Raw genomic sequence first — 72,089 nt, forward strand, 5'->3', positions numbered from 1 at the left:
TAAACTGAAACAGATTCTTGTAGGCAGGGGGGAACAACATCCAAAGAAATTCAAGAGAGAAAGTAAGTTAGGATTCATCTGCTGTAGCTTGGAATCTTTTCTGGACTTCAGCATCTTGTGACTGCCACAGCGAAACCAAACTGGAAAGAAAAAACCTGTAATGAGAGAACTGGCCAATCCCCTGCCATTGTTAACCTCGACTCTTTCAAGCCCCTTCAACACCTCCGTCTTCACAACCTCTCTTCTCCATGTTGGTGGAATTGGTTGGGAACAGTTCGCAAGAAAGTTAATTTATGGAATGTCTACGAGATGGCTTTTTTGGACCAACTTGTGATGGAGCCCAGTCGGGAACAGGCAATACTGGATTTAGTGATGTGGAATGAAGCAGACTTGATCAGGGAGCTTAAGGTGAAGGAATCCTCAGCAGGCAGTGATCATAATATGTCTGAAATTACTCTGCAATTTGAGAGGGAGATGATAGAATCAAAGGTAATAGTATTACAGCTGAATAAAGGCAACTACAGAGGCATGAGAGAGGAGGTGGGTAGCCACTTTATAGACTCTCTCTTCTTCTGTGATGCATTTCCTGAGTTTGTTCGTCAACCATGGTGGTCTAATTTCCCGACACTCCCCAGTAATTTATTTTTCTTTGAGATGTACCTCTGTACTGTGTCCTCAATTATACCCAGAAACTCCTCCCATTGTTGCTCTACTGTCTTCACCACTAGGCTCTGCTTCCAGTCGATTTTTGTCAGTTCCTCTCTCATACCCCTGCAATTACCTTTATTTAACTGTAACACTATTACATCCAAGTTTGCCTTCTCTCTTTCGAACTGCAGACTGAACTTTACTGTATTATGATCGCTGCCTCCTAAGTGTTCCCTTCCTAAAGATCTTTTATAAAGTCTGGCTCGCTACATAGCACTAAGTCCAGAGTAGTCTGCTCCCTTGTGGGCTCCATCACAAGCTGTTCCAAAAAACCATCCCGTAAGCATTCCATGAATTCCCTTTCTTTGGATCCACCGGCCACATAATTCACCTCGTCCATTTGCTTAATAAAGTCCCCCATGCTCAGTTTCAGGCAACCTCGCGACATGGGCCAGTGGAATCTTGTGATGACCCTCTCCTACTGAACCTGCAGAACATACTGTGCAGAGCAAATGAAAAGCAGGTGTAAAGATCGGGGCCGCCGCGACATTGGCCGCCGCGAAACTGACCGCGTCAACCTGTCCACCCCTCTCACCCACTCCAACCTCTCACCCTCGGAACGTGCAGCCCTCCACTCCCTCCGCTCCAGCCCCAACCTCACCATCAAACCGGCAGACAAGGGAGGCGCAGTGGTATTTTGGCGCACTGATCTTTACACCGCTGAAGCTAGACGCCAACTCGCGGACACATCCTCCTGCTTCCCCCTTGACCATGACCCCACCTCCCACCACCAAACCATCATCTCCCAGACCATCCATAACCTCATCACCTCAGGGGATCTCCCATCCACCGCCTCCAACCTCATCGTCCCACAACCCCGCACCGCCCGTTTCTACCTCCTGCCCAAAACCCACAAACCTGACTGCCCCGGCCGACCCATTGTCTCAGCCTGCTCCTGCCTCACCGAACTCATCTCTGCATACCTCGACACTGTCCTGTCCCCCTTAGTCCAAGAACTCCCCACCTACATTTGGGACACCACCCACGCTCTCCACCTCCTCCATGATTTTCGCTTCCCCGGCCCCCAACACCTTATCTTCATGATGGACATCCAGTCCCTGTACACCTCCATCCCCCATCACGAAGGTCTCCAAGCCCTCCGCTTCTTCCTTTCCCGCCGACCCAACCAGTACCCTTCCACTGACACCCTCCTTCGACTGACTGAACTGGTCCTCACTCTTAACAACTTCTCCTTTCAATCCTCCCACTTCCTCCAAACCAAAGGAGTAGCCATGGGCACCTGCATGGGCCCCAGTTATGCCTGCCTCTTCATCGGATATGTGGAACAGTCCATCTTCTGCAGCTACACTGGCACCATCCCCCATCTTTTTATCCGCTACATCGATGATTGGATTGGTGCTACCTCGTGCTCCCACGAGGAGGTTGAACAGTTCATCCACTTTACTCACACTTTCCACATCAACCTCAAATTCACCTGGACTGTTTCAGACTCCTCCCTCCCCTTCCTCGACCTCTCCATTTCTATCTCAGGTGACCGACTCAACACAGACATTTACTACAAACCGACCGACTCCCACAGCTACCTAGATTACACCTCCTCCCACCCTGGCCCCTGTAAAAACACCATCCCATATTCCCAATTCCTTTGCCTCCGCCGCATCTGCTTCCAGGAGAACCAATTCCAATACCGAACAACCCAGACGGCCTCCTCCTTCAAAGACTGCAATTTCCCCTCAGACATGGTCGACAATGCTCTCCCTCATCTTCTCCACTTCCCGCACCTCTGTCCTTGAACCCCGCCCCTCAAATCGCCACCAGGACAGATCCCCACTGGTCCTCACCTTCCACCCCACCAATCTCCGGATACATCGTATCATCCTCCATTATTTCCGCCATCTCCAAACAGACCCCACCACCAGGGATATAGTTCCCTCCCCACCCCTATCAGCATTCTGGAGAGACCACTCCCTCCACGACTCCCTCGTCAGGTCCACACCCCCCACCAACCCAACCTCCACTCCCGGCACCTTCGCCTGCAACCGCAAGAAGTGCAAAACTTGCGCCCACACCTCCCCCCTCACCTCCCTCCAAGGCACCAATGGATCCTTCCATATCGGTCGCACATTCACCTGCACCTACACACACATCATTTACTGTGTCCGCAGCACCTGATGTGGTCTCTACATTGGGGAGACAGGCCGCCTACTTGCGGAATGTTTCAGGGAACACCTCTGGGACACCCACACCAACTAACCCAACCAACCCAACCGCCCCGACTTTAACTCCCCCTCCCACTCCCATTCCCACTCCGCCAAGGACATGCAGGTCCTTGGCCTCCTCCATCGCCAGACCCTGGCCACACGACGCCCGGAGGAAGAGCACCTCATCTTCCGCCGAGGAACCCTCCAACCACGCAGGATGAATGTAGATTTCTCCAGCTTCCTCATTTCCCCTCCCCCCACCTTATCTCAGTCCCAATCCCTGGATTCAGCACCGCCCTCTTGACCTGCAATCTTCTTCCCGACCTCTCCGCCCCCACCCCCTCTCCAGGCTATCACCCTCAACCTCACCTCCTTCCACCTATCGTATTTCCAGTGCCCCTCCCACAAATCCCCCCCTCCACTTTTTATCTCAGCCCACTTGGCACATCAGCATCCATTCCTGAAGAAGGGCTTATGTCCGAAACGTCGATTCTCCTGCTCCTCGGATGCTGCCTGGCCTGCTGCACTTTTGCAGCACCACACTTTTCAGCTCTGGATGCTCAGGCTATCAATGTTAATTTTGTTATTCTGTGTCATAAAGAAATCTGAAATTTCAGAGCCCCCTTCTGTGATAGCAAGAAAAGTTCAGTGTTTCCTCAGAATTGCATCTCATAATAAATTCAAATGGTTGGCACATTCTGAGAGGACATTCAGTCTGTGGCATCTTTTTCAAGAGCCATTGAATTGTCCTGCTCACCTTTTTATTTTTAGGGTTTGGGGAGATAATGTAGAAACATTCCTCAGGATTTTAAAATCAATAATAAGTGGGTGGCACGGTGGCTCAGTGGTTGGCACTGCTGCCTCACAGCACCAGGGTCCCAGGTTCGATTCCAGCTTCGGGCGACTGACTGTGTGGAGTTTCACATTCTCCCCGTGTTGCGTGGGTTTCCTCCGGGTGCTCTTGTTTCTTCCCACAGCCCAAAGATGTGCAGGTCAGGTGAATTGGCCATGCTAAATTGCCCATAGTGTTAGGTGCATTAGTCAGAGGGAAATGGGTCTGGGTGGGTTACTCTTCGAAGGGTCGGTGTGGACTTGTTGGGCTGAAGAGCCTGTTTCCACACTGTAGGGAATCTAATCTTAAAATTGACTGGGAGAGGAGTGTATCAGGAAAGACAGTGGAACAGCAATGGCAGGAGGTTCTGGGAGTAACTCAGGAGACACAGCAGAGATTCATCCCAAGGGAAAAGAAGCCTGGTACAGGGAGGATGAGGCAACCATGGCTGACGAGGGAAGGCAGGGATAGCATAAAAGTAAAAGAGATCATTTGGGGAAGGGCAGTGGGAAACCAAAGGATTGGGAACTTGCAATGACCAATAGAGAGCAACAACAAAAAATATAAGGAGGGTCACGATGAAATATGAGGGTAAGCTAGCCAGACATATCAAGGAATACTGCAAGAGTTTCTTCAGATACATAAAGGGCAAAAGAGAGGAAGAAGTGACATTTGATCACTGGAAAATGACACTGGAAAGATGTGATGGGGAAAAGGAAATGGCTGAGGAATTGAATAATTATTCGGCGTCAGTCTTTATTGTGGAAGACATGATTAATATCTCAAAATATCAAGAGAGGGGAGGGACAGAGCTCGTGTGGTGGCCATCACCAAAGACATCAACTTCATCAATCTTGATCTGTTCCAGCCTGTTTCCCAGCTCCTCAAATTCTCATTCACAACAAGGTCCCTTTCCTGAGTGAAAGCCGAAGCAAAAAACTCATTTAGGGCTTCCCCTATCTGCTCAGACTCCACACACAAGTTCCCTACACTATCCCTGAGCAGCCCTACCTTCTCCCTGATCGTTCTCTTATTCCTCACATATGAGTAAAATGCCTTTGGGGTCTCCCCAGTCCTTCCTGCCAAGCCTTTTTTATGACCCCTCCTGGCTCTCCTCAGTCCATTTCTGAGCTCCATTCTCATAAACCTGTAATCTTCTAAAGCTGAGCTAGATCCTTGCTTCCTGCACCTCACATAAGCTGCGTTCTTCCTTTTGACAAGAAGCTCCCCTGTTATCGACAACAAAGGCTCCTTAATCTTACCCCTTCTTCCCTGTCTGAATGGAAATAATTTGTGCATCACTCGCAACAACTGCTCCTTAAATAGTCTCCACATGTCTGCTGTGCCCTTTCTGTGGGACAATTGCTCCCAATCTGTACTTCCCAACGCCCTAATTTCCTTTTCCCCAATTAAATATCTTCCCTCGGTAACTGCTCCTTTCACTCTCCAAATCTATGTCAATGTGAGGCAGTTGTGGTCACTGTCACCAAAGTGCTCTCCCAGCATAAGATCTGACACCTGTCCTGGCTCATTGCCGAGCACCAAATCCAAAATGGCCTCTCCCCTTGTCGGCCTGTCTACAAACTGAATAAGGAAACCCTCCTGAACACACCTGACAAAAATGGCTCCCTCCAAACCATCTGCACTAAGGAGGTTCCAGTCAATATTGGGAAATTTGAAGTCACCCATCACAATAACCCTGCTACATCTGCATTTTTCCAAAATCTGTCAGCCTCTGAATTCTTCAATCTCTCTACTGCAATTAGAGGGTCTGTAGAAAACCCCCAATGAGGTGGCTGCTCCCTTGTTATTCCTTACGTCTACCCATACTGACTCAGAAGACAAACCTTCCTCAACAGCCTTCGTTTCTGTAGCTGTGACGCACTCTTTGATTAGCAATGTCACACCCCCTCCCCTTTTTCCACCCTCCCTATTCTTTTTAAATGTTCTAAATCCTGGAACATCTAGCAACCATCCCTGCCCCTGTGAAACCCACGTCTCCATTCTGGCCTCAACATCATAGTCCCAAGTACTGATCCACGCTGTCAGTTCATCACTCTTATTTCTGACACCCCTGGATGTACTGGCCCTGGAGTCTGTTCAGAGAAGGTTCACGAGAATGGCCCCAGGAATGAAAAGCTTAACATACGAGGAATGTTTCCGGACTCTGGATGGGGTTCAGAAGAATGGCCTAATTTCAGCTTTTATGTCTTATAGTCTTAAAAAAAAACCCAAGGACAAAATAAGTTTGTTAAAGTGACAGCATCATCACAATACACACGTACAGACACACTCACACAGACATACTTACAGATAGACTGAAACACGCACACTGACACACATAAACACACGTAGAAACATGTACACACACGGACACACTGACACACATAAACACACGTAGAAACATGTACACACACGGACACACTGACACATATAAATACACATAGAAACATGTACACACACGGACACACTGACACACATAAACACACGTAGAAACATGTACACACACGGACACACTGACACATATAAACACACATAGAAACATGTACACACACGGACACACTGACACACATAAACACACATAGAAACATGTACACACACGGACACACTGACTCCCACATATACAGAAACATACACACAGAAACATATACACACAGAGACTGTGTGTGCAGTAAATGACACTTGCCTGGGTTTAACTATTTTTAAAAGGGTTTGAGTCAATCTGATAATTCCCAGCTTTTCCTGATGAAACATCAATGAGAATGTGAGACAGTGTTATGATGTCCCTCAGCTATTGTCAGGGAGGAGGTGAATGTGTTTAATAAACACATGATCATTTGTACAATGAAAAAATGCCAACTGGTACAACCGATCCATGTAGGCCCTTCACACACATCTGTGAAATAGTTAGATTTTAATTCTCAGAAACTCACTAACTTTACTGGTTAAGTTCATGCCACTCACACCTTGTGTTTGTCAGTGTGGAAATACGATGTTCCCCTCTGGGATAAATCTGTGTTCCTTGGCAGAAGAAGACTGTTCCCTTGTCTGAATAAAAGCGCTTTGTAGCTGGTTTGAAACTGCAGCTTTGTCTCAGTGTGGATTTCAGCTCTGGGGCCTGTGTGTGTGTGAGAGAGAGAGAGAGACACAGAGTGTGAATAATTGTGTGAAGGGGGAATGCAGCGTCAAACAAGAGCCACTGGACTGTACTATTGAATTGCTGTTTCTCTCAACCCTTATCCCTCCCCACTTTAATATCCCAAATAAGCCTCTTGCTTTGCTCTGTATCTGGGGGTGGTGTGTTTCAGGTAGAGGAAACTGGAAACTGACAGGATGAAGTGAGATTTGGGAAGAGAAAGGGGTTTGAGTGACAGACCTGGGCGTTTATAAAGCAGGTCTTGGCCGTCAGACTTCCTTTTGCTATGTGAATGGAGCCCAGAGGGTGTCATGCTCTCTCTGACGGCATGCGTGTGTGTTTGTGTCCGTGTGTGTGCGTGTGTGTGTGTGTGGGGGGGGGAGTACTGCTGGAAGCTCAGTTCCAGTTTTGAACCTTTACCAACTTGTCCCCAAAATAGACCCTGTCTGAAGTGAACCCCAGGAGCAGTGTTCATGCCTCATGGGAGCGAGGGAATGTGAGAAATCAGTGAGAGAGAGAGCTGGGACCCACAGTAGTGGTGAGTATCACCGTTTCAGACTGTGTCTTTCCTGAACTCCTGCCTGTCTCTGTCTGATTTCCCATTCTCTTTCTCACATTATCACTTTATGTCTCTCTGTTTCTCACTTTGTGTCCCTGTATCTTTCTCTCAAAGCCTCTCCTCCTTTCTCTCTTTTGGTCTTTCTGTCTTTCCCTCTTGCATCTCTGCCTGACACACTCTGAACTCTTTATTTCATTCTCCCTCTGTCTGTCCGTTCCCTCCAGCCGTGTCTCCCCCTTCCTCTCTGACTGCATTTTTTCTGTCCCCTGTCTCCACCTTTCTGTTCCTCCCTCTCTCTGCATTTTTCCTGCCCCTCCTCCAAATTTTTCTCTCGATCCAAAATTGCTGAATGTGACTCCCTGCCAAATGTAACTTCTCGAACTTTGTGTCATCCAATTTTGTGACCCCATACACACCCCATTTCACACCCTCGCCTTCTCTTTTTTCCCCTCAAATATTCACTCAACACGTTTCACTACCTCCCATTTTTGCCCTTGTCTTTACTCCACAACTTTGCCCCACCCTCACAATAATATGTCCCTTCCCAAAATCTTGAGTCACTCCAAAAGAATATCACCCTCTCTCAGATGTTGCACTCCCCCCGCACAAATATTTTGCCCACCATCTGCCAAATATTGTTTCATCAAATGTTGTGTTACCATCAATTCAGTAGTCCCCAAATATCATCACAAAGTTTGTCCTCCATCCCAATTTTGGATCTTATGGGAAGACCCATGCCCTTAGTGACCAGGCCCCACAAACCTCTCCACAGATACAGCACTACCCCTGACACATGAGGCTCTGCTGGATTAGGGCCAAGCCCTCAGTAGGGTCATTAACCTTCACCATGATTTGATAAAGGCAGCGATGCCCAGACCCCACCAGGAGCCACCTCATCCGTTCCAACCTGGGCACTATGTAATGATCAAATCACTGGGAAAAGATTCTCTCCCTCCTCGGTGGAAAGGCCCATACTTGGTGCCTCTGACAGCCCCAACAGCTGTCAAACTGAAGGGAAAACCTGATTGGACACACAGACCTGCTGCAAGTGAACTCCGCCCCCAAAAGACAACAACCAGGAAGCACAGCAAACGACAGCTCCACACCCCAAGGAAAGCTCCAGCTAACCGCCACAGCCATCACCATCTTTATACTCCCCCTGATCATCCTGCCACGGGATGACTGGAACCAGGATCATGCAGTGAGACACCTTACCGTTCGCGAGTCACTGGTCAATACATTCCTCTGTGTGACCTGTGTATATGCTCAGAGGGTCAGCCAGAGTAGCTGTTGGGTTTGTGCTCATGTCCCCATGCACTCCCAAGGGGGCATTCCCCTGAGACCCTTCCCTTTTAATGAATCAGACATGGCTGAAAGGTGGGTGGGATGGGTCAGGTCCCCTGAAGTGACCACTCTCAGTCTACCACCGTGAATGGGATCTTACAGAGGTAATTCTCCAGCCTGCTGGAAATCCGCAGAGTACCCATTAAACAATTTTCAGGGATGGTTCTATCCCTCATACAATCTTCCCCATGAACCCCCTGGCCCTACTCCTCACAGACATTCCCGGACAGGGCACACCCATCGGATCGATCTGCCTCAAAAGCAGCCATCCATCCGGATGGAATGCTGGCTGGGGCCGGTGCGCCAACTCCTTGCTCCTCACCCCGCAGCAAGTCAGTCCACAGCAGAGGGCAGGATACTGAACCTTCACATCCCCAACAGGAGCAGGCAAAACCCCACTTTCACCACCACCTGGACAGGGACCCAGACCGACCGCCTGAGAACCTATAATGGCACTTACTTTATTTACAGCCACAAAGCCTCCCCTTGGTTCCTGTTATCCTGGACCAGGAACTGCTATGTTGGGTACGTGGTCCCATTGTATAACATTCCCAGTCTCCTCCCTTCACGAAGCCACCGTCTCGCAGGAAGTGAACCCCCAACACCCTTGACCAGATTCTCTCTGTCTGTTCACCCACCTATGCAGCCATTCGATTGGAAATAGAAGCCCAGCTGCTGGCCATCCCCTTGGAGGAAGTAGCCAATGCCACATCCAAAGCACTCACCCAGTTGAATGCGGAAGTTCTTGCCGTTCACACTGTGGCCCAATAAAACAGGTCTGCCCCTGGATTATCTGCTGGCAGAGAAAGGGGCACATGTGCCCTCATCGGCTCTGATTGCTGCAGTTACATACCCGGCCCCAGTGGGAACATTACTAACTCAGCCCGACATATCCAACAGGCTGCCGCTGTACTGCACAACCCAAAACCAAAATGGGACCCATGGAACTGGGCACGCTCCTGGCTGGGTTCCTGGGGCACGGCCTTGCTCCAGGGTCTCATAGTCCTCATTCCTATCATTGTCATTATTGCAGTTCTTGTCATGGCTATTAAAATGTGCTGTCTGAGCTTGTGCTCAATGCTTCTACCCCCCTGCCCTGACCTTACCACCCAACTAGTGAAGGTCCACAGGGATAAGAACTTTGCCCCGACACGGAATATGTGGTTTCAGACTCAGACTCCGAATACTACCCCACTGATTCCGACCCTCCCCCTGGCTCTGGCTATATTCCCCCCTTCGCCTCTACCCCTAACTCAGCGCTTCCCTGACAAAACCAAAAAAACGGAATTGTCGGAGAAAAGATAAACGACTCTGCCTGCCCACTATTTGTTCACAGAAACCATGTCTGTTCTTATCTGAACAGAGCATACCATAATCCATCAGCTTGACTACAACCAGCTGAGGAACTAAACAGCAAAACCAGACATTACCTAAACAGCTTCCAGACTGAAGGAATACACTCCTCAGATGATCTGATAACAGGCTTCTTACCTCACAATAGCATCACCGCTCCTGCAGCCCCGAGGGCATCCACAGTGCCCTCACGTACTGAAGCCCCACAAAGTCTCCAAAGACTGAGTGGCACCCAGATACCTGACAAGAATACGCACCCCCGTGCAGGCCCATTGGAACCAGGATACTGGACATTAGCACCTGCTCTCGCAGAGGAACGGAACCTCCTGTTATAGTTATTACCTGATTGCTCCGACCGGCCAGCCGATTGTTTTCCATTGAATGTAATTTAATTCATATTTTCTTGTAATTAACAGTACACTACTGCAATACGATAAAAATTGTCTGTATCTGCAGCTTGGGGAATAGATTCCTAACATAACTGAGCAAAGTGTCCGTTTTCTGTCAGCCTGGTCAACTCTCTTTCCCATGATATCTTACAAACACACACACTCCCTTTCTACCTCTCCATCACAATTCCTCTGTCTGTCATCTTTCCCCGCCTCCCCATCAGACGCCCCAGACCATCCCATCAGTTTAAACCATCAATGCTGTAATGTTTCGAGTCAGGTTTACAAAATGACAGGAACTACAACATTTCAGAGACAGAGATTTAAATCATAGAAACTTCTTTTAATTTTCTTTTGTGGGACTTGGGCATCACTGGCTGGCTAACATTGACAGCCCATCCTTATTTGCCCTGGAGAAAGTGGTGGTGAGCTGCCTTCTTGAATCACTGCAGTCCCCTTGCTGTGAGTTGACCCACAATGCCGGTAGGGAGGGAATGCCAAGATTTTCACCCAACAATTGTAAAGAAATGGCGGTATATTTCCAAGTGAGGGTGGTGTGTGGCTTGCAGAGGAACTTGCAGGTGGTGGTGTTCCCAAGTACCTGCTGCCCTTGTCCTTCTAGACGGATGTGGTCGTGGATTTGGAAGGTGCTGTTGAAGAATCTTTGGTGAAATTCTGCAGTGCATCTTGTAGATAGCACACACTGTTGCCACTGGGCACCAGTGGTGCAGGGTTTGAATATTTGTCGATGTGGTGTCAATCAAGTGAATTGTTTTGTCCTGGATGGTGTCAAGCTCCTTGAGTGTTGTTGGAGCTGCACCCATCCAGGCAAGTGGGGAGTATTCCATCACATTCCTGACTTGTACCTTGTAGAGAGTGGATAGAATTTGGGGTGTCAGGAGGTGAATTACTCGCCACAGTATCCCTAGTCTCTGACCTGTTCTTGTAACCACTGTATTCATGTGGTGAGTCCAGTGAGTTTCCGGTCAATGGTAACTCCAAGGATGTTGACAGTGGGGGGAATTCAGTGATGGTAATACCGTTGAATGTCGAGGAATGGTGATTAAAGTGTCTTTTATTGGTGATGGTTATGGTCTGGCATTTGTGCGGCGTGAATGTTACTTGCCACTTGTTGGCACAAGCCTGGATATTGTCCAGATCTTGTTGCATTTGAGCACAGATTGCTTCAGTATCTAAGGAATCGTGAAAGGGGCTGAAAACTGTGCAAACATCAGCGAACATCCCCACTTCTGACCTTATAACAGAGGGAAGTTAATTGATGAAGCAGCTGAAGATCATTGGGCCTAGGACAATACCCATTTCTCCTGCAGAGATGTCCTGGAGCTGAGATGTCTGACCCTCTACAACCACAATCATCTTCCTTTGTGCCAGGTATGACTCTAACCAGTGGAGTGTTTGCCCCCAATACCTATTGATTCCATTTTTGACAGGACTCCTTGATGCCATACCCGGTCAAATGCAGCCTTGATGTCAAGGGCTGTCACTCACACCTAACCTCTGGAATTCAGCTCTTTTGTCCATGTTTGAACCGAGGCTGTAATGACATCGGGAGCTGAATGACTTTGGCCAAACCCAAACTGGGCATCACTGAGCAGGTTATTGCTGAGCAGGTGCTGTTTGATAGCCCTCGACAAAAGTGAGGAGTGCAGATGCTGGAAACCCGGGTTTGGATCAGAGTGGTGCTGGAAAAGCACAGCAGATCAGGCAGCATTTCACTCCTTGGATGCTGCCTGACCTGCTGTGCTTTTCCAGCATCACTCTGTTTGATAGCCCTGTTGATGGAGAGTCGGCAGATTGGGTAGTAATTAGCCAGGTTGGATTTGTCATGCTTTTCATGTACAGGAAATACCTGGGCAATTTTCCACATTGTCAGGGAGATGCCAGTGTTGTAACTGTACTGGAAGAGCTTGGCTAGGGGAGTGGTAAGTACTTCAGTGCTATTGCCAGAATGTTCTCAGTGCCCATTGCCTTTGCAGTATCCAGTGCCTCAGCCATTTCTGGATGTCTCGGGGAGTGAATGGAATTGTCTGGAGACTGGTATCTGTGAGGCTGGGGACCACTGTAGTAGCCTGAGATGGACCATCTACTCAGCACTTCTGACTGAAGATTGTTGCGAATGCATCAGCCTTATCTTTTACACTGATGTGCTGGGCTCCTCCATTATAGAGGATGGGGATATTTGTGGAGCATCTCCTCCAGTGAGTTGTTAAATTGTTCACCACCATTCAGCACCATTCACAATGTGGAAGGACTGCAGAGCTTAGATCTGATGCGTTGGTTGTGGGAGCACATAGCTCTGTCTATCACTTCCTGGTTATGCCATTTGGCACGCAAGTACTCCTGTTTAGAACCAGGTTGACACCTCATATTTAGGTCTGCCTGGTGCTGCTCCTCGCACGCCCTCCTGAACTCTCCATTGAACCAAGATTGATCCCTGGCTTGATGGTAATGGTTGAGTGGGGGATATGCTGGGCCATGAGGTTACAGATTGTGCTGGAGTACAGTTCTGCTGCTGTTGATAACCCACAGCTCAGTACCCAATATTGAGTTGCTAAATCGGTTCAAAGTCTGTCCCATTTAGCATAGTGATAGCACCACACAGCAAGGTGGAGGGTATTCTCAATGTGAAGGCGGGACTTTGTCTCCATAAGGGCAGTGCGGTGGTCACTTTTATCAATACTGTCATGGACAGAGGTGATTGCAGCTGGCAGATTCGTAAGGGTGAGGTCAAATACATTTTCTGCTCTTGTTGGTTCCTACACCACCTGCCAGAGACCCAGTGTAGCAGTTATATCCTTTAGGACCCAACCGACCCGATCAGTAATGCTGCTGCTGCTGAGCCACTCTTGGTGGTGGACACTGAAACCCCCCACACAGTATGATATTTTGCCACCCTCAGTGCTTCCTCCAAGTGTTGCTCAACATGGAGGGGCACTGATTCATCAGCTGAAGGACAACGATAGGTGATAAGCAGTAAGAGGTTTCCTTGCTTCTGTTTCACTTGAAGCCATGAGACCTCATGAGGTCCAGAGTCGATGTCAAGGGCTCCCAGGGCAACTCCCTCCTGACTGTATGCCACTGTGCTGCCACCTCGGCTGGGTCTGTTCGGCCAGTGGGACCGGACATATCCAAGGATGGTAATGGTGGTGTCTGGGTATGTAAGGTATGATCTGATAAGAATGATTATATCAGGATGTTGCTTGACTCGTCTGTGAGATAGTTTTCTCAATTTCGGCACGAGCTCCCAGATTCCAGGTTGGAGGACAGGGCTATTTATTTTTCTCCAGTCACTGAGCAATGAAATTGCAAGAGAAATAGTTCTCAGCACATGAGTGAAGATGACAGCCTGGGACAGAGAGAATGAGACAGAGAGAAGTCGGACAGATACACAAACATGAGGGGGGAGGTGACTGTGTCCCAACCTTTGCAGCCTCTGGTTTCTAACCGTGTGTGTGATGTGCTTCTGTTGGAATGCAGTGAGACTGCGTGTGGGATCTTCCTTCATTCGATAAGGGGTCGCATAAAAGATTCTGGCATAAGCTAAACATACGGGCCATGTATTAGCATGGATACAGGATAGGTTAACTGACAGGAAGCAAGGAGTGGGGATAAATGAGTGCCTTTCTGGTTGGTGATCAGTGACGAGTGTTTGCCTCAGTGATTAGCATTAGGACCACAATTATTCACAAATATTCATAATTTATATTTAGTGCCAATGTTTGCGGTTGACATGAAGGTGAGTGGTAGAGTAAAGTGTGCAGAGTACTCTGAAAGTTTCCAAAGGGACATCGATAGTTCAAGTGAGTGGACAAAGGTCTGGTAGATGGAGTACAATGTGAATAAATGTGAAATCATCCAATTTGGAATAACTGTGAGAGGGACTGTTTCTGAATGGTGAAAGAAACATGCAGCATGATGCTGTGCAGAGAGACCTGGAGGTCCTTGTGCATGGATCAGAGAATGTTAGTCTGCAGGTGCAACAAGTGAGGATGGAGGTGTTGGTGGTGGGGGGGTGGTTGGGGGTGAGGGTGGAGTCCTGAGCCTCTGAAGCTTTTTTTCAATCATTGTGGAAGGGTTGGATTATTACTTCAGACAGTGCTAAATGGAAGTTGCAGGTGCCACTCAAATGGTCAGCTGAGGCTAATGGCGGCGGTGGGAGGTGCGCGGAGAGGGTTGGATTTTCCTGTCTCTCCACCAGCCGTTTTCTTTTCTGTAATTCCTCTCGGAATATCTGGGACAGACTCCACTGGGTCTTGTGTCCATTTTAATGGGGAGGTGGGTGAGTGGTCAGAGGGGATCCCAAGACCCCTCATCTCCCCCACAACATGTCCCACTCCCTCCTCCTACCCTTCTCAGTCTATCTGTGAGGATTGGGGGATGAACAGAAGGAATTGTTGCTATTGACTGGGATCTTATTACTGTCTCTGGGGTTGGGGGGTTTGGGGGGTGGGGTTTGGTGAGGGGGTGGGGTTTTGGAGTAGGCTCTGGGACTGAGGAGGATCCTCAGCATTGCAAAGGGGCAAGAAATGCAGGATCTGACACCCCCCACCTCACCACCCTCCCACACCGCCCTGCACAGCCCCCACCTCACCACCCTCCCACACCACCCTGCACAGCCCCCACCTCACCACCCTCCCACACCGCCCTGCACAGCCCCCACCTCACCACCCTCCCACACCACCCTGCACAGCCCCCACCTCACCACCCTCCCACACCGCCCTGCACAGCCCCCACCTCACCACCCTCCCACACCGCCCTGCACAGCCCCCACCCCACCCCACCCTCCCACGCCGCCCTGCACAGCCCCCACCTCACCACCCTCCCACACCGCCCTGCACAGCCCCCACCTCACCACCCTCCCCCGCCGCCCTGCACAGCCCCACCTCACCACCCTCCCACGCCGCCACACTCCCTTTGGGCCAACGTTCAGGATGATATTAACCGACTCCATCAACAATTGGCCATTTTTTCATTTTGCTTCTTGTGGGATCCTGCACAGCAGGGATTGTGGGGGCGGGGGTGAAGATGGGGTTGTTGGAGTGAAAGAGGGATGGGGTGGTGGGGGGCAAGGTACGGGATATAGAGGGAGGGTGTGAGGGTTTACTCCAGTGTTCAGTCCCAGCCCAGCTCCAGGTTGAAACGGGAGGGTTTAGTATTTGCTGGTGGCTTAGTGCGGATGGGGGGGTGGGGGGGGAGTGCTGTTTTCACATTACAGCCTGTGGGATCTTGCTGTGTGGGGATAGACTGCAGCCATTTCCTTTCCAGTAACAGGGAGCAACAGTTTTCACATTCAGGAAATTCAGGAGGTGAGGGCAAGGGGTTCTGAACGTGGATGGTGAAGGTACAGAAACCTTCAGTTTCATTCACCATGGAGTGGGGGAAACTGGGGACAGCTGGTGGGATCCAGCTGTGCAGAATACCCTTCACTCCAATGTCAGCCCCTCTCTGTGGGGGCACTGGGGAGGTGGGGGGGTTGGTGAGTGGACGTGGGCTCTGACAGGTTGTTGAAGGAATGCCATGGCGGTCCTGCATTCACCTACCTATGGGATCTTGCAGTGCACTCCCTCGGCCTGCAGCTCACCCTCACATGTTACGTTAGCCTATCCATCGGGCCCCAGGCTGAGGTCACTGATGGTCTGATAGTGTTTTGGGCTGCACCGAGCCTCCATTTCCCCCATAGTTCTGACCCTCCCACCACCTCTCGCCATCCCCACACCCTCCGAGCCATGGTGCAGAGATTGGAGCACAAGGCAAACGTGAGGCAGGAGAGGGCATTTCAATCAAAACGTGTGTGGAATGGAGACAGAGAGAGAGAGATTATCGAGAGGAAAGGGAAATCTGACCAGAGATGGAGGTGTGGCTGGGACAGTGAAAGAGGAAGAGGGAAAAAGGGACAGAGAAGGAAAGACATTGATCGATTTGCGAGAACAGGAGGAGAAAGCTGAACAGAGATGGACAAGTGGATAGGGTCAGTTAGAGGGAGAGAGGAGTGAAAGAGAGAGACAGGGACACACAGATCGAGAGGTGCCTGTACCAGTGGAAGGTTCCTCATTAATATTTCATGTAGAAACTGCACTAATCCCAGATGGAGTGGGCACGGGGGCGGTGCCCTTTGAATGGGAGTGGGTCAGGGGAACATTGGTCTTATTTCTTGTGCTTTTCGTACCCCCTGGAGTGTCAGAGAACCAGCTGGACAGGGCAGATGAAACCCAATGGATGGTGGGGGCTGGGGGCGAGTTGTGGGAAAAAGGGGAGAGGGACACAAGTTGTGGTGAATGACTCTCCACCACTGAGTCATTGCCCAGCCCCTCAGAAAATAAACCCTGGGGGCAGTCAGAAAGCATTTGCCCCTGATCCCATTTGAAATCTGTTCCTATTCTCTGGGTTTAAGATCAGGGCGAGGTGCTGATTAAACATAGAGACTTTGGAAGTCAGTCAGTGATGGGATCTCATTTGTTTCTCCTCAGTTTTGTTTCAGAACATCTTAGCTTTGATTTGATCAATTTCCATCTCTCTCCTGGGTGGACTTCTGAGAGACTCTATTGGTCTTTGCAAGTTCCCAATCCTTTGGTCTCCCTCTGCCCTTTGCCAACTTATCTGCTTTTTCTTTTACATTTATGCTATCCCTGTCTTCCCTAGTCAGCCATGGTTGCCTCATCCTCCCTGTACCAGGCTTCTTTTCCCTTGGGATGAATCTCTGCTGTGTCTCCTGAGTTACTCCCAGAACCTCCTGCCATTGCTGTTCCACTGTCTTTCCCGGTACACTCCTCTCCCAGTCAATTCTACCCACCTCCTCTCTGATGCTTCTGTAGTTGCCCTTATTCAGCTGTATTCCATTACCTTTGATTCTATCATCTCCCTCTCAAATTGAAGAGTAATTTCAGTCATATTATGATCACTGCCTGCTGAGGATTCCTTCACCTTAAGCTCCCTAACCAAGTCTGCCTCTTGCCTGTAAGAATCTGTGTTCCAGTTTATATTATAGAACATAGAACATTACAGTGCAGTCCAGGCCCTTCGGCCCTCAATGTTGCGCTGACCTGTGAAGCCCATCTGAAGCCCATCTAACCTACACTATTCCATATGTCTATCCAATGACCATTTAAATGACCTTAAGGTTGGCGACTCTACAACTGTTGTAGGTAGTGCATTCCATGTCCCTACTACCCTCTGAGTCAAAAATCTACCTCTGACATCTGTCCTATATCTATCACCCCTCAAATTAAAGTATGTCCCCTTGTGCGAGCCATCACCATCCGAGGAAAATGTTCGCACTGTCCACCCTATCTAACCCTTTAATTATTTTATATGTCTCAATTAAGTCGCCTCTCAACCTTCTTCTCTCTAATGAAAACAGCCTCAGGTCCATCAACCTTTCCTGGTCAGACCTTCCCACCATATCAGCCATCATCTTAGTGAATCTCCTCTGAACCCTTTCCAAAGCTTCCACATCCTTCCTATAATGCGGTTACCTGAACTGTATACAATACTCCAAGTGCGGCTGCACCTGAGTTGTGCACAGCGGCAGCATGACGTCATGGCTCTGAAACTCAGTCCCTCTACTAATAAAAGCTAACACACCAAATGACTTCTTAACAACCCTATCAACCTGGGTGACAACTTTCAGGGATCTATGTACATGGACACCAAGATCTTTCTGCTCAACGACACTACCAAGAATCTTACCATGAGGCCAGTGCTCTGTATTCCTGTTGCTCCTTCCACAGTTAATCACCTCACACTTTTCCACATTAACTCCATTTGCCACCTCTCAGCCCAGGTATGCAGCTTACCTGTATCCCTTTGTAACCTACAACATCCTTCGGCACTACCCACAACTCTACCGACCTTAGTGTCATCCACAAATTTACTACCATCCAGACTACCTCATCCAGATCATTTATAAAAATGACAAACAGCAGTGGACCCAAAACAGATCCCTGCAGTAACCAGTAGTAACTGAACTCCAAGATGAACATTTCCCATCAAACACTATCCCCTGTCTTCTTTCAGCTTGCCAATTTCTGATCGAAACTGCTGAATCACCCTCAATCTCATGCCTCCGTAGTTTGTGCAATAGCCTACCATGGGGAACCTTATCAAACATCTCACTGAAATCCATATATACCACACCAACTGCTTAACCCTCATCTACCTGTTTGGTCACCTTCTCAAAGAACTCCAAAATGCTTGTGAGGCACGACCTACCCTTCACAAAACAATATTGACGATCCCTAATCGAATTATTCCTTTGTAGATGATTATAAATCCTAACTCTTATAACATTTTTCAATACTTTACCCACAACTGAAGTAAGGCTCACAGGTCTATAATTGCCAGGGTTATCTCTACTCCCCTTCTTTAACAAGGAGACAATATTTGTTGTTATCTCTGGTTTGTTACCCGTGCCACGTGGTAGCGAGGCATGGAATAGAGAAAGACATCAGCTGATCTCGTAGCTGCAAGGATGGTGCAGGAGGGAGGGTTTCAGGTACTTGGATAATTGGGGCTCATTCTGGGGAAGGTGGGACCTGTACAAACGGTCTTCACTTGAACCAGAGGGGTACTAATATCCTGGTGCTATTCGGGTGGGTTTAAACTAGCTCAGCAGGGGAATGGGAACCTGAGGTGTAGTTGCAGTGCACCGGAGGATGATAGTAGGAAGGAGAGGGACAGGATTTCAGGGTCACAGGAATGTGCTGGCAGACAGCAAGCTGGTTTGAAGTGTATCTACTTCAACGCCAGGAGTATCCGAAGTAAGTTGGTGAGCTTGCAGAATGGATAGGTACCTGGGACTTCGATGTTGTGACCATTTCGGAGACATGGATAGATCAGGGTGAGGGATGGGTTCCAGGGATTTAGATCTTTCATTAAGAACAGGCAAAGCAGTAAAAGAGGGGAAGGTATGGCCTTGTTAGTCAAGGATTGTATAACAGTGGCTGAGAGAACCTTTGATGAGGACACACCCATTGAGATAATGTGGGCTGAGGTTAGAAACTGGAGAGGAGAGGTCACATTACTTGGAGTTTTTCATCGGCCTCTGCAGAGTTCCAGGGAGGTGGAAGAGAGGATTAGCAACATTAATCTGGGTAGGAGTGAAAGGAACAGGGTGATCAGTATAGTGTCTTTAACTTCCCCAACATTGACTGGAAATGCTATATCTCTAGTACCTCGGATGGATCAGTTTTTGCCCAATGTGTACAGGAGGGTTTCCTGACCCAGTATGTCGAAGGGCTGACAAGAGGGGAGGCCACACTGGATCTGGTGCTTGGTAATGAACCAGGCCAGGTGTTTGATTTAGTTGTAGGTGAGCACTTTGGAGAGAGTGACCATAATTCAGTCATGTTTAGTTTAACAATGGAAAGGGATACGTACATGCCACAGGGCAAGAGTTATTGATGGGGCAAGGCAGTAATAATGCGATTAGGCAAGAATTAGGATGCAATGAATGGGGTAACAAAATGCAGAGGATGCAGACAATGGAAACGTGGAGCTGGTTTAAGGATCGGATATTGTGTGTCCTTGATAGGTATGTCCCTGTCAGGCAGGGGGGAAGTGTAAGGAAACAGAACCATGGTTTACAGCAGAAAGTGCATCTCTTGTTAAGCAGAAGAAGGAGGTTTATGTGTTGATGAGGCAAGATGGTTCAGATGAGGTGATGGAGGGATACGGATCAGTTGGGAAGGATTTAAAGAGAGAGTTAAGAAGAGCAAAGAGAGGACACGAGCAGTGTTTAGCAAATAGAATAAAGGAATAAAAGGATGTGAGGAATAAAAGGATGATTAGTGTAGGAATAGGGCCAGTCAAAGACAGAAGTGGGAAGTTGAGTGTGGACCCTGTCGAGATCGGAGAGATCCTAAATGAACATTTCTCATCAGTTTTCACTCAGGAAAAGGAGAATATTGTAGAGGAGAAGAACGAGGTACGAGATATTAGACCAGGAAGAATCGAGGTTAGTTACAAACAGGTGTCATCAATTCTCAAAGGAACGAAAGTAGACAAGTCCCCTGGTCCGGATGGGATTTATCCGAAGATTCTCTGGGAAGCTAGGAAGGAGATAGCAGAGCCTTTGGCTTTGATATTTGAGTCGTCATTGTCTACAGCTTTTGTACCAGAGGACTGGAGGATTGCAAATGTTGTGCCCTTGTTCAAGAAGGCAGTAGAGATGATCCAGGTAATTATAGACCAGTGAGTCGTACTTCTGTTGTAGGAAAGGTTTTGGAAAGGATTATTCTAGCAAGCAACAATTTGATTTCAGATAGTCAACATGGTTTCATCAAGGGCAGGTCATGTCTCACAAGCCTCATTGAGTTTTTTGAGAAGGTGACCAAGCATGTAGATGAGGATAGGGCAGTTGATGTGGTATACATGGACTTCAGTAAGGCCTTTGATAAGGTCCCACATGGTAAGCTGTTGGAGAAAATGCAGAGGAATAGGATTGGGGGTGATTTAGGAGCTTGGATTAGAAACTGGCTCTCTGAAAGTAGGCAGCGAGTAGTGGTTGATGTAAAATATCCGGCCTGGACTCCAGTTACTAGTGGTGTGCCACAAGGATCTGTTTTAGTGCCACTGTTGTTTGTCATTTTTATAAATGACTTAGACCCAGGCATAGGTAAATTTGCAGATGACACTGAAGTCGGTGGGTAGTGGATAGTTTGGAAGAATGTTACAGGTTGCAGGGGACTTGGATAAATTGCAGAATTAGGCTGAGAGATGGCAAATGGAGTTCAATGCAGATAAATGTGAGGTGATGCACTTTGGGAAGAATAACAAGAAGGCAGAGTACTGGGTCAATGGAAAGATTCTTGGTAGTGTGGATGTGCAGAGGGATCTTGGAGTCCATGTACATAGATCTCTGAAAGTTGCCACCCAGGCAGATAGTGCTGTTAAGAAGGCATACGGTGTATTAGGTTTCATTGGTAGAGGGATTGGGTTCCGGAGCAGCAATTTTATGCTGCAACTATACAAAACGCTGGTGCGGCCACACTTGGAATATTGTGTACAGTTCTGGTCGCCATATTTTGGGAAGGATGTGGAAGCACTGGAAAAGAGTCAAAGGAGATTTACCCAGGATGTTGCCTGCTCTGAGGGAAGGTCTCATGAGGAAAGGCTGAGAGACTTGCTCGGGTCTCATTGGAAAGAAGAAGGCTAAGAGGGGATTTGATAGAGACATGCACGATGATCAGAGGATAAGATAGGGTACACAGTGAAAGTCTTTTTCCTGGGATGACGACGTCAGTTTGTACAAGGGGGAATAACTACAAATTGATAGGTGATAGATTTAAGACAGATGACAGAGACAGGTTCTTTATTCAGAGAGTGTTAAGGGTATGGAATGCCCTACCTGCCAATGTAGTTAACTCCTCCACATTATGGAGATTTAAACAATCATTGGATAATGGATGACAATGGGATAGTGTAGGTGGACGAGCTGAGAATAGTTCACAGGTCAGTGCAACATCGAGGGCCGAAGGGCCTGTTCTGTGCTATATTGTTCTATGTTCTGTGTTTCATTTGTTATCCTCCAGCCTTCTGGCACTATTCCTGTCGACAATGGTGACATCAAGATCAAAGCCAAAGGCTTGGAAATCTCCTCTCTTACTTCCCAGAGAATCCGAAGATAAATCCCATCTGGTCCAGGGGACTTATCTATTTTCAAACTTTCTAGAATTGCTAACACCTCCTCCTTGTGAACCTCATTCACCTCGAGCCTTGTAGCCTGTATCTCAGTATTCCCCTCAACAACATTGTCTTTTTCTAGTGTAAATACTGACAGATATTCATTTCATGCTTCCTGATCCACCTCGGACACCATGCACAACTTCCCACTACTATCCTTGATTGGTCCTAATCTTACTCTAGTCATTCTTTTATTCCTGATATATCAGGATGGTATGTGTTATGGGATGTTACTGCATTGGAATAGTGCCCGAATGAAGTTGCTGTATCTGGTCAGTTATGTTTTCCAATAGTTACGTTATTCTAAATTCTGTTTTGTTTTGTTAAAATCTCGTGTTTAAATAAACTCTGTTTTGCTGAAAGTTGAGTGGCCTGACTAGCTGCATTACACCTGGAATAGAGATATAGAATCATAGAGATGTACAGCATGGAAACAGACCCTTCAGTCCAACCCATCCATGCTGACCAGACATCCCCACCCAATCTAGCCCCACCTGCCAGCACCCGGCCTATATCCATCCAAACCCTTCCTATTCATATACCCATCCAGATGCCTTTTAAATGTTGCAATTGTACCAGCCTCCACCACTTCCTCTGGCAGCTCATTCCATACACATACCACCCTCTGTGTGAAAAAGTTGCCCTTTTGGTCTCTTTTATATCTTTTCCCTCTCACCCTAAACCTATGCCCTCTCATTCTGGACTCCCAAACCCAGGTAAAAGACTTTGTCTGTTTATCCTATCCATCCCCCTCATGATTTTGTATACCTCTATAAGGTGACCCCTCACCCTCTGACACTCCAGGGAAAACAACCCCAACCTGTTCAGTCTCTCCCTGTAGCTCAGATCCTCGAACCCTGGCAACATCATTGTAAATCTTTTCTGAACCCTTTCAAGTTTCACAATATCTTTCCAATAGGAAGGAGACCAGAATTGCATGCAATATTCCAACAGTGGCCTAACCAATGTCCTCTACAGCCACAACATGACCTGCCAACTCCTGTACTCAATACTCTGACCAACAAAGGAAAGCATATAAAACGCCTTCTTCACTATCCTATCTACTTGCGACACCACTTTCAAGGAGCGACGAACCGGCACTCCAAGGTCTCTTTGTTCAGCAACACTCCCGAAGTATATGAGAATATCGATTTCACATCTGTCTTTAAAAGAGTAAAATGCTAGGGTCTAAGCTACTGCCTTCAAATATTTTAAGGTGGGCTGGCCTGGTCCATAACAATGTGTTTCTGTGTGTTTGTCTGTGTCTGCGTCAAGGCCTGTTGCACATCTGCACCTCAGTCTGTGTCTGTTTCTGTCTTTGTATGTGTATGAATCTATGTCGGTCTGCATGTTTGTGTGTATAAATGTGCCTGTGTGTGTCTGTATGGGATTCTCTCTCTTGAACTGTGTGCGTTATCTCAGTCGAACTATCTCTGCGTGTTTGTAGTTATAAGTGTGTGAGGTAATGTATATGGATGTGTGTATTAGTGTGTGTCTCCGTATCTGTGTGTCTGTGTGTGTATGTGTGTCTTTGTCGGCCGAACTGTGTAATGTATCTGTGTGCACATTCAATGGTCCTTTTGATGTTTATCTCCAAATGTGTGTTTGTATGTGTTTGTGCAGCCTGTGTCTCTGGCTGCAATGGGACTGGAGGAAAGTTTGAACGAATGAATGAATTAAAAAGTGATGAATTAAAGGCTGAGTCTCTCTTGCTCCCTTCCTGTGTTTAATGTAATACAATGCCACCCTCTGGTGGCCTCGACATGCCACTACAAAAGTGGCCGATATTTTCCTTCAGACAGAGCATCACAGCTTGTGAATCTCTCAGGTTGCTGGTGTCTCGTTCTTCAAACAATGTCTTTGGCGACACAGAGCAGTTTTGTCCGACTGATGTTGCATCATTGATGTGAGCAAAAGGAGACAACAATGGGTGGAGAGGAGAGAGAGGGAGACATTGTGAGAGTGAGAGCTGTAAATGGAGGGAGAGGAATCAAGGGAGAGAGATGAATCCTGCTGATGCCAGGTCAGAGAGAGTGATCCTGAGGTGAAGGTAAAGGACAAAGTGACTGAACCCCAACTCCTGAGCTCGGCCCCGGTTCCCTCCCCTTCCCTAAGGACCAGGACTTGGGTCGGGTCTGTCTCTCTCCAGTTCAGCTTCTTCAACACAAAGATAAACAATAAAGCAGTTTGTTCCACTGCTTGGCACTTCTTAATGAACATTTTCATTATTTACAAATTGAAGTTACAGACACAGTCAGTGAAATGGTGCCTTTTCTCACTGGCTCCCAAGTTGTGAGAAACATTGAAATGTGTCCCTGTAACACCCTGTGGGATAAGATTGGATAAACCAGCACTACCCTCAGTCTGTTACCATAGCAACAGGCTGCCTCATTGCTGAAACATGGAACTGAAATGAGAAAATCCTGGATGGATTGATTAATAAGCGAATTTGATTGTTTGATGAATTTGGGTAAAGGGATATTTCAGCACATTCTTCAGCTGCTGTCTGAATTTAGTCTGGGTCGCAGCGTAAATCGCGGTGTTAGTGCAGCAACTGAGGAGCTGCAGCATGAAGCCTAATTCCTGCACATAGGCATCTAGATACACAGAGTCATATGCCAGACTATACATTCGGTTCCATATTGAATACAGCATTAACATTGACCATAACAGGATGAAATTGGCCGAGATCACAAACAATAAAACAATAGATTTTTTTCGGTGTTGTATTTCTTTATCATGGTGAGAGTCCCCATTGGTGTGACTCCGGAGTCTCCTGCGGGCTCTGCTGGTCACCAAAATGTGTCTGATGGTGAAAACATTGAGCAGCAGAATTAGGAGAAATGGGAGAGTTGGTGTTAGAATGTGATGGAGGAACTCGATTGTGACCCAGACACGAGAAGATAGAACACCGTTCATTGTGTAACAAAACCAGGGGGAGTTCGCCAACCGATAAAGACCCGTGAGCATGAAATACCAGAAAATGTTCTTTAAGCAGCTCAGCACAGTCACTGTTCCCAGAACCACAGCCGCCGTTTTCTCACTGCAATATTTATTTTTCAACTTCTGGCAACAAATGGCCACAAACCGATCAAAGGTGAAAGTGACAGTGAACCAGACAGAACAGTCAGTGGCTGCATAAAGCAGGACAGCGTGGATATTACACACGGGGACAGAGTACAGGAAATAAAACTGTTCCCAATAAACAATGGGAATGTGTCTCAATACCAGATCGAGGATAATGACCAGTAGATCCGTCACTGCCATTGCCTCCAGGTAACGCCTGACACATGGAGACAATCCACAATCTTTATAAAGTAGGACGAAGATTGTCATGACGTTAACTGTGAGGAAGGAAAACCAACAATTTATACATCAGCCTGATGGACGTTTTATAATTGATTGAGATCAGAGTGAGATTTTCAAAATGAAATGTTCAGAGATTTATTGATGTAGTTGTAGCTGGAATAACACATGGCAAATTCCGAATTACTGACAGATAGGTGATGTAATACAGAAGAAACCTTCCCTCCCTAAACACACAGACACACATCCACAAGAACAGATGGTTTCTAGAACATTCCCAGAACACTGGGCGGCACGGTGGCACAGTGGTTAGCACTGCTGCCTCACAGCGCCAGAGACTCGGGTTCAGTTCCCGCCTCAGGTGACTGTCCGTGTGGAGTTTGCACATTCTCTCTGTGTCTGTGTGGGCTTCCTCCGGGTGCTCCGGTTAACTCCCATAGTCCAAAGATGTGCAGGTCAGGGGAATTGGCCATTCTAAATTGCCCGTAGTGTTAGATATAGGGGTAAATGTAGGGGTATGGGTGGGTTGTGCTTCGGCGGGTCGGTGTGGACTTGTTGGGCCAAAGGGCCTGTTTCCACACTGTAATGTAATCTAATCTAATTCCCAAAAACGTGATTACTCGAGAGCAGACAGGTCATTGCTTTACAGCTCCTAATATGGAGAATAAACATTGTTGTCCTGAAGGATTCTCTCCCAGTTCCTCAAAGACAAATGGACGCTGGTGGTGGACTACTTTTTAAAATGTCCTTCCTTTTAAAACACGAAGACTCATAACCTCAGGTTGGTCAAATGTTGTCAATACAATTAAATTCAAATTCAATTGGTTTTTGATATCCTGGGCATAACTTCAATTAATTGGATAAATTCAAATCCGGTTTCATTAACCCAAAAACACAACTCGAAGCCTTTGGTTACATTTTCTCAATTCTCAGCACTCTCTGCAGCTGTCACCTAGTCACAGGCACATGGGCTATGAAACTCTCTCAGCTCAGAAATGCACCCTCCTTCTTGTAGTGACCAAACACTCTTTCAACTTCGTAACATCAATCCTTGCAGTATATTCCCCTCTTACTCCTAGGCTCTAACGTTCTTCACTTACCTGTAACCAAACATCTCAAATTCTTCTGAAAATTGAAATATTCCAGTTCCACTGTTCTCATTTGTCAATGTCAGAAACAACATTCTCCACAAACCCCAGCAGATTTATCAAAGATAATTTCCCTTTTGTGAATCTGGGCTGACTCTGTTAAGTTATACCATTATTCTCCAATTATCCAGTTATCACATACCTTACAAACATGCTAATACTTTCCTCACAACTGATGTCAAGTTATCCACGATTTTGTTTTCTGTTTTCCCTCTGCACCGTGTTTTAAATATTTGCAGCCACAGCACCTACTCACTACGGTCCTGGATATTTCCCAGAATCGGAAGAGCTTTGAAGAACTTTGACTTCCCTCAAGACTCAGGGAAGTGCCTCATAGAATCAAGGAATTTACAGGATGAAAAGAGGCCATTGACCCATCATGTCAATACCGGCTCCCAAAAGAGCTGTCCAGCATGCTCCGTCTGCAGCCCCATCTCCGCAGCCCTCGAAATTCATTACTCATTTGGTGCAGCAATTACCACACTTCAATGTAATGTGTTTTTCAAGTAATTCCTTTTCAATAATTCTAATTTCCTGCACTCACTCATCTTCACTGGTCACTCTGTTCCCTAATATTTCTGGAAGATTTTCTGTTCCTTTCACTGTGGAGACAGAACCAACATATTCACCTCATGGGACAGAGATAGCCTGAATATCTCAGAAATGGCATTATGGCACCTGAGGGATATGACACCTATTCTTTTAGAATTAGAATCCCTACATTGTGGAAACAGGCCCTTCGGCCCAATAAGTCCACATCGACCCTCCAAAGTGTAACCCACCCAGAACCATTCAGCTATTGTATATTTACCCCTCACTAATAACCAATCCAATGGGCAATTTAGGCCAATTCACCTCTGTTGCACATTTTTGGATTGAAAGTTCCAGAATCAAACCAGTTCCCTTCATGGTCCATATCAGCACAGTCCTCTCCCTGGTGTGACAGGTTCTGCTGAAGCAGGCGACACAGCTCTGTGACCTCCTCATTGTCTAATCAAACTGGCGTCACACATTGCAACTGGAATAGGTACAACATTGGAAAATATTCCTGGAAATGCCAGAGAGGAGATTGTAGTGCCCTGCTCCCCACTGTTTACAGAGCGTCTCTTCTGTGCAGTCTCTGCTCCATTTGTTAGCCGTGTTGAAGACCCTGATACACTGTGAATGCCCTGCCCACACCTTGTACAGAGTGGGGTCACCAGACCCTCAGCTCTCCCTGAATGAATGCAGCAGCTGGTACACAAACCTGAGGAAACCATTTACAGAACCTTCACTGATGTTCCAGTGACAGGAGCAGGTCAAATCCACATATACATGGTACACCCACTCTGTGTTGAAAATGCCTTCGTTCTCAGATTCTTGTCAGTTGCTGATGAACTGTTACATCTCTGCACAGTCCCACTGACCCGAAATATTAGCAGTTCCAGTCTCCATAGAAGTAGTTGACAATCGCACCATTTTCTGTACCTCAGTCACGATGACAGCAACACCACTATTGCATGGGGAGGTGATTAGAGAAGATGGGGAGGCGATGGTCCAGCCTGTGGTCTATTAATCCAGGGACCCAGGTAATAACCGAGACCTCGGATTTGATCCCACCGTGGCAGATGGTGGAATTTGAATTCAATCAAACATCTGGAATTATGACTCAAATGAAACTCTGAAACCATCGTTTGTTGTCAGGAAAACCCACCTGGCTCCCTAATGTCCTTCAGGGAAGGAAATTTACCACCTTCACCTGGTCTGGCCTACATGTGACTCCAGACGCTCAGCAATAAGGTTGACACTTGTCCTTTGAAATGGCCAAGTCAGCCACTCAGCTGGATCAATCACCACAAAGTCTCAGAGAAATGAAACTGAATGGGCCGAGGCATCTGCAGTTGGTCAAGAAGGCAGCTCAGCAGCATCTTCTCAAGGGCAATTGGCAGGGGAAATAAACGCTGGCCCAGTCTGTGATACCCATGTCCCATTAGTGAATATAAGGAGATGAGCACACTCTGGGAAGAGAGGCAGGGGGGACATAACTCAGTTTAAACAGCGACTTGGAATGATTTTCAAGAGTATGGGAAAAGGCGAAAAATAAATGAGATTAATGCCACATTTTATTTCCATCCCAGCCAATCAGCAATCCCTTTGTTTGCTCCTTTTTCTCTCCCTCTCTCTTTCTCCTTCTGTTCAACTGACTCCTTCTCCTCTTCAAAACAAACAATTCTGTCACTAAAATAATCACAGTATTTCCCAGCTGCTTTCAGTTCTCATGTGTGGTCAGTGGACTCGAAATGTGAACTCTGTCTTTCTTTCGACACAGGCGGGCAAACATGTTCATTTTTCCCAACACTTTTTTTTGTTTCAAAACGGCAGCATATTCCTTTGTTTGATTTAACCCTTGATGTTTTTGATTTCATGGGAATGTCCTGATCACTGGTATGGACAGCGTTTGATGACCAACACTGATTGACCTTGACCTGAGAGGCCATTCCCCAAGGCAGAATAGAGCCAAGCACATTACACAGCAGCACAGAAGCAGACCCTTCAGTCCAACCAGTCCATGCTGAACATAATCCCAAACTAAACTTTTCCTACCTCCCTGCTCCTTGCCCAAAACCCTCCAAATCTTCCCTACTCATGTACTTATCCAAATCTCTTTGGAATGTTGTAATTGTACCCACACTTCCTCAGGAAATTCATCCCACATGTGAACCACCTCCTGTGTAAAAGCTTTGCCCCTCATGTCTTTAACATCTCTCTCCTCTCACCAGAAAAAGGTGCCCTCAGTCTTGAAATCCCCCATCATAGAGAAAAGACAACGATCTGTACCTCTCATCATTTTATAAACTCCTATCAGGTTGCCTCTCCATCTCCTGCACTCCTGTGAAAAAGGTCCCAGTCTATCTTCTACTATTTGGCCTCAGATTACAAGTTTAATGACATGTTTTGGATCCGAAGTCACACTTAACCCAAACCAGATAAGCATGTTAGATTTCTTTCCCAAACAACATCAGTGAAACAGCTCGGATTTCAGACAAAATCGTGGGGGTCTTATGGTTGTTATTAGTGAAACTCACTTTTTCTCCAATTCTTGTCATTTGAATTTAAGGTCTGTTTTCAGTTGTGATAGAATATGAAACAGTGTCTTTCGCACATTAGCTTGTGTCTCTGAATTATCCTTCCAGTGACATTAATTCATGACATGGTGTTTCTGTCATGGAATTACTTTCGAGCCAAGAACAAGTTTGCAATTGAAATATTCACAACTGAACGTGTGACCAGGCTGAGATAATTGTTTATTCATCAACAGTACTGAAATGTAGGTGGAATCTGGTGGTATTATGGAGCCGGCAATGGACAGGTTTGATGATGGACACAATACCAAGACACAAATCGGTTCAGGATAAAAAGGGCCTCGACATTGTGAGCAGTCTCGGTATCAGATGCTTGTGAGGGAGAGGTCTGAAATTTGTGGATAATGAATGGAGTGTTTAATTGAAACTGAAGTTAATAGTTTCTGTCCTTGTCAAATACAGACAACAGAAATAGCAATGGAGTTCAACATGATTTAGGGAAACAAATGAATGGAGATAGACATAAAGGGACTTACCAGGAGCACCAACAATAGCGAGGATGGGATAGTAACCTGCCTGAATAATCAGCAGTACACCTTCTATCCGATAAGATAATAAAGACCAGGAAAGGAAGTTAAGCCCCACAGATAAACTCCTGTCCATTGTTGGAACATTCCAGTCCATTGTTCTCAGATTCTGATCTCTCCTTTCCCTGTCTCTGCAGCTGCCGTTAGTGGTGGATGTGATGCAGTTGCTGAAACAAGGGGATGATGCATTGAAAGAAGCCCTTACTAATAGGAGAGAGAAAGCCTCCAGTTACGCAATTAGATTCCATGGAGATTGACGTTAATCACAGTGACTGAACAAACATTTCTAGTTAACCCCTTTTCAATACAACACTTTCAGTACACATTGATAACGGGACTGGATTTGATATCACTGGCTATTGTTCTTATCTCCCATTGCCAATTGTTCTAGTGAAGTCAGTGGGGAGGGAGAATGATGGATGTTTCTTTTTCGCAGGCTGGATGATCCTGTTGTGTTTTCCCTGCACAATGCTGCATCCAACAGCCCTCCTCAAAAAAAGCAGTCAAGAGGTTGTTACTGTGCTGATCACTCGATCAACCGCCAACCACCAGATTGTCACCATAATTACTCTGACCATTTGCAGGAAGTATGGATTTGCCTGAATGTTCCTTTCACTGATCTAATAAGGCAACTTTGTAACTTCACCACAAAGTGCTCTTCAGCATTTTTTTAAAATAGCAAATATCTTATTGCAGTTTATTTGGTTTAAATCAGCAATATTTACATTCTTTGACTTTAGACCTAAATGTAATATGTACAACAGTTTATTAAAACATTGCTTATTAAGGGATCAGGGACAGAATGAATTTGACATTGCCTCAGAGATACAGGGGATTGGGGGCTTTGGCTGTGGAGATTGGAGAGGAGTACAATGATATCCTCCAGTCACCAGTATTCAAACATCACGCTTTCAAACAGGTGGAATGAAATATAATGCAGAGCAAGGAGACAGATTACATTTGGGAGATGGAATGTCAATCGATAATCTGAATAGAACAGGAGAATTATAAATGTGATTCAGGCAATAGATTTTACAGACACACTCTTTCATCGCAGGGTAACAGGTTGAAAAGATTGTTCATATCTGCACAGGATATTCAGAATTAAAACAGGCAGAGACAACACCGTGGGGCGGCACGGTGGCACAGTGGTTAGCACTGCTGCCTCACAGCGCCAGAGACCCGGGTTCAATTCCTGCCTCAGGCAACTGACTGTGTGGAGTTTGCACGTTCTGCCCGTGTCTGCGTGGGTTTCCTCCGGGTGCTCCGGTTTCCTCCCACCATCCAAAGATGTGCAGGGTCAGGTGAATTGGCCATGCTAAATTGCCCGTAGTGTTAGGTAAGGGGTAAATGTAGGGGTATGGGTGGGTTTCGCTTCGGCGGGTCAGTGTGGACCTGTTGGGCCGAAGGGCCTGTTTCCACACTGTAATCTAATCTAATCTAAAATCTAATCTAAAAACAAAATGTACAGGGGTACAGGGAGATTACATGATAATAACAGGAGATATATAACTCAGTCTGGGTCAGTGCAGAGATGGTGGGCTTTGCTGTAATTAGTCTCTGATATGTATTAAAATCTTTTGGAGTCTGAGGAGACAAACTTGTTCAATGAAGGCCACAGAGTGCGGCATCATCAATAATCTATTCCTGTTGTTTCGTGAAATGCAGTTTCCGCAAAATGCCTTTTCAAATAAAACCGATTTCCTGAGATTTGCATATTTGGATGGATATGAGCAAAAAGAGATTTTTTGGAACATGAAGAAAAAACAGACTCCAGTGTAACACAAGTGTCACTGGCACAACAGCTCAAGGAGTGGACCATATTGGGCAAATATAACCAAGTTCAACCTCGAGACCCGTCAGAAAAAGCAACTGAAACCTGAAATACAAACAGAAACCGGTAGAGACATGCAGCAGATGAGGTTACATCTGAATAGGGAAACAGAGTAAACATATTGACTCTGACATAAAGCTGTTGTGAGTAAGTTTCATTGGCCTCAAAACATTAATTCTGTTTCTGTCTTTTCACCTGCTGAGTTTCTCTCCAGCAGTTTAATTTTTGTTTCTTCTTTCTGAACTGTGACAAATTGTCTGATGTGAACAGGAACAGCAAAGCTGCCGTGTCAGAGGACTCACAAGTATTTGGTGACGGACAGTAAATGAGAAATTACTCAGTTTCCATATCAAATGTCCCTATATCAATGATGTGTTGCATTTTTATAACTTGCGATGTAAATGTTGATCTCAATGGCATTGACATCACACGATCAATCCTCTGACTGTGTGAAAACGAAGGGAATTGTTACCTCAATGTCATGTGGTGCTCCTGATGTTACTGGTGTCACACTCATACAGCAAGGTCTTCCCTTTCTGAGACTTCAGAACAAACTGTGAAAACATAAAACCGATTTTAACACATCGGTTCATGGGTATTGGAAGGCACTAGCAAGCGCAGAGCTTAAACATGTGTTGCCAGAAAATCACAGCAGGTCAGGCAGCATCAAAGAAGAAGGGCTTATGCCCGAAACGTCAATTCTCCTTCTCCTTTGATGCTGCCTGACCCTCTGCGCTTTTCCAGCAACACATTTTTAAGCTCTGATCGCCAGCATCTGCAGTCCTCACTTTCTACTAGTAAAGACAGAGTTTATTTGTTATTCCCAACAGCTCTGGAGAAGGTAACAGGGAGCTGCCGTCTAGAACCTCTTCTATCCAAGTGGTGCAGTCGTACACACAGAGCTGTTTGGAAGGGGATTCCAAGATTTTTAACAAACGATAGTGAAGGAGCAGTAAATTAGTCCCTAGTCAGGGTGTTAAGTGACTTGGAAGACAACTGACAGAGTTTGGATTTCCCATTTACAGTTGAGGGCATTGCCAGTGCAGAATTTTCTCCAATTCCCATTGATCACAGTCTTCCTCAAGGTCCTTGATGTCACACTCAGTCAACTCAGAGGAGGAGGAGGCATGATGGACACTTGACAGTGCTCAAGGTTGCCCTCACAAGAACAGGGTACAATGCTCAACTCATCGACTGCCAGTTCTGTTGTGCCATAGTGAGAAAGCGTAGTGACCTCCTCAGGAGACAGCCACAGTCTACAACAGACAGTGTACACTTCATTGTCCAGTCCTTCCCAAGAGCCAAATGACTGCAACACGTTCTTTGCAGCCTGCAACACATTATCGACGAGGATGAGCACCTCGTCAACACCTTTCCTGTGCCTCCACTTGGAAAATAAACCTCCCTCATCAAACATTCGAGAACAGGTATGCACATGTTTAATTACAATGTACATCTCTCTCTACTAGGCCCTTTCAAATCCCCAGGCTGTGTTCAACATGGAATTAGATATTCATTAAATCATGCCACATACTGTCTCCTGATTCCTGTTGAAGGGCTTATGCCCGAAACATTGATTCTCTTGTCCCTTGGATGCTGCCTGACCTGCTGTGTTTTTCCAGCAGCACACTCTCGACTCTGATCTCCAGTATCTGCAGTCCTCACTTTCTCCACATACTGTCTCCATCAGACACCTTGGAATGGGTTTGGCACAGGGTAGATAGAAATTAAATCTGACTCTACTCTTTTAAAATGAAAGTACAGCTGCCTCATCATTGTCATTAAACAGTCCAACGACAGAGACAACAACGGCTTCGACTCAATGTGGGGTTCCCTCTACTGCTTTGAACCGAAAGTAGAATTAAAATAAAAGTCTCTCCTTATTGGGTCCATCAAAGGGTAGTATTATCTGGAATACCCCCAGTGCTACGAGCTAGTCAGGGCAGGAATAGGAGGAGAGAGCAGATGAATGCATGGCTGAGGAGCTGGTATTTGGGAGACGGATTCACATCTTTGGATCATTGGAATCCCTTTTGGGGTAGAAGTGACCTGTACAAGAAGGACAGATTGCACCTAAATTGGAAGGGGACTAATATACTGGCAGGAAAATTTGCTAGAACTGCTTGGGAGGATTTAAACTAGTAAGGTGGGGGGGAGGGATCCAGGGAGATAGTGAGGAAAGAGATCGATCTGAGACGGGTACAACTGAGAACAGAAGTGAGTCAAACAGTCAGGGCAGGCAGGGACAAGGTAGGACTAATAAATTAAACTGCATTTATTTCAATGCAAGGGGCCTAACAGGGATGGCAGATGAACTCAGGGCATGGTTAGGAACATGGGACTGGGATATCATCGCAATTATGGAAACATGGCTCAGGGATGGGCAGGACTGGCAGCTGAATATTCCAGGATACAAATGCTACAGGAAGGATATAAAGGGAGGCAAAAGAGGAGGGAGAGTGGCATTTTTGATAAGGGATAGCATTACAGCTGTGCTAAGGGACGATATTCCCGGAAATACATCCAGCGAAGTTATTTGGGTGGAATTGAGAAATAAGAAAGGGATGATTACCTTATTGGGATTGTATTATAGACCCCCTAATAGTCAGAGGGAAATTGAGAAACAAACTTGTAAGGAGATCTCAGCTATCTGTAAGAATAATAGGGGATATTAACTTTCCAAACATCAACTGGGGCTGCCATAGTGTTAAAGGTTGAGATGGAGAGGAATTTCTTAAGTGTGTACAAGACAATTTTCTGATTCAGTATGTGAATGTACCTACTAGAGAAGGTGCAAAACTTGACCTACTCTTGGGAAATAAGGCAGGGCAGGTGACTGAGGTGTCAATGGGGGAGCACTTTGGGGCCAGTTACCATAATTCTATTTGTTTTAAAATAGTGATGTAAAAGGATAGACCAGATCTAAAAGTTGAAGTTCTAAATTGGAGAAAGGCCAATTTTGACAGTATTAGGCAAGAATTTTCAAAAGCTGATTGGAGGCAGATGTTTGCAGGTAAAGAGACGGGCTGGAAAATGGGAAGCCTTCAGAAATGAGATAACAAGAATCCAGAGAAAGTATATTTCTGTCAGAGTGAAAGGGAAGGCTGGTAGATATAGGGAATGCTAGATGACTAAAGAAATTGAGGGTTTGGTTAAGAAAAAGAAGGAAGCATATGTCAGGTACAGTCAGGATAGATCGAGTGAATCCTTAGAGTATAAAGAAAGTAGGAGTATACTTAAGAGGGAAATCAGGTGGGCAAAATGGGGACATGAGATAGCTTTGGCAAATAGAATTAAGGAGAATCCAAAGGGGTTTTACAAATATATTGAGGACTAGGGAGAGAATAGGGCCCCTCACAGATCAGCAAAGTGGCCTTTGTGTGTAGCCACAGAAAATGGGGGAGATACTAAATGAATATTTTGCATCAGTATTTACAGTGGAAAAGGATATGGAAGATATAGACTGTAGGGAAAAAGATGGTGACATCTTGCAAAATGTCCAGATTACAGAGGAGGAAGTGCTGGATGTCTTGAAACGGTTAAAGGTGGATAAATCCACAGGACCTGATCAGGTATACCTGACAACTCTGTGGGAAGCTAGAGAAGTGATTGCTGGGCCTCTTGCTGAGATATTTGTATCATTGATAGTCACAGGTGGGGTGCCGGAAGACTGGAGGTTGGCAAACATGGTGCCACTGTTTAAGAAGGGTGGTAAGGACAAGCCAGGGAACTATAGACCAGTGAATCTAACCTCAGTGGTGGGCAAGTTGTTGGAGGAAATCCTAAGGGACAGGATGTACATGTATTTAGAAAGGCAAGGACTGATTTGGGATAGTCAACATGGCTTTGTGCGAGGGAAATCATGTCTCACAAACTTGATTGAGTTTTTTGATGAAGTAACAAAGAAGACTGATGAGGGCAGAGCGGTAGATGTGATCTATATGGACTTCAGTAAGGCGTTTGACAAGGTTCCCCACGGGAGACTAATTAGCAAGGTTAGATCTCATGGAATACAGGGAGAACTAGCCATTTGGATACAGATCTGGCTCAAAGGTAGAAGACAGAGGGTGGTGGTGGAGGGTTGTTTTTCAGACTGGAGGCCTGTGACCAGTGGAGTGCCACAAGGATCGGTGCTGGGTCCTCTACGTTTTGTTATTTACATAAATGATTTGGATGCGAGCATAAGAGGTACAGTTAGTAAGTTTGCAGATGACACCAAAATTGGAGGTGTAGTGGACAGCAAAGAGGGTTACCTCAGAGTACAACAGGATCTTGACCAGATGGGCCAATGGGCTGAGAAGTGGCAGATGGAGTTTAATTCAGATAAATGCGAGGTGCTGCATTTTGGAAAAGCAAATCTTAGCAGGACTTATACACTTAATGGTAAGGTCCTAGGGAGTGTTGCTGAACAGAGACCTTGGAGTGCAGGTTCATAGCTCCTTGAAAGTGGAGTTGCAGGTAGATAGGATAGTGAAGAAGGTGTTTGGTATGCTTTCCTTTATTTGTCAGAGAATTGAGTACAGGAGTTGGGAGGTCATGTTGCGGCTGTACAGGACATTGGTTAGGCCACTGTTGGAATATTGCGTGCAATTCTGGTCTCCTTCCTATCGGAAAGATGTTGTGAAACTTGAAAGGGTTCAGAAAAGATTTACAAGGATGTTGCCAGGGTTGGAGGATCTGAGCTACAGAGAGAGGCTGAACAGGCTGGGGCTGTTTTCCTTGGAGCGTCAGAGGCTGAGGGGTGACCTTATAGAGGTCTACAAAATTATGAGGGGCATGGATAGGATAAATAAGCAAAGTCTTTTCCCTGCAGTCAGGGAGGTGAAAGTGAGGAATGCAGATGCTGGAGATCAGAGCTGAAAATGTATTGCTGGAAAAGCGCAGCAGGTCAGGCAGCATCCAAGGAGCAGGAGAATCGACGTTTCGGGCATGAGCCCTTCTTCAGGAATGAGGAAAGTGTGTCCAGCCGGCTAAGATAAAAGGTCGGGAGGAGGGACTTGGGGGAGGGGCGTTGGAAATGCGAGAGGTGGAAGGAGGTCAAGGTGAGGGTGATAGGCCGGAGTGGGGTTGGGGGCGGAGAGGTCAGGAAGAAGATTGCAGGTTAGGAAGGCGCTGCTGAGTTTGAGGGATTTGACTGAGACCAGGTGGGGGGAGGGGAAATGAGTAAACTGGAGAAATCTGAGTTCATCCCTTGTGGTTGGAGGGTTCCTAGGCGGAAGATGAGGCGTTCTTCCTCCAACCGTCATGTTGCTATGGTCTGGCGATGGAGGAGTCCAAGGACCTGCATGTCCTTGGTGGAGTGGGAGGAGGAGTTGAAGTGTTGAGCCACGGGGTGGTTGGGTTGGTTGGTCCGGGTGTCCCAGAGGTGTTCTCTGAAACGTTCCGCAAGTAGGCGGGCTGTCTCCCCAATATAGTGGAGGCCATATCGGGTGCAGCGGATGCAGTAGATGATGTGTGTGGAGGTGCAGATGAATTTGTGGTGGATATGGAAGGATCCCTTGGGGCCTTGGAGGGAAGTAAGGGGGGAGATGTGGGCGGAAGTTTTGCATTTCTTGTGGTTGCAGGGGAAGGTGCCGGGAGTGGAGGTAGGGTTGGTGGGGGGTGTGGACCTGACGAGGGAGTCATGGAGGGAGTGGTCTTTTCGGAATGCTGATAGGGGAGGCGAGGGAAATATATCCCTGGTGGTGGGGTCCGTTTGGAGGTGGCGGAAATGACGACGGATGATACGATGTATATGGAGGTTGGTGGGATGGTAGATGAGGACCAGTGGGGTTTTGTCCTGGTGGTGATTGGAGGTGTGGGGCTCAAGGGCGGAGGAGCGGGAAGCGGTGGAGGACATCGTTGATCACGTCTGGGGGGAATTCCCAATTCCTTCGTCTCCGCCGCATCTGCTACCAGGAGGACAGTTCCAATACCGTACAACCCAGATGGCCTCCTTCTTCAAAGACCGCAATTATTGGGTAAATAAGCAAAGTCTTTTCCCTGGGGTTGGGGAGTCCAGAACTAGAGGGCATAGGTTTAGGGTGAGAGGGGAAAGATATAAAAGAGACCTAAGAGGTAACTTTTTCACTCAGAGGGTGGTATGTGTGCGGAATGAGTTGCCAGAGGAAGTGGTAGAGGCTAGTACAATTGCAACATTTAAAAGGCATCTGGGTGGGTATATAAATAGGATGGCTTAGGAGGGATATGGGCCGGGTGCTGGCAGCTGGGACTAGATTGGGTTGGGATATTTGGACCGAAGGGGCTGTTTCTGTGCTGTACATCTCTATGACTCTATGACTCTCTCTGACTTATTTTTTTCTGTGCCATGACAAGTTTGGATAAATTGCACATTTTTTATTTTGTACAGGTGTATACGTTACCTGGATGTCACTGCCTACTGAGCAGTTGAACAACGAAGAATGTTATCAGCTTGGTACTGATCCAGTTCACTGGAGCAAAGGAGCAGTCAACTAGGGAAGATATTTAATTGGGGAAAAGGAAATTATGATGCGATCAGATGAGTTGGGAAGTACAGACTGGGAGCAATTGTTCCACAATTAGGGAACAGCAGACATGTGGAGACTATTTAAGGAGCAGTTGTTGTGAGTGATGCACAAATTTGTTCCTCTGAGACAGGTAAGAAGGGGTAGGATTAAGGAACCTTGGATGACGAGAACAGAGGAGTTTCTCGTCAAAAGGAAGAAGGCCGCTTATGTAAGGTGGAGGAAGCAAGGATCTAGCACAGCTTTAGAGGATTACAGGCTTGCTAGAAAGGTGCTCAGAAGTGGACTGAGGAGAGCAGGAGGGGGCACAAAAAAAGGCTTGGCAGGAAGGATTATGGAGAACCCAAAGGCATTTTACTCATATGTGAGGAATAAGAGAATGATCAGGGAGTAGGTAGGGCTGATCAGGGATAGCGTTGGGAACTTGTGTGTGGAGTCTGAGCAGATAGGGAAGCCCTAAATGAGTTTTTTGCTTCAGTTTCCACTGAGCAAAGTGACATTGTTGTGAATGAGAACTTTGAGGAGCTGGGGTACAGGCTTGACCAGATCAAGAAGTTGATGTACTGGAAATATTGGAAAACGTTAAGATTGATAAGTCCCTCCTCAGTTTTATCCTAGCCTGCTCCGGGAAGCAAGAAAGGAGGTTACTCAGACACTGGTGAAGATCTTTGCCTCCTCACTCTCCATGGGAGTCGTACCGGAGGATTGGAAGGAGGCAAATGTTGTTCCTCTTTTCAAGAAGGGTAATAGGGAAATCCCAGGCAATTACAGACCAGTCAGTCTTAGTCTGTGGTCAACAAAGTTTTGGAAAGAATTCTGAGAGTTGGATTTATGACTATTTGGCAAAGCATAGTGTGATGAAAGGCAGTCAGCATGGTTTTGTGAGGGGCAGGTTATGCCTCACAAATCTTATTGAGTTCTTTGAGGAGGTAACAAGACAGGTCGACAAATGTCGAGCAGTGGATGTGGTGTATATGACTTTAGCAAGGCATTTGATAAGGTTCCCCATGGTAGGCTCATTCAGGAAGTATGGGATATAGGGAGATTTAGCTATCTGGATTCAGAAATGGCTGGCTGACAGAAGTCAGAGAGTGGTTGTAGAGTGGTTGTAATTGGAAAGTATTCTGCCTGTAGGTCACTGTTGAGTGGGATCCCGCAGGGCTCTTTCTTGGGCTTCTACTCTTTGTCGTTTTTATAAATGACTTGGATGAGGAGTTTGAGGGGTGGATTAGTAAATTTGCAGATGACACAAAGGTTGGAGTTGCCGTTGATAGTATCGAGGGCTATTGCATTCTGCAGTGTGACAGACAGGATGCAGAGCTTGGCTGAGAAATGGCAGATGGGATTCAACCTGGATAAATGTGAAGTGATGCATTTTGGAAGTTCAAACTCGAATGCGGAATATAGGATTAAAGACAGGATTCTTAGCAGTGTGGAGCAACAGAGGGATCTTGGTGTGCAAGTACATAGATCCTTCAAAGTTGTCACCCAAGTGGATAGGGTTGTTAAGAAAGCATATGGTGTTTTAGCTTTCATTAACAGGGGAATCGAGTTTAAGAGCAGCGAGGTTTTGTGACAGCTCTATAAGTCCCTGGTGAGACCACACTTGGAATATTGTGTCCAGTTCTAGATACAAAGGCTTTGGAGAGAGTGCAAAGAAGGTTTAACAGGATGCTGCCTGGACTGGAGGGCTTGCCTTATGAAGAGAGGTTGAATAAGCTCGGACTTTTCTGTCTGGAGAGGATGAAGAGAGGTGACCTGATCGAGGTGTACAAAATAATGAGAGGAATAGATAGAGTCAATAGTCAGAGACTTTTTCCCAGGGCAGTAATGACTGGTACGAGGTGTCATAGTTTTAAGATATTAGGAGAAAGGTATAGAGACGACGTCAGAGGAAGGTTCTTTACGCAGAGAGTTGTGAATTCATGGAATGCATTGTCTGTGGTGGTGTCTCTACAATTTCCTGTTTGTATTTCAGGTTTCCATTGTACCCAGTGTCTTGGTTTCTTTGATGAGCCAAGAGGTTGAACTTGGTTATATTTGCCCAATATGGTCTGTGACTTGAGCTGATGTGCTGGTGACACTTGTGTTACATCAGTCAGACTTTAATCTTCTGAGTTGGGGGGAAGGGAAAGTGAAAGCGACAGGGAGTATGGAGTTAAATGGAAAGATAAGCAAGCAGCAGGATAGCATGTGTGCAGGCGGATTTAAACTTGAGGCAGACTGGGAGTGCAGCAAAAAGGAAGGATAACTTAGGACATCTTATGACTTCCAATATCTCTAATGATAAGGAATTTAGCATTAAGGCACTTTACCTGAATGCTCATAGCATTCGTAACAAAGCAGATGAACTAATGGCACAGATCATCGTGAATGATTATGATGTGGTAGGCATCACAGAGACGTGGTTGCAGGGGGGTCAGGACTGGCAGTTAAACATCCAAGGATTTTCAGCTTATCGAAAAGACAGGGAGGCGGGCAAAGGGGCGGGGTTGCCTTGTTAGTTCAGAACAAAATTAAATCTATGGCACTGAATGACAAAGCGTTGGATGATATGGAGTCGCTGTGGGTGGAATTGAGGAACCACAAAGGCAAAAAAACCATAATGGGAGTTATGTACAGACCTCCTAACAGTGGTCAGGACCAGGGGTGCAACATGTACCGGGAAGTAGAGAAGGCATGTCAGAAAGGCAAGGTCACGGTGATCATGGGAGACTTCAATATGCAGGTAGACTCGGTAAATAATGTTGCCAGTGAATCCAAAGAAAGGGAATTCATGGAATGCTTACAGGATCGCTTTTTGGAACAGCTTGTCATGGAGCTCACAAGGGAGCAGGCTATTCTGGACCTAGTGCTATGTAATGAACCAGACTTTATAAAAAAATCTTAAAGTAAGGGACCACTTAGGAAGCAGCGATCATAATATGGTAGAGTTCAGTCTGCAGTTTGAAAGAGAGAAGGCAAAATCGGACGTAATGGTGTTACAGTTAAACAAAGGTAATTATGAGGGCATGAGAGAGGAACTGACAAAAATAGACTGGAAGCAGAGCCTAGCAGGGAAGACAGTAGAGCAAAAATGGCGGGAGTTTGTGGGTATAATTGAGGACACTGTACAGAGGTTCATCCCCAAGAAGAGAAAGATTATCCGGGGAGGGATTAGACAGCCATGGCTGACAAAGGAAGTCAGGAAATGTATGAAAGAAAAAGAGAGATCCTATAAAGTGGCCAAGAGCACTGGGAAATCAGAAGATTGGGAAGGCTACAAAAACAGAGGATAACAAGGAGAAAAATAAGGAAGGCGAGGATCAAATATGAAGATAGGCTAGCCAGTAATATTAGAAATGATAGTAAAAGTTTCTTTCAATACATAAGAAACAAACGACAGGCAAAAGTAGACATTGGGCCACTTCAAACTGATGCTAGAAGCCTAGTGTTGGGAGATAAGGAAATAGCTGGAGAACTTAATCAGTACTTTGCGTCAGTCTTCACAGTGGAAGACATGAGTAATATTCCAACAATTAAAGGGAGTCAGGGGGCTGAGTTGAGTGTGGTTGCCATTACAAAAGAGAAAGTGCTAGAAAAGCTAAAAGGTCTTAAAATTGATAAATCTCCTGGCCTCGATGGGCTACATCCTAGAGTTCTGAGGAAATAGCGGAGGTGTTGGTTGAGATCTTTCAAAAGTCACTGGAGTCAGGGAAAGTCCTGGATGATTGGAAGACCGCTGTTGTAACCCCCTTGTTCAAGAAAGGATCAAGACAAAAGATGGAAAATTATAGGCCAAATAGCCTAACCTCGGTTGTTGGTAAAATTCTAGAATCCATCATTAAGGATGAGGTTTCTAAATTCTTGGAAGAGTAGGGTCGGATTAGAACAAGTCAACATGGATTTAGTAAGGGGAGGTCGTGCCTGACAAACCTGTTGGAATTCTCTGAAGAGGTGACAAGTAGGTTAGACCAGGGAAACCCAGTGGATGTGGTCTGTCTAGACTTCCAAAAGGCCTTTGATGAGGTGCCACACAGGAGGTTGCTGAGCAAGGTGAGGGTCCATGGTGTTCGAGGTGAGCTACTGGTATGGATTGAGGATTGGCTGTCTGACAGAAGGCAGAGAGTTGGGATAAAAGATTCTTTTTCGGAATGGCAGCCGGTGACAAGTGGTGTCCCACACGGTTCAGTGTTGGAGTCGCAGCTGTTCACGTTATATATTAATTATCTGGATGAAGGGACTGGGGGCATTCTAGCGAAGTTTGCCTATGATATGAAGTTAGGTGGACAGGCAGGAAGTACTGAGGAAGTGGGGAGGCTGCAGAAGGACCTAGACAGTTTGGGGGAGTGGTCCAGGGAATAACTGATGGAATTCAATGTGAGCAAATGCGAGGTCTTGCACTTTGGAAAAAAGAATACAAGCATGGACTACTTTCTAAACGGTGAGAAAATTCATAAAGCCAAAGTACAAAGGGATCTGGGAGTGCTAGTCGAGGATTCTCTAAAGGTAAACATGCAGGTTGAGTCCGTGATTAAGAAAGCGAATGCAATGTTGTCATCTATCTCAAGAGGGTTAGAATATAAAAGCACCGTTGTGCTACTGAGACTTTATAAAGCTCTGGTTATGCCCCATTTGGAATACTGCGTCCAGCTTTGGTCCCCATACCTCAGGAAGGACATACTGGCACTGGAGCATGTCCAGCGGAGATTCACACGGATGATCCCTGGAATGTTAGGTCTAACATCTGAGGAACGGCTGAGGATCCTGGGATTGTATTCATTGGAGTTTAGAAGATTAAGGGGAGATCTAATAGAAACTTACAAGATAATACATGGCTTGGAAAGGGTGGACGCTAGGAAATTGTTTCCATTAGGCGAGGAGACTAGGACCCGTGGACACAGCCTTAGAATTAGAGGGGGTAAATTCAAAACAGAAATGCGGAGACATTGAATTCATTGCCGCGGAGTGCAGTGGAGGCCGGGATGTTAAATGTCTTCAAGGCAGAGATTGATAAATTCTTGATGTCATAAGGAATTAAGGGCCACGGGGAGAATGTGGGTAAGTGGAGTTGAAATGCCCATCATCCATGATTGAATGGCGGAGTGGACTCGATGGGCCGAATTGCCTTACTTCCACTCCTATGTCTTATGATCTTATGGTCTTACATCGGAGGCTGTGTCTTCTTTAAGTTCCAAGAAAAAAATGCTTTGCTAAAATCCATCTAAATATGGGAATCTTAGGAATTTGATTTTACTTGAAAAGGCAACTGCACTTCATGAAACAACAGGAATAGATTGTTGATGATGTCACACTCTATGTCATTCAGTGAACAGGTTTGTCTCCTCAGACTCCAAATGCTTTTAACACATATCAGAGAATAATTAGTTTGTGAGAAGATTTGTAGCTCGGGTGCTCGTTGTTGTGGTTAGATTAGATTACATTACAGTGTGGAAACAGGCCCTTCGGCCCAACAAGTCCACACCGACCCGTTCGCCAAGCTGGGAATTTGTGTTGCAGACGTTTCATCCCCTGTCTAAGTGACATCATCAGTGCTTGGGAGCCTCCTGTGAAGCGCTTCTGTGATCTTTCCTCCGGCATTTGTAGTGGTTTGAATCTGCCGCTTCCGGTTGTCAGTTCCAGCTGTCCGCTGCAGTGGTCGGTATATTGGGTCCAGGGCGATATGCTTATTGATTGAATCTGTGGATGAGTGCCATGCCTCTAGGAATTCCTTGGCTGTTCTCTGTTGGCTTGTCCTATAATAGTAGTGTTGTCCCAGTCGAATTCATGTTGCTTGTCATCTGCGTTTGTGGCTACTAAGGATAGCTGGTCGTGTCGTTTCGTGGCTAGTTGGTGTTCATGGATGCGGATCGTTCGCTGTCTTCCTGTTTGTCCTATGTAGTGTTTTGTGCAGTCCTTGCATGGGATTTTGTACACTACATTGGTTTTGCTCATGCTGGGTATTAAGACCTTCATTCTAGTGAGTTGTTGTCTGAGAGTGGCTGTTGGTTTATGTGCTGTTCTGAGTCCTAGTGGTCGCAGTAGAGAATAATTAGAGCAAAACACATTGGTCATTCAGCCCACCATCTCTGCACTGGCACAGAATGAGTTATTATTCTGGAATCTCCCTGTACCCCTACACATTCTGTTGCCTGTTTCTGTTTGAATTCTGAATATCTTGTGCAGATATGAACAATCTTATCAACCTGTTATCCTACGATGAAAAAGTGTGTCTGTAAAATATATTTATAATTCTCCTGTTCTATTCAGATTATTGATTGACAGTCCATCTCCCAAATGTAATCTGCCTCATTGCTCTGCATTATATTTCATTCCATCTGTCAGAAAGAGTGATGTTTGAATACCGGTGACTGGAGGATGTCATTGTACTCGCCTCCAGTATCCACAGCCAAAGGCCCCATTCCTCTGTATCTCCGAGGCAATGTCAAAGTCATTCTGTCCCTGATCCCTTAATAAGCAATGTTCTAATAAACAAGATGATTGTGCATGTCACATTTAACTTTGGTCTAAAGTCAAAGAATGTAAATATTGTTGATTTAAACCAAATAAACTGCAATAAGATATTTGCTATTTTTAAAAAAGCTGAAACGCATTTTGTGGTGAAGTTACAAAATTGCCTTATTAGACCAGTGAAAGAAACATTCAGGCAAATCCATACTTCCTGCGCATGGTCAGGGTAATTATGCCCAGTGACAGTCTGTTGGTTGACAGTTGATCCAAGTGGTCAGTACAGGAACAACCTCTTGACTGTTTTTGAGGGAGGGCTGTTGGATGTAGCATTGTACATGAACAACACAACAGAAGCATGAGCAAAAAGGAAACGCCTGTCATTCTCCCTCCCCACTGACTTCACTGCAACAGTTGGTATTGGGAGATAAGACCAATAGCCAGCGATGCCAACATCCGGTCCAGTCCAGTTATGATTGTGAACTGAAAGTGCTGTATTGAAAAGGGGTTAACTGGAAATGTTTATTCAGTGACTGTGATTAGTGTCAATCTCCATGGAATCTAATTGTGTAACTGGAGGCTTTCCCTCTCCTATTAGTAAGGGTGTCTTTCAATGCATCATCCCCTTGTTTCTGCAACTGCATCACATCCACCACTAACAGCAGCTGCAGAGACAGGGAAAGGAGAGATCAGAATCTGAGAACAATGGACTGGAATGTTCCAACAGGAGTTTATCTTTGGGTCTTAACTTTCTTTCCTGATCTTTATTATCTTTTCGGATAGAAGGTGTACTGCTGATTATTCAGGCAGGTTACTATCCCATCCTCGTTATTGTTGGTGTTCCTGGTAAGTCTCTTTATGTCTATCTCCATTCATTTGTTTCCCTAAATCATGTTGAACTTCATTGCTATTTCTGTTGTCTGTATTTGGCAAGGACAGAAACTATTAACTTCAGTTTCAATTAAACACTCAATTCATTATCCACAAATTTAAGAACCTTCCCTCACAAGCATCTGATGTGTAAGATTCTCTGTTTACAATCATACAGATGTCATCCTTTATTTGGAGATCCACCCCACCTCCTTTTATATTTTGTAGAACTCTCCCAAATATAAAAGGTCCTGCATGTGCAGTTACAAATGTAAGTCATCTTGTAGTGAGGTCTCTGTCATGTCATTAAATTATATCCATTTACCTCAATGTATGGACTGAGTTCCTCAATCGTTTTTGGGAACGCAACATACATTCAGATAGAGTGCCTTTCATTCGGCTTTTTAAGCCATTATTCCCTGCTCCATTGTTACCTTTATTCCTCGTTTTGACAGTTCTGGAAACAGTCTGACATTGTCATTACATACAGCATCAAACCTGATGGGTAATGTTTATGTGTGTACATGTGTGTATGTGTGTGCGTTTGTGCATGTGTTTGTTGTGGGTTTTGGGGTGGTATGGTGCCCTAATGGTTAGCACTGCTGCCTCACAGCGCCAGGGTCCCAGTTTCAATTCCAGCCTCAGGCAACTGTCTGTGTGGAGTTTGCACATGCTCCCCTTGTCTGCGTGGGTTTCCTCCGGGTGCTCCGGTTTCCTCCCACAGTCCCAAGATATGCAGATCCGGTGTATTGCCAGTGCCAAATTGCCCATAGCGATAGGCGCATTAGTCAGAGGGTAGTGGGCCTGTGTGGGTTACTCTTCGGAGGGTCGGTGTGGACTTGTTGGGTTGAAAGGCCTGTTTCCACACTGTAGAGAATCTAATCTAATCTAAACGTGAAAGTCATTGTTTCAGAAAGAATATGCAAGATAGAAATCAGTTTAAATATGAACATCTGGCAAGAGTTTGGGTAACTCACAGAGGGAGACTGAGAGGCATTTAATGGACAGATGTGATGAAGATTTTGAGAATGTTAAAATAAAGATATTTTAAGACCCAGTAACATTACAGATCAATGCACACAGAGGTGATGGTTGGATGGGATTTTCGTGTAAGATTGAATAAGGACCATGGTGTGTAACTCAGATTTCTTCTGCAGGTTTGAAGCTGGGAATGTCAGCAGGAGATTATTAACATCATTAGGACTGTATTGCATAGCTCAAGGTTCAAGTAGCAGATGGAATGAGCCAGTAACATATATTCTAGAGGTATTAGTAGTTAAAATTAGGAATGGTCAAGGTATGGGGTCAGGAATCAGCTCATGGCTGAAGGGATAAACACAGTTGTGATTCATTTGTTTCAGCCTCAGATATTGGCCAGGGATGGGATAGAGTCAGAGGAAAGAAATAGAGTTTGTAACCAGAAGAGAAGGCAGTGATCTCATGTTCCCAATATTTAGACAAATACAATGAATTATGGCTCACATCTGAAACAGAGTAGGTCAACATAGAGACCCATGAGGGGCACTGCCAGGAGCAAAGAGGGACAGAGTGAATGAAGACATTTACTGATGCAGTTAGTGGTGGCTTGTAGGGTGAATATCTGGAATCAGGGTCTCAGCAGGACACAATAACAGCAGCAAGGATAAACATCTCTCCAGAGATGTAGCATCCCAGTCTAATGTTCTCAGACTCTCCATTGTTATAACATTCCAGTTTGTTGTTCTCAGATTCTGATCGCTCATCCCCCTCTCTCGGGAGCTGTGGATCCATATTAGTGCTGTTGGTGATGCTCTCCCCAAACCATGGGATAGCACATTGAACGGAGCCCATTTCTCATTAAAGGATGGAAACCCTCCACTGGGATAATTAGCATCTATGGCTATTGACATTAATCACAGTCACTGAACAAACAGGTTCAGGTAGCCCACTCCTTACATCACTTTTCATATCACAATAAAATGGAATATTTACTTGGTCGAGATGGAATGGATGAAGATTTCTGAGGGATGGAATATAAATCTTTCAATCTTTTTAATCTTTCTTCCTTGTATGTAGAGTAGTGTCTGTTACAGAGGAACAACAGGAGGGTAATCAGACCCTCTAAAGAGTTATAGAGTTATAGAGTCATAGAGTCATAGAGATGTACAGCATGGAAACAGACCCTTCCAGTGCATAGGTCCATGCCGAACAGATATCCTAAATCAATCTAGTCCTACTTTCCTGCACATGGTCCATAACACTCCCAACCTTCTTATTCATATACCCATCCAGATGCATTTTAGATTTTCTAATTGTACCAGCCTCCACCACTTCCTTTGGCAGCTCATTCCATACACTCACCATTCTCTGTTGAAAAACTGCCCCTTAGGTATCTTTTAAAACTTTCCGCTCTCACCCTCTAGTTCTGGACTCACCCACCCCATGGAAAAGATCTTGTCTATTTATCTTATCAATCCCCCTCATGATTTTATAAACCTCTATAAGGTCACCCCTCAGCCTCTGATGCTCCAGGGAAAACAGTCCCAGCCTATTCAGCCTCTCTCTATAGCTCAAACCCTCCAACACAAGCAACCTATTTGTAAATATTTTCTGAACTCGTTCAAGTTTCACAACATCCTTCCAATAGGAAGGAGAAAAGAATTACACACAATATTCCAAAAGTGACAGAACCAATGTCCAGTTCAGCCGCAACATGACCTCCCAACCCCCATTGTTCATGCTCTGACCAATAAAGGAAAGCACACAAAATGCCTTCTTCACTAGCCTATCTACATGTGACTCCATTTTCAAGGAACTATGAACCTTCAACATTCCCCAGGACCACATCATTAAGTGTATAAGTTCTGCCCTGATTTGCCTTTCTCAAATATAATGCCTCATTTTTATCTAAATTAACCTCCATCCGCCATTCCCTGGCCCATTGGCCCATCGGATCAAGATCCTATTGTACCCTGAGGTAACCTTCTTCCATAACCAATACATCTCCAATTTTGATATCATCTGCAAACTTATTTACTCTTCCTTCTATGTTTGCATCCAAATCATTTATATAAATGATGAATATCAGTGGACCCAGCACTGATCCTTGTGGCACGCCGCTGGTCATAGGTCTCCAGTCTGAATGACAACCCTCCATCACTACCCTCTGACTTCTACCTTCAAGCAAGTTCAGTATCCAAATAGTTAGTTCCTCCTCTGTTCCAAGAGGTCTAACCTTATTCACCAGTCAACAATGAGGAATCTTGTCGAACTCTTACTAAAGTCCATACAGATCATATCCACCAATCCTCTTCAAAACTTCTTCAAAAAACTCAATCAAGTTTGTGAAACATGATTTCCCATGCACAAAGACAAGTTGACTATTCTTAATCAGTCCTTGCCTTTCCAAAAACATATGAATCCTATCCATCAGGATTTGATAGATAATGTCTTCTAAGAGATTTCTTTGAGAGTGGTGATAGCCCTTTCAGATGACATGTGCTCTCATGTTCAATTGGATTTGCTATGACTACTTTTTAAAATGTCCTAAGCCAAACACCAAGACTCATAACCTCACATTGGTCCACTGTTGTCAACACAATTAAATTCAAATTCAATTGGCTTTTGGTATCCTGGACATAATTTAAATTAATTGGTTAAATTCAAATCCAGTTTCATTGACACAAAAACATAACTCGAAGCCTTTGGTTACATTTTCTCAATTCTCAGCACTCTCTGCACCTGTCACTTAGTCACAGGTACATGGGCTATGAAACTCTCTCAGCTCAGAAATGCACCCTCTTTCTCGTAGTGACCAAACACTCTTTCAACTTCATAACATCAATCCATGCAGTATATTCCTCTCTTACTCCTGGGCTCTAACCTTCTTCACTTACCTGTAACCAAACATCTCAAATTCTTCTGAAAATTGAAATATTTCAGTCCCACTGTTCTCATTTGCCGATGTCACAAACAACATTTTCCACAAACCCTAGGAGATTTATCAAAGATAATTTCCCTTTTGTGAATCTGGGCCAACTCTGCTAAGTTGTACCATTATTCTCCACTATCCAGTTATCACATACCTGACAAAACATGCTAATACTTTCCTCACAACTGACATCAAGTTATCCACGATTTTGTTTTCTGTTTTCCCTCTGCACCATGTTTGAAATATTTACAGCCACAGCACTACTCACTACGGTCCTGGATCTTTCCCAGAATCGGAAGAACTTCAAAGAACTTTGACTTCCCTCAATACTCAGGGAAGTGTCTAATAGAAACAAGGAATTTACAGGATGAAAATAGGCCATTGACCCATCATGTCCATACCGGCTCCCAAAAGAGCTGTCCAGCATGCTCCGTCTGTAGCCCATCTTCGCAATCCTCGAAATTCATTACTCATTTGGTGCAGCAATTACCACACTTCAATGCAATGTGTTTTTCAAGTAATTGCTCTTTAATAATTCTAATTTTCTGCATTTCCTCATCTTCACCAGTCACACTGTTCCCTAATATTTCTGGAAGATTTTCTGTTCCTTTCACTGTGGAGACAGAACCAACATATTCACCTCATGGGACAGAGATAGCCTATGTCACCTCGTGAATACCTCAGAAATGTCACTATGGCACCTGAGGGATATGACACCTATTCTTTTAGAATTAGAATCCCTACATTGTGGAAACAGGACCTTCGGCCCAACAAATTCACACGGACTCTCCAAAGAGTAATCCACCCAGAACCATTCAGCGATCGTATATTTACCCCTCACTAATAACTAATGCAATGGGCAATTTAGCAAGGCCAATTCACATATGTTGCACATTTTTGGATGGAAAGTTCCAGAATCAAACCAGTTCACTTCATGGTCAGTATCAGCACAGTCCTCTCCTTGGTGTGAGACCACAGGTTCTGCTGAAGCAAGCGACACAGCTCTGTGACCTCCTCATTGTCTAATCAAACTGGCGTCACACATTGCACCTGGAATAGGTACAGTATTGGAAAGTATTCCTGGAAATCCCAGAGAAGAGATTGTAGTGCCCTGCTCCCCACTGTTTACAGAGCTTCCCTTCTATGCAGTCTCTGCTCCATTTGTTAGCCGTGTTGAAGACCCCAATACACTGTGAATGCCCTGCCCACACCTTGTTCAGAGTGGGGTCACCAGACCCTCAGCTCTCCCTGAATGAAAGCAGTAGCTGATACACAAACCTGAGGACACCATTAATACAACCTTCAGTGAATTTCTAATGACACGAGCAGGTCGAATCCATGTATACATGGTACACCCACTCTGTGTTTAAAATGCCTTTGAATTCTCAGATTCTTGTCAGTTGCTGATGAACTGTTACATCTCTGCACAGTCCCAGTGACCTGAAATATTAGCAGTTCCACTTGCCATAGAGTTAGTTGACAATCGCACCATTTTCTGTACCTCAATCATGATGACAGCAACACCACTATTGCATGGAGAGTTGATTAGAGAAGACGGTGTGGCGATGGTCCAGCCTGTGGTCTATTAATCCAGGGACTCAGGTAACAACCGAGACCCTGGATTTGATCACGCCATGGCAGATGGTGGAATTTGAATTCAATCAACATCTGGAATTATGACTCAAATGAAACTATGAAACCATCATTTGTTGTCAGGAAAACCCACCTGGCTCCCTAATGTCCTTCAGGGAAGGAGATTTACCACCTTCACCTGGTCTGGCCTACATGTGACTCCAGACTCTCAACAATAGGGTTGACTCTCAACTTCCCTTTGAAATGACCAAGCCACTGGGTCCTCAGGGTTCATTCCAGAGTATTTCCGCATTGAGTCTCTTAATCTTTGCAAGAAAGCTGAGGGAGTCTCATCTTTCTCCTGTCTAACTTCAAAGGCTTTAATCAAATTCTGCGACTTTGGAACTGCCTCTCTTATTCCTTTTAGAATCAGGTCTTTCAATTCCCTCATTTTTCTCTATGCTCTGAGTTTTGATTTTCCCACTGGGGGTTTCTCCCTGTCCAGCATCCCAATCCCCAATGGGGATGTTCCGTGTCCCATATTTTAATGGCTGCTCCTCATATAAGTCCCCTTTCTTCCCCAGTAAATAGTATATTCAAAATAGACATTAACTCAGTCCACGTATAGAGACTGGGCCCAAAAAATTGATCAATTTGTTCATACAACCCTACTGGATCTTCAACCAGGACCTTCATCTCCTTTTTAAATGTTCTGACCTCCCCACTGGTGAGGGGAGCACTTACAAATCCAATCTCTTTGTCCCCTTATCCCGAAGGGGAAAAGTCTTTATGTTGTTCTCTTTTTTTTGTTTTTGTTTCTCCCCCTTTGGCTTTGGTTTAGATACTCCTGAGGCCTCCTCTACATATACTTTATCTTCCCTTTCTTTTGTTGAGGATTGACGATCGGGAACAACAATGTCCCCGTCCACCGCCCCTTCGTCCTCCTCTTGTAGGTCATCCGTTCCCTGTCCCTGTCTGTCTGTCTCTCCTCCTCCCCCATGTTCACCTAATCTTATTTTATGGTACGGGGGAAGGGGGGAGTGGGGTGCTCGCAGCCAAGAGGATCCCAGGGACTGAGTGGGGCAGAGGGGGAATCCCTTGTCTTTACTACCATCATTCCCAAACTGCCCTTCCAACAGGACGCATAGTCCGCCTCTTCTTGACTAAAAGGTTGTTTCTCATTCACATACAAATACTGACATACCCAATCCTGGTCCGAACCATACTTTGGCCAGAAGACAGCCGGACGAAGGATTGGTTCTTTGGTCCATACTAAACAACAATATTTAATCATTTTCTTTTTATCTTTTTCCCTTGTACAGGATTTACTTGTACATTCCTGCAACATCCTCCCTAACGGACTTTCAGGAGGAATGTTACCAGGGACTTTTTCTTACTTTACTTCGTCACAGTTCGACTTACTCTGCCTACCCCCATTTCTCGGGGCCCTCACCAGTCCCTCAGCGATTAAATACCCCTTTTTCCGGCCACTAAGGCAATACTTAAAAATCAGTTTCTTGCCTTGGTCTGAGCAGAGCTGCCTGGCCCCTTTTTGCCATATTTTCTATCGACCTCCTTTTACTGTCTGATTCAGATTCTCTTTTGTGGGATTCGTACCAGTCGCCATAGGGAGCGGACCAAACCTCAATTGGGAATGGGACGTGTCTTCCCAGTGTCCAGGGCCAGCTACTCCCCCCGGCGATGGAAGAATATCCCAGACAGCCCCCAATTGTGAGAAACGAAGCTCACTCACTTCAATAATTTCAGTCCGAGACAAGATCTGAAGCAATCAGTATGTTTATTATATGCTTGCAAGCGTGGTGCCTGAAATAGACACCCAGAGCTTAGCAAGTACATATCTTATATAGGATCCACTACTCCAAACCCGGTGCCCATTACTATTGTTTATCTTTTGCCTTATCCGGCCTTGTGCATAACAAAGTACAAGTTTTACCACATCCTGCTGTGGCCCATTGTTAGGTATATCCTCCTTCACTGCTATCTATTTCCTCCATTTGTGACATTTCCTCCCTTTCCCCAACCATATTGATCCTTATGACCTTTTAATTGGGCTTTGTTTTTTGTGTTTTTGCAGAAGTGGGAAACAGATGCTTATAACTACTGCTTATACAAGCATATCTGGCTTAACCTACATCCTCACAGCACCTGATCTGTTTCTCTGTAACATCTACCATTGTTGCAGGCATGTTTCATTCTTGTATGCACATTTTAGCTAATACAAAAACAATTATATATTTCCTTCACATAGTTTACATTCTTGTTGACTCAGCTAGGACGGCACAGTGGCACAGTGGTTAGCACTGCTGCCTCACAGCGCCCGAGACCCGGGTTCAATTCCCGCCTCAGGCGACTGACTGTGTGGAGTTTGCACGTTCTCCCCGTGTCTGCGTGGGTTTCCTCCGGGTGCTCCGGTTTCCTCAGTCCAAAGATGTGCAGGTCAGGTGAATTGGCCATACTAAATTGCCCGCAGTGTTAGGTAAGGGATAAATGTAGGGGTATGGGTGGGTTGCGCTTCGGTGGGTCGGTGTGGACTTGTTGGGCCGAAGGGCCTGTAAGTAATCTAATTCTAAATCTAATCTAATTCTAAACAGCTCTTGGTTGAAACAATTATATACTGGTGTTGAGTTCATTTACCTTGCATAAGTAATTATGATTGCAGAAGTAACACTACTTTACCTATATCCCATAGTCATGATGGATACTGAGGTTAGGGATAGATCTTTGAGTATTCAAAGTCAAATCAACATAAGGAGGGAGGAAGTGTTGGGTATTCTAAAACGCATTGAGGCGGACAAGTTCCAAGGTCTGGATGGAATCTAGATTAGAGTGGTGCTGGAAAAGCACAGCAGATGAGCAGCATCCGAGGAGCAGGAAAATCATTGTTTCGGGCAAAAGCCCTTCATCAGGAATCTGACTTTGGGTCGGTGTTAGGTCCACTGCTGTTCGTCATTTTTATAAATGACCTGGATGAGGCCTTAGAAGGGTGGGTTAGTAAATTTGCGGACAAAACTAAAGTCGGTGGAGTTGTGGATGGTGACGAAGCATGTAGGAGGTTGCAGAGAGACATAAATAGGATGCAGAGCTGGGCTGAGAGGTGGCAAATGGAGTTTAATGTGGACAAGTATGAGGTGATACACTTTGGACGGAGTAATCGGAATGCAAAGTACTGGGCTAATGGTAAGATTCTTGGGAGTCAGATGAGCAGAGAGATCTCGGTGTCCATGTACACAGATTCCTGAAAGTTGCCACCCAGATTGAGAGGGTTGTTAAGAAGGCATACCGTGTTTTGGCCTTTATTAATAGAGGGATTGAGTTCCAGAACCAGGAGGTTATGCTGCAGCTGTACAAAGCTCTGGTCCAGCCACACTTGGAGTATTGTGTACAGTTCTGGTCACCGCATTATAAGAAGGATGTGGAAGCTTTGGAAAGGGTGCAGAGGAGATTTACTAGGAGGTTGTCAGGTATGGAAGGAATGTCTCACGAGGAAAGGCTGAGGGCCTTGAGGCTGTTCTCATTAGAGAGAAGAAGGTTGAGAGGTGACTTAATAGAGACATGCAAGATAATCAGAGGGTTAGATAGGGTGGACAGGGGGAGCCTTTTTCCAAGTATGGGGACGGCAAACACGAGGGGGACACAACTTTAAAGTGAGGGGAGACAGGTATAAGATAGATGTCAGAGGTAGTTTCTTTACTCAGAGAGTAGTAAGAGTATGGAATGCTTTGCCTGCAACGGTAGTATTTTCGCCATGTTTAAGTGCATTTAAGTCGTCACTGGACAGGCATATGGACATACATGGAATTGTATAGGTGGGATGGGCTTCAGATTATTATGACAGGGCAGCTCAACATCAAGGGCCAAAGGGCCTGTACTGCGCTGTAATGTTCTATGTTCTATGTTCTGGAACAAACAGAGTTTGTTAACCATGCCACGTGCTGGCGAGGCGAGGAATACGAAGAGAGCGGAATTGAACACATGGCTACAGGGATGGTGCAGGGTGGAGGGACTCAGATACTTGGATAATTGAGGCTCGTTCTGGGGTAAGTGAGACTTCTACAAATGGGATTGTTTACACCTGAACCAAAGGGTACCAATATCCTGGGAGGAAATTTGCTCTTGCTGTTTGAGAGAGTTTAAACTAATTCAGCTGGGAACCTGAATTGTAGCTCCACTGTGACATGAGGTTGAGAGCAGTGAGGTCATAAATAAGAGTTCAAGGTCGAAAACAGGAAGATGGTTTGAAGTGCATCTACTTCAACACCAGGAACATCTGGAATAAGGTGGATAAACTTGCAGCGTGTGTCGGTACCTGGGACTTCAATACTGTGGCCATTTTGGAGACATAGATAGAGCAGGGACAGGAATGTTGTTGCAGGTTTCAGGGTTTAGATGTTTCAGTAAGAACAAGGAAGATGATGAAAGAGGGGGAGATGTGGCATTGTTAGTGAAGGACCTGAAGAAGGGCCTGTGCCCGAAACGTCGAATCTCCTGTTCCCTGGATGCTGCCTGACCTGCTGTGCTGTTCCAGCAATAAAGTTTCAACTTTGATCTCCAGCATCTGCAGACTCACTTTCTCCTCGAAGGACAGTATTACAATAGCAGGAAGTGATGGAAAAGCATTAGCCACCCTCCAGTCTTATGGCACCTCACTGTGGCTGTCGATTACACATAATCTTGGTTAGGGGTCCCTAGCTTGCCAGAATACCCTGGGATCCACGTGATGAGCTCCTGAGGATTAAGCTAACTGTATTCATTTGAAGACTTCCAGCACCTTTTCTTTTCTGTTGTGGATTCTTTCCAAAGCATCACTATGTATTTCCCATGTTCCCAACTGTTCATGTCTTTCTCCACAGTAAATTCTGATGGGAAATTTTTGTTAATATCCTACCCATCTACTCTGGTTCCACACCTAGACGGCATTGTTGATCTTTACAGGCCTCTATTCTTTCCTTATTTATTGTTTAGCCCTTGTGGAACCTTGTCAAAAAGCTCCTGAAACTTCAAATAAACCATATTCCCCCACCCACCATTCCTCTCCCTCATTCTTAACTATTCTACCAATTATTCTGCCTACAGCCATACCAACAAATACAATCAAACAGGCTCATAAAAAGAAATATCTTTTATAAAACATGTCTCCCATTGTTCCTAAGAGTCCTGTTATTCTTTATTGTCATATCCTTTCTGATACATTCCAGCACATTCCAAACTTACTGTCAGGCTAACACCATTTGGTTTCAGAGTATTTGCTCAAAGGGTTTTGGGAGTCCCTTGTGTATCAATCTGAAAAAGGTTGCTTACAGGTTCCTCGGGTAGTGGAGAAGGCAAATCAAATGCTGGCATTTATTTCAAAGGGAATGGAGAATAAAGTAAGGGAGATGTTGCTGAAACTATACAAGGTACGAGTCAGACCACACCCAGAATATTCTGAACTGAATGATTGCATTGAAGACAGGCTAGAAAAGCTTCACTAGACTGATCTTGTCAATCGAGGGCTTTGCTAATGAGAAGATCATGAATGGATTGAGTTTGAACTCATTGGAGTTGAGAAGAATGTGTGAAAAATTTCATGAAACATTCAAGATTCCAAAGGGTTTTGACAGGATAGATGTCTGGAAGTTAGAAAATAGATTAGTGCCCACCATGGCTGTTTTGACCATGATGTTATTCCAATCTAATATCATCTACCTGCAAGTGGTCCGTATTGCTCTACTCTCTGTATGTTCATATGTTTGTCTAAATGCCACTTGAAAACTTTGCTAACATTTCTGCTTCTAAAATCTCCCAGGGCACCTTCTGTTCGTTTCATAAAAAAAACACTTGCCTCAGACATTTCATTTAAATATTTCCGTCTCACCATAATCCTATGCACCATTGTATTTGTCACTTGCACATTCAAAAAGAGATTTCAATTATTCACATTGTCATTGCCTCTGCCTCTCCTAATTTTATATTCCTGTACCTGGTTGCCCCTTAGTCACTTACACTCTGACAAAACAATCCAAGTTTGTCCAATCTCACCAGAAAGCTAACACATTCTCAAAACACCGAAAACAGGCAACATGCTGGTAATCTGCTTTTGCACTCTTTCCAAATTCTCCATATCCTTCCTATTGTGTGGTAATGAGAACTGCCCGCAGTACACCAATTGTGTCCAAACCAATCTCAAACAGTTAGAGCATGATGTTCAACCCTCGACACTCAAATCTGCAAGTAATGGGAACAGGCTTTCTTTCCCACCTTATCCACTTGTTTTACCAGTTTCAGGCAGCGATGGAAATGCACCAAGATCTCTGGATATATCATTGCCCCACAGTCTCCTAACTATCTCACACTTGTCCAGATTAAACATAATTTGCTATTTCTCCACCTACCTTTCAAGCTGATCTATATCCTACTGTAAACTTTGATAGCCTTCCTTAGTGTCCACAACTCCACTAATCATCTAGTCATCTGCAATAATTATCTTTGGCATTTTCTTTGATTTCTCTAGTGGGAGAAGCTGCAAACAGGTGGCACAAAATCCAAGCAAGGGCTCACTCGTTCACGATACATGGTGGCTCAGTGGTTAGCACTGCTGCCTCATAGCGCTAGGGACCCTGGTTTGATTCCAGCCTCGGGAGACTGTCTATGTGGAGTGTGCACATTCTCCCTGTGTCAGTGTGGGCTTCCTCTGGGTGCTCTGGTTTCCTCCCACAATCCAAAGTTGTGCAGATCAGGCAATTTGGCCATGCTAAGTTGCCCACAGTGTTAGGTGCATTAGTCAGAGATAAAATGTAGGGGAATGGATCTGGATTGGGTACTCTCCGGAGGATCTTGTTGGGCCAAATAGCCTGTTGCCACACTGTAGGGAATCTAATCTAAAGACAGTGATGAGGAGTAATGTGTTCACTCAGAGGATCGTGAATCTGTGGAATTCCTTACTGCAGAGGGCTGTCAAGGCTGGGTCTTTCAGTATGTTTACAGTAGAAATGGCCACATTTTACTTAAGCAGGGAAACAAGGCTTACATGGAAAACACAGGAAAGTAGAGTTTGGGATCATCAGATCTACCATGATCTCATTCAATCGCAGAAATACCTGATGGGCCAAATGGCTTCATTCCACTTCTGTGTCGCATGATCTTCGCTTAATCAGTTTCAACTTCAATAAAAGATTGTATAATATTATGGTTCTGTGCTCACAGAACTCATTTATAATGAGATTATTAGACATTTATCATTATACAGCATTTGATCCAGAATCGCCCATTCTATGTTGTGATAGAAAACCATCTCAGATACAATCTAGGACTCCATCCATTGCAGCACTGATACTTATTAGTTATCCAGTCGGGAATGAGATTCCTATCAGACATAGTTACTTCAGTGCCCTTGCTACAAGTACCTGACTGAAACCATATTTGCATGACCATCCCTGGCTGGTGCCTGCACAAGAATTTCTATTAACAGTTGCTGCCCCTTTTTGTTTCTCTGCTTCGGTCAGAAAGAATCTGCATTTTGATCTTCCCATCCAAATGGCTGTCTCACTAATACACTGACTGCATCTGTTCTTCACAACACAACTTGATCTCATTTGGTTTTTTGCCTATTTTGCCTAAATCCCAACAACCCTTTGATATTCATTTCCCAATAATGGTCATTCTGCAGCCGCATCTTTATATTGACTGTTCAATCATACCAGATCATTTCAGTTAATGCTGTCATTCCACCTGCCTTATCACAAATTTTCAGTAATTGTAGGGGTGTAGGGACAGATTGATGTCACAGAGATAGCAATTCTTATAGGGACTCGAAGATGTTACAGAGTCAAACAGAGGTTGAGAATGTTCGTGGGTGAAAGCACTTTAGGGATTAGAGGAATTTACAGAGATAATGGTGGCTGGAGGAGATTCCAGAGAAAGAGTTGGGTGTTGATCGAGAGTGGCAGACAGCCTGAAAGGCAAAGATAAGAGCATTTTAGAGAGAAGGTAAAACCAAGGACTGCAGATACTGGAAACCAGATTATAGATTAGAGTGGTACTGGAAAAGCACAGCAGTTCAGGCAGCCTCCGAAGAGCAGGAAAATCGACGCTTCAGGCAAAAGCCCTTTATCAGGAATAGAGGTGGAGTGCCTACAGGGTGGAGAGATAAAAGAGAGGAGAGTGGGGATGGGGTGAAAGTAGTATAGAGTACAATAGGGAGTGAGGGTGGGGATGGAGGTGATAGGTCAGAGAGGAGGATGGGGGAAGGTAGCAAAGAGTACAATGGGTGAATGGGAGTGGGATGAAGGTGATAGGTCAGAGAGGAGGGTGGAGTGGATAGGTGGAAGGGAACATAGGCAGGTAGGACAAGTCATGGGGGTCAGTGCTGAGCTGGAGGTTTGGAACTAGGGTGAGGTGGGGGAAGGGGAAATGAGGAAACTGGTGAAGTCCACATTGATGCCCTGGGGTTGAAGTGTTCCGCGGCGGGAAGATGAGGCGTTCTTCCTCCAGGCGTCAGGTGGTGAGGGAGCAGCGGTGAAGGAGGCCAGGACCTCCATGTCCTCGGCTGAGTGGGAAGGGGAGTTGAAATGTTGAGCTACAGGGTGGTGTGGTTGATTGGTGCGGGCATCCCAGAGATGTTCCCTAAAGTGCTCTGCTAGGAGGCGTCCAGTCTCCCCAATGTAGAGGAGACCGCATCGGGAGCAATGGATACAATAAATGATATTGGTGGATGTGCAGGTAAAACTTTTATGGATGTGGAAGGCTCCTTTAGGACCTTGAATGGAGGTGAGGGAGGAGGTGTGGGCACAGTTTTTGCAATTCCTGCGGTGGCAGGGGAAGGTGCCAGGACGGGAGGGTGGGTTGTTCGGGTGTGTGGACCTGACCAGTTACGGAACGGTCTTTGCGGAAGGTGGAAAGGGGTGGGAGGGAAATATATCCCTGGTGGTGGGGTCTGTTTGAAGGTGGCAGAAATGTCGTCGGATGATTTGGTTTATGCGAAGGTTGGTAGGCTGGAAGGTGAGCTATGCGAAGGTTGGTCAGGTGGAAGGTGAGCTATGCGAAGGTTGGTCAGGTGGAAGGTGAGCTATGCGAAGGTTGGTCAGGTGGAAGGTGAGCTATGTGAAGGTTGGTTGGGTGAACCAAATCATCCGATGGCTCACCTTCCACCCTACCAACCTTTGCAGAAACTAAATCATCCGAAGACATTTCCGCCACCTCCAAACGGACCCCACCACCACCTGCGCCCACACCTCCTCCCTCACCTCCATCCAAGGCCCCAAAGGAACCTTCCACATCCATCAAAGTTTTACCTACACATCCACCAATATCATTTATTGTATCCGTTGCTCCTGTTGCGGCCTCCTCTACACTGGGGAGATTGGACACCTCCTAGCAGAGCGCTTTAGCGAACATCTCTGGGACACTCGCACCAATCAACCACACCGCTCTGTGGCCCAACATTTCAACTCCCCCTCCCACTCAGCCGAGGACACCTGACCCTGGAGGAAGAATGCCTCATCTTCCGCCTCAGAATACTTCAACCCCAAGGCATCAATGTGGACTTCACAAGTTTCCTCATTTCCCCTTCCCGCACCTCATCCCAGTTCCAAACTTTTAACTCAGCACTGTCCCCATTACTTTTCCTACCTGCCTCTCTTCCTTTCCACCTAACCACTCCACCCTCCTCTCTGACATATCACCTTCATCCCCACCCCCATTCACCATTGTACGTTTAAGAGAAAGACAATTGAATAAACTAGAGCAACAAACAGAGGTATGGAAGGTTGTGGAGACTGAAGAAGTTTACAGGTATCAGAACAGAGAACAAAAAACAAAGAAAATTACAGCACAGGAATAGATTCTTCAGCCCTCAAGCCTGCGCCAATCCAGATCCTCAATCTAAACCTATTGCCTATTTCCTAAGGATCTGTGTCCCTCTGCTCCCTGCCCACTCATGTGTCTGTCTAGATACATCTTAAATGATGCTATTGTACCTGCCTCTACCACCTCCCCAGCCAATGCATTCTGGACACCCACCACCCTCTGTGTAAAGAACTTTCCATGCATATTTCCCTGAAACTTTTCCCCTCTCACCTTGAACCCGTGACCCGAGCAATTAATCCCTCACTCTGGGGAAAAAAGCTTTTTGCTGTCCACCCTGTCTCTACTCTCATGATTTTGTAGACATCAATTAGGTCCCCCTTCAACCCTCGTTTTGCTCATGAAAATAATCCTATTCTACTCAACTTCTCTCCATAGTAAGTGATGACCATACCAGACAACATCCTGGTGAACCTCCTCTGCACCCTCTTCAATACATCCACATCCTGCTGGCGACAATCAGAACTGTACACAGTACTCCAAAGTCTAATACAACTCTGACATGACCTGCCAGCTGTTATACTCAGTACCCGGTTCCGATGAAGGAGAGCATGCCGTATGCCTTCTTGACCACTCTATTGAACTCCATTGCCATCTTCAGGGAACAATTAACCTGAACACCCAGCTCTCTCTGTACATCAATTTTCCACAGGGCTTTCCATTTACCGTGTAATTTGCTCTTGAATCGAATCTTCCAAAACGTACCATCTCGCATTTGCCCAGATTGAACTCCATCTGCTATTTCTCTGCCCAACTCTCCAATCTATGTATATTCTGCTGTATTCTCTGACAGGCGCCTTCACTATCTGCTACTCCAACAATCTTAGTATCACCTGCAAATTTGCTAATCAGACCACCTATATCTTCCTCCTGATCACTTATGTATATCATAAACAACAATGGTCCCAATACGGATCACTGTGAAAAATCAATGGTCACAGTTCTCCATTTTGAGAAACTGCCTTCCACTACTACTCTCTGTCTCCAGCAGACCCAGCTAGGTCTCTATCCAACCAGCTAGCAAACCCTGGACCACACACAACTACATTTTCTCCATCAGCCCAACATGAGGAACCATATCAAAGACCTGACTGATGTCCATGTATGTGGCACTTACAGCACTTCTCTCATCAGTCACTTTTGTCATTTCCTCAAAGATTTTTTATAAGTTGGTAATACATGACTTTCCCTGCACAAAACCATGTTGCCTATCACTGATAAGCCCTTCGAAATGTCAATGGAACCCAGCCCTCAGTATCTTCTCCAGCAGTTTCCCTACCACTGAGATCAGGCTCACCGATCTATAATTACCTTGATTATTCCTGCTGCCCTTCTTGAACAAGAAGAAACATTAGCAATTGTACAGTCCTCAAGTTTGCTGCAAAGATATCTGTTAATGCCCAGCTATTTCCTCTTTCGTTTCCCTCAGTAACCTGGGATAGATCCCATCTGGATTTGGGACTTGTCCACGTTAATGCCTTTTAGAATACTCAACACTTTTTCCCTCTTTATGCTGACTTGACTGAGAGTAGTCAAATGTCTATCCCGAAACTCACCATCCATCGTGTCCCTCTTCTCGGTGAACACTGATGCAAAGTACTTGCTTAGACTCTCACCCATTTTTTTTGACTCCATGCATAACTTTCCTCCTTTGTCCTGAGTGGGCCAAAACTTTCCCTTGTTACCCTCTTGCTCATTATGTGTGAATAAAAGGCTTTGGGATTTTCCTTAACCCTGTTTGTTAAAGATAATTCATAAGCCCTTTCCGTCCATGTAATTCCTCATTTCAGATTGGTCCTACTTTCCTGACATTCTTCCAAAGCTTTGTTTGTTTTCATTGCCTTGACCTTATGTATGCTTCATTTTCCCTCCTAGCTAGTCTCACAATTTCACCTGTCATCCATCGCTCCCTAATCTTGTCATTTTATCCCACATTTTCAAAGGAACATGTCTGTCCTACACTATAATCAACCTCTCTTTAATAGCCTCCCACGCATCAAATGTGGATTTGCCTTCAAAAACCTGCTCCCAATCCACATTCCCGACTTCCTGCCAAATTTTGCTATAGTTTACCTTCCCCCAATTTAGCACTCTTCCTTTCTGACCACTCTCATCTTTGTTCAAAAGTATTCTAAAACTTATGAAATTGTGATCACTATTTTCAAAATATTCCTCCACTGAATGTTCAACCACCTGGCCAGGCTCAATCCCCCAAACCAGGTCCTTTCTGGTCCCTTCCCAAGTTGGACTATTTACTTACTGCTCTATAAAAACCTTCTGCATGCTCGCTACAAATTCTGCTCCATCTAGACCTTTAACAATAAGTAAATCTGAGTCATTTTTGGGAAAATTAAAATCTCCTATCACCACCACCCTGCTGCTCCTACATCTTTCCATAATCTGGTTACATATTGTCCCTCTATCTCACACTCGTGGTTGGAGGCCTGGTGTACAGCCCCAACATTGTTACCGCACCCTTCCTATTTTTGAGCTCTGTCCATATTGCCTCACTGATCGGGTTCTCCATAGTGCCCTCCTTCAGTACAGCTGTGATATCCTCTCTGACTGGAAATGCAACTCCTTCACCCCTTTTACCTCCCTCTCTATCCTGCCTGAAGCATTGATATCCTGGGATACTTAGTTGCAAATCATGCCCTTCCCTCAACCAGTAAGAGCAATAATATCTCAGATACTAATCCAAGCCCAAAGTTGATCTGCCTTACCTACTACATGAATGCGTCTCAGACCAGCAGTCCCTTTGCGTCATCATCTGCTCTCTGTCTTCTCTTCCCCTTAGTCACGCTGACTTCATTATCTAGCTCCTCACAGGCTTTAGTTGTTACCTCCTAACTGTCCACTAACCCTCTCAATTGGTTACTATTTCCCACCACATTAGTTTAAACCTTCCCTAACAAATATGTTCTCAAACTTATTTAAATAGGAAGGCTATGAATCTAGCAGCTTTTCCCAGTCAGACTCGGTTCCAAACACAGGGAGTATCGCACAAACTGGAGGAGGTTCCGAAGGTGGAGATGGTTGTGAGGGAGGGTGAAGTTTACATAGATGAGGGTGAAAGAGCTGGAGAAGGATATGGAGATAAGGAGAGGGATGGAACAACTGGATGAGCTAACATTGAAAGTCAGCCTTACAGGAAGTGGAGAGTCACATGGATTTGAGTAGGTGCTACAGATCAGGAATTCTGCAGGGACTTGAAGGAATTACCCAACTCAGGAAGATTGTAAAAGCTCCACAGGTTGACAGTGTCATCAGGACTGAAAGAGGTTACGCAGAAAGGGAGGGCTTTAGGGGCTGCAGGATTTTCTGAACATCGTGGAAGCGTTGGGCAGTTTTTAGGCATTGCAGCAAGATACACTGAAAAATAATGTTTCAGGTATTAGTGTATGAAAGAATCAGAAACTTCATGGGTCTGGAGAAACTAAGAGAATTATGGACAGTTGTTTAGGCTGGAGAAGTTTACACAAGGGGACAGCATGGTGGCTCAGTGGTTAGCACTCCTGCCTCACAGCACCAGGGTCCACGGTTTGATTCCAGCCTCGGGCGACTGTCTGTGGAGTTTGCACATTCTCCCTGTGTCTGCGTCGGTTTCCTTCTACAGTCCAAAGATGTGCAGCTAAGGTGAATTGGTCATACTGAATTGCCCATAGTTTTAGGTGCCTTAGCCAGAGGGAGATGGGTCTAGGTGGGTTACTCTTTGGAGGGTTGGTGGGCCAAAGGGTCTGTTTCCACACTGTGGGGAATCTAATCTAAAAAAACCTCACAGAGAGACTTATAGAAGTTTGGACATTAGTGACAGCATGGTCTTCAGATACTGACGTACATTGGAGGAACGCAAATAGGCCTGACAAATGGAGAGTGAAATAGGGACTGGAGAAGTTTGCAGTTCGGGACTGGAAGACATTACAGATGTAGGGAGGGTTATGGAGGGTGGTGGAGGTTAGAGATAGGAATGCTGCAGAGACTGCAGGGGATCACTCTGAGAGGGAGGTTTCTAAGAACAGGGGAAAGTAACAGATATAGAGAAAGTACAGTGCCTGAAGAGGTTACAGCAATCAGGTGGTTTCAAGGTGCAAGAAAATGTTACAAAGACAGGGATGGTTGTAGTGATCAGAAGAATTTACAAAGAGACAGAGATCTTTCAACACTGTAGGATGGTATGTAACAGAAAAAGGAAGGATTTAGCAACTGAAGGAAGTAACAAAGACCGGGAGAGTTGAAGGCATTGGAGCAGGCTTGATATATATGGAATACGGTGTAGGTTTGCTCACTGAGCTGTAGGTTTGATATCCAGACATTTCATTACCTGGCTAGTTAACATCATCAGTGGTGACCTCCAAGTGAAGCAAAGTTGTTGTTTCCTGCTTTCTATTTCTATCTTTCTCCTGAATGGGGTTCCTGGGGTTTGTGGTGATGTCATTTCCTGTTGGTTTTCTGAGGGGTTGATATATGACATCTAGATCTATGTGTTTGTTTCTGGCGTTGTGGTTGGATTGCCAGGCCTCTAGGAATTCTCTGGCATGTCTTTGCTTAGCCTGTCCCAGGATAGATGTGTTGTCCCAGTCGAAATGGTGTTTTTTTTTCATCCGTGTATAGGGCTACAAGGGAGCGACAGTCATGTCTTTTTGTGGCTAGCTGGTGTTTGTGTATCCTGGTGGCTAACTGTCTTCCTGTTTGTCCTACATAGTGTTTGTGGCAGTCCTTGCATGGAATTTTGTAGATGACGTTGGTTTTGTCCATGGGTTGTACTGGGTCTTTTAAGTTGGTTAGTTTTTGTTTGAGAGTGTTGGTGGGTTTGTGTGCTACCAGGATTCTGAGCAGTCTTAGTAGTCTGGCTGTCATTTCTGAAATTTCTTTGATGTATGGGAAGGTGGTTAGGATTTCTGGCTGTGTTTGGTCTGCTTGTCGTGGTTTGTTCTTGAGGAATCTGCGCACTGTATTTTTTGAGTATCCGTTATTCTTGAATACGTTGTGTAGGTGGTTCTCCTCTGTTTTCTGAAGTTCGTCTGTGCTGCAGTGTGTGGTGGCTCGTTGGAATAGTGTTTTGATACAGCTTTGTTTGTGTGTGTTGGGCTGGTTGCTGGTGTAGTTGAGTATTTGGTCAGTGTTTGTCGGTTTTCTGTATATGCAGGTTTGTAGTTCTCCATTGTCCTTTCTTTAGACTGTGACGTCCAGGAATGCGAGCTTGTTGTTGGTTTCTTCCTCCTTGGTGAACTTTATGCCTGTGAGGGTGTTGTTGATGATGTTAAATGTCTCTTCTATCTTGTTTTGTTTTGTGATGACAAAGGTGTCATCTACGTAGCGGACCCAGATTTTTGGTTTGATGGTTAGTAGGGCTGTTTGTTCTAGTCTTTGCATTACTGCTTCTGCTATGAATCCTGATAGCGGAGATCCCACGGGTGTGCCGTTGGTTTGTTTGTAGATTATGTTGTTGAAGGTGAAGTGGGTGGTGAGGTACAGGTCCACTAGCTTCATGATGTTTTCGTTGGTAATGTGATTGATGGTGGTTGGTGTGTGTGTGATGGTCTCCTCTAAAAGTGTGCTAAGTGTTTCCTTTGCCAGGTCGATGTTGATGGAGGTGAACAGTGCTGTTACGTCGAATGAGATCATTGCTTCTTCTTCCTCTATTTTGGTGTTTTTGATGATTTTTAGGAATTCCTGGGTGGAGTGGATGGAGTGCTGTGAGTCTTTTACTAGGTATTTCAGTCTTGCGTGTAGTTCTTTGGCCAGTCTGTAAGTTGGTGTTACGGGTAGTGAGACTATAACTCTGAGGGGGGCTCCTGGTTTATGGATTTTTGGTAGTCGTGGAGTGTTGGTCCCATCAGGTTTCATTTTCTGGAATTCCGTCTTGGTAATTGTCCGGAATTGTGTAATTTTCTTCGGAGATATGTCATTTTGTTTTCTAGTTGTGGGGGCGGGTCTAGCACCACCTGTTGGTAGGTGTTGGTGTCTGCGAGTAGTGCATTGGCTTTCTCAATGTGGTCCCTTCTGTTCAGGATGACTGTGAGCCGACCTTTGTCTGCAAGTAATATAACGATGTTTTTGTCTTTTTTGAGGTTTTCTAGGGCTTTCTTTTCTCGTGTGTTCAGTTTGTTTCCTTCCCTGTTTCAGACAGAGTAGGTTCAACTGTCTGTCTGATCATTTGTTGTGTTTCTTCCGTGAGATTGTTGTCCTTCAATGTGGTTTCTAATGCCGCGAGGTAATCTTTCTTGTCAGCGCCTCGGTAATTGAAATTTAATCCTTTTACTCGTACTGCTTTTTCTGTGTCTGATAGGGTCTGGTCTGATAAGTTCTGTATCCATGCCCCTGTGTTATCGGTTTTGTCTTTGTGAAGTTGTCAAGCTTTTTCTTCAGGTCCCGATTTCCTTTATCTGTGTTTGTCGTTGTTTGGTGTTTATGGCTCGTTCTACCGCGTCTGTCCATTCTTGATTTGTTGCTTGTTTGAATAACGGTTTTTGGCACGCAATCTCCCGGTTGTATTTTCAGAGTCTGTGGTGGGCGTCACTGATTAGTTCTCGGAGCATTCTGTGGAATGTTCTAGGTGTTGAAGGAGGAGGTTACAATGATAGGGAGCCCTGCCAGAGCTTGAGAAGGTTACACAGATAGGGAGGGTTGTGGGGACTGAAGAAGGTTATGGAGATAGGGAGTTTATAGAGAATCAGGGAAAGAGGAACAGGTAATAATGAAGCCTGTGATCGTTCTTTTCTGCGTTTCTTGAACATATAGAGTCATGGAGTCATAGAGATGTACAGCATGGAAACAGACCCTTCGGTCCAACCCGTCCAAGCTGACCAGATATCCCAACTCAATCTAGTCCCACCTGCCAGCACCCGGCCCATATCCCTCCAAACCCTTTCTATTCATATACCCATCCAAATGTCTTTTAAATGTTGCAATTGTACCAGCCTCCACCACATCCTTTGGCAGCTCATTCCATTTCCGTACCACCCTCTGCATGAAAACGTTGCCCCTTAGTTTCTGTTATATCTTTCCCCTCTCACCTTAGATCTATGCCCTCTAGTTCTGGATTCCCCCACCCCAGGGAAAAGACTTTGCCTATTTATCCGATCCATGCCCCTCAGAATTTTGTAAACCTCTATAAGGTTACCCCTCAGCCTCCGACGCTCCAGGGAAAAAAGCCCCAGCCTGTTCAACTTCTCCCCGTAGCTCAGATCCTCCAACCCTGGCAACATCCTTGTAAATCTTTTTTGAACCCTTTCAAGTTTCACAACATCTTTCCGATGGGAAGGAGACCAGAATTGCATGCAATATTCCAACAGCGGCCTAACCAATGTCCTGTACAGCCGCAACATGACCTCCCAAATCCTGTACTCAATACTCTGACCAATAAAGGAAAGCATACCAAATGCCTTCTTCACTATCCTATCTACCTGCGACTCCACTTTCAAGGAGCTATGAATCTGCACTCCAAGGTCTCTTTGTTCAGCAACACTCCCTAGGACCTTACCGTTAAGTGTATAAGTCCTGCTAAGATTGCTTTCCCAAAATGCAGCACCTCGCATTTATCTGAATTAAACTCCATCTGCCACTTCTTAGCCCATTGACCCATCTGGTCCAGATCCTGTTGTAATCTAAGTTAACCCTCTTCGCTGTCCACTACACCTTCAATTTTGGTGTCATCTGCAAACTTACTAACTGTACCTCTTATGCTCGCGTCCAAATCATTTACGTAAATGACAAAAGGTAGAGGGTCCAGCACCGATCCTTGTGGCACTCCACTGGTCACAGGCCTCCAGTCTGAAAAACAACCCTCCACCACCATCCTCTGTCTTCTACCTTTGAGCCAGTTCTGTATCCAAATGGCGAGTTCTCCCTGTATTCCATGAGATCTAACCTTGCTCATCAGTCTCACATGGGGAACCTTGTCGAACGCCTTACTGAAGTCCACACCGATCACATCTACCACTCTGCCCTCATCAATCTTCTTTGTTATTTCTTCAAAAATCTCAATCAAGTTTGTGAGACATGATTTCCCAAGCACAAAACCATATTGACTATCCCAAATCAGTCCTTGCCTTTCCAAATGCTTGTACATCCTGTCCCTCAGGATTCCCTCCAACAACTTGCCCACAACTGAGGTCAGGCTCACCGGTCTATAATTCCCTGGCTTGTCTTTACCGCCCTTCTTAAACATGAGCCTACTCCACCATTCAATATGATCATGACTGATCATTTAACTCAGTACAATGTTCCTGCCTTCACTTCTTTTTCTGATCTTGTCGTGACTGGTGGCATTTAGTGATACGGAGGGCTGCAGTGACTGGAAGGTATTTAACAGAGATAGGGAGGACTGTGGAGGCTGTAACAGGTGACAGAGTGAGGAAGGATTTTACAGAGGCATGTAGGAATGAGACGTAGTTACAGTCACAGGGAGGATCATGGGAGCTCATGTAGGTAATGGAAATAAATTGTGTCATCATGTCTGGAGGAGGTTAAAGGTGTTAAGGTTTGTACCGATTGAAGGAGATTACATGCAAAGGGAGGGGAGTAGGGATTGGCGAAGTTTGCAGTGATTGAGTGTGATTTAGAGACAGGAGGAGTTGAAAGTCACCTTTGGACTGCAGAGACTAAATTATGTGATAAGGAGAGTAACTCTGGATGGTGTCCAGAGACAATGAAGATTCTAATAGCTGGTGGGGGTTATAAAGGTAGGGAGGCTTTTTTTGTAGAGATAGGGGAAGGTATCATAGATAGTGAGGTTCGTAAGAGCATGACATGGTTACATACGTAAGAAGGTTTTTTTTTTCCCAGCCTGGAAGGGATTACACTGACAGAGCTGGATCAAGGGGCTAATAATTCTTTTTCACAGATAAGGAGTGCTATAGGGTCTGAAGAAAATTACACAGATAGGGACGGATATAGGATTAAAGGCAAATACAGAAACATAGAGGGTTGTATTGGTAGTAGGAGTTTACAGGGATAGGCAGGACTGTAGGGGTTTACAGAGATAGGGAAGGTACTATCTACTGGAGAAGGCTGCACTGATTCAGATTGGAGAAGCTGACAGGGATAGAGAGTTTTCTGTGGACCAGAGGAAATTACAAACAAGATGGTGATAATGAAGCCTGGGATCTTTCTCTTCTGTGTTCTTTGCCCAGTACTGTAACATGTGGTGTCCTCAGTCATTGACTATAGAAATCCTCTACCTCATCCCTCTCCTGTTTATTGTGAGTGAACTTACGTGCTGCAGGACTGAGTAAAGGATCCAGACCTCTCTCTCCATCTGACATACAGGAGGCTGGAAGAACACAGTAAACCAGGCAGCCTGGCTTGTTGTGTTCTCCCAGCCTCCTGTTTGTCTGCTTTGGATTCCAGCATCTGCAGATTCTTTTGTCTCTCTCCATCCCTCTGGCTGACAAACCGCCTTCACAGAGGCAATAGACGAGACAAGAGTTGGGAATTCTGTTGAGTCAGGAACTCCTTGACAGCAATAAGGAGGGCTCTGGAGGCTACACATGATTAAAGATATAGAACAAAGAACAAAGGAAATTAGAGCACAGGAACAGGCCCTTCGGCCCTCCAAGCTTGTGCCAATCCAGATCCTCGAACTATAACTTGCACGTATTTTCTACGGCTCTGTATCCCTTTGTTTCCTGCCCATTTATATATCTGTCAACTACATCTTAAATGATGCTATCGTGCCCACCTCTACCACCTCCGGTGGCAACACGTTCCAGGTACTCACCACCCTCTGCGCAGTGACCTTTCCACACACATCTTCCTGTAAACTTTTCCCCTCTGACTTTGAACTCGTGACCCCTAGTAATTGAGTCCCCCACTCTGGGACAAAGCTTCTTGCTATCCACCCTGACTATGTCTCTCCATCAGGTCCCCGCTCAACCCCCGTCTTTCCTGTGAAAATAATCCTCTTCTAGTCAACCTCTCCTCATAGCTAGCACCCTCCAAACCAGGCAACATCTCAGTGAACCTTGTCTGCACCCTCTCCAAATCATCCATGTGGCGACCAGACATGTACACAGTATTCCAAATGTGGCCAAAACAAAGTCTTATACAACTGTAACATGACGTGCCAACTCTTTATTCAATACCCCGTCCAATGAAGGAAAGTATGCCTTGTGCCTTCTTGACCCTTCTATTGACCTGCATTGCCACCTTCAGGAAACAATGGACCTGAACACCCAGATCTCTCTCTACATCAGTTTTCCTCAAGCATTTTCCATTTACTGTGTAGTTTGCTCTTGAATTGTATCTTTCAAAATGCATCACGTCACATTTGCCAGAATCGAACTCCATCTGTCATTTCTCCACCAACACCCACATATTCTGCTGTATTCTCTGACATTCTCCTTCTGTATTTGTGACTCCACTGATCTTAGTGTCACCTGCAAACTTGTTAATCACACCATCGATATCTTCCTCCAGATCATTCAGTATAGATCCTCGTGAAACACCACCAGTCACAATTCTCCATTCTTAGAATAGAAAATAGACAATAGGTGCAGGAGTAGGCCATTCAGCCCTTCAAGCCTGCACCACCATTCATCATGATCATAGCTGATCATCCTCATCCTGTTCCTGCCTTATCTCCATAACCCTTGATTCCACTATCCTTGAGAGCTCTATCCAACTCTTTCTTAAATGAATCCAGAGACTGGGCCTCCACTGCATTCTGGGGCTGAGCACTCTCTGGGTGAAGAAGTTTCTCCTCATCTCTGTCCTGAATGGCCTACCTCTTATTTTTAAGCTGTGTCCTCTGGTTCAGGACTCACCCATCAGCGGAAACATGTTTCCTGCCTCCAGAGTGTCCAATCCTTTAATAATCTTATA

General features: G+C 45.4%; 1 protein-coding gene across 1 annotated transcript; it reads right to left on the minus strand.

Moving 5' to 3' along the window:
- Positions 1 to 24,619: 24,619 nt before the first annotated feature.
- Positions 24,620 to 30,383, minus strand: LOC148142766 (putative G protein-coupled receptor 139). Its single transcript, XM_087976214.1, has 2 exons — positions 30,236 to 30,383; positions 24,620 to 25,527 (listed from the first exon to the last, which is right to left on the minus strand). Exons 1-2 carry the CDS (start codon positions 30,381 to 30,383, stop codon positions 24,620 to 24,622), a joined length of 1,056 nt encoding a protein of 351 aa, XP_087832340.1.
- Positions 30,384 to 72,089: the final 41,706 nt, after the last annotated feature.

The sequence above is a fragment of the Chiloscyllium plagiosum genome, unplaced genomic scaffold (genome assembly GCF_037043375.1).
Source record: "Chiloscyllium plagiosum isolate Xiang-an unplaced genomic scaffold, Cpla_swu_hap1 HiC_scaffold_28, whole genome shotgun sequence".
Lineage (NCBI taxonomy): Eukaryota > Metazoa > Chordata > Chondrichthyes > Orectolobiformes > Hemiscylliidae > Chiloscyllium > Chiloscyllium plagiosum.

Coding starts and splice junctions, on each gene's coding strand:
- LOC148142766 (XM_087976214.1), bottom strand. CDS start 30,383: ATGGACTGGAATGTTCCAACAATGGACAGGAGTTTATCTGTGGGGCTT. Junction 25,528..30,235: donor CGCTATTGTTGGTGCTCCTG/GTAAGTCCCTTT, acceptor CCTTCCTCACAG/TTAACGTCATGACAATCTTC.